This window comes from Hemibagrus wyckioides, linkage group LG11 (assembly GCF_019097595.1).
Source record: "Hemibagrus wyckioides isolate EC202008001 linkage group LG11, SWU_Hwy_1.0, whole genome shotgun sequence".
NCBI classification, from domain to species: Eukaryota; Metazoa; Chordata; class Actinopteri; order Siluriformes; family Bagridae; genus Hemibagrus; species Hemibagrus wyckioides.
Window position 1 is genome coordinate 32771454 of NC_080720.1, and position 72089 is coordinate 32843542.

At 41.8% G+C, this 72089-nt stretch overlaps 2 protein-coding genes and 2 long non-coding RNA genes across 4 annotated transcripts; all 4 read right to left on the bottom strand.

Moving 5' to 3' along the window:
- Positions 1-15291: 15291 nt before the first annotated feature.
- LOC131361301 (membrane-spanning 4-domains subfamily A member 15-like) lies at positions 15292-24901 on the bottom strand. The gene is made up of 6 exons (XM_058402340.1): positions 24859-24901; positions 24499-24617; positions 24299-24409; positions 22925-22981; positions 21501-21608; positions 15292-15653 (listed from the first exon to the last, which is right to left on the bottom strand). Exons 2-6 carry the CDS (start codon positions 24577-24579, stop codon positions 15567-15569), a joined length of 444 nt encoding a protein of 147 aa, XP_058258323.1. The 5' UTR covers positions 24580-24617; positions 24859-24901; the 3' UTR covers positions 15292-15566.
- An 814-nt stretch (positions 24902-25715) lies between these two features.
- Positions 25716-32856, bottom strand: LOC131361310 (uncharacterized). The gene is made up of 5 exons (XR_009206007.1): positions 32622-32856; positions 32243-32370; positions 27903-31398; positions 27064-27191; positions 25716-26369 (listed from the first exon to the last, which is right to left on the bottom strand). It is a non-coding gene; the product is annotated as an uncharacterized LOC131361310 (long non-coding RNA).
- An 8-nt stretch (positions 32857-32864) lies between these two features.
- LOC131361317 (uncharacterized) lies at positions 32865-34334 on the bottom strand. Its single transcript, XR_009206014.1, has 3 exons — positions 34294-34334; positions 33550-33629; positions 32865-33348 (listed from the first exon to the last, which is right to left on the bottom strand). It is a non-coding gene; the product is annotated as an uncharacterized LOC131361317 (long non-coding RNA).
- Positions 34335-45984: 11650 nt separating this feature from the next.
- On the bottom strand, positions 45985-56570 carry LOC131361765 (membrane-spanning 4-domains subfamily A member 12-like). Its single transcript, XM_058403293.1, is given in 4 exon segments — positions 45985-46098; positions 46332-46388; positions 47193-47303; positions 56490-56570. Coding segments are annotated over 4 exon segments (363 nt in total).
- Between the last annotated feature and the right edge of the window lie 15519 nt (positions 56571-72089).

Genomic DNA, 72089 nt, shown 5'->3' on the forward strand with positions numbered 1-72089 from the left:
TCACTTGGTCGTGAGGTAGTGACTTGTTGGAGTTTTCCTGCAGGCTTTTGGTTTTCACCTTTTACAGTCTGGCATTTCACACATCTCTTGACGTGTTGCTTCACGTCTGTCCACATTCCTGGCCAGAAAGCAACATGATGCAGCCTTTTGAAAGTTTTGAAAATTCCTACATGACCACTCAAAGGATGTGAATGATAATGTTGTAGGATGGTTGGGATCACACTTCTGGGAATATACACTCGAAAATGTACTTGGCCACTGGGCAGGTGAGTCTTGTGATATAATTTATCTTCAATTACATCAAACTGCATTTTAAGAAGGTTATCGTCTTTGGCCAGTTCTTGAAATATTTGTGCAATTTCTGCATCATTGTGTTGTTCCTCCCAGATGACAGCAGCAGTGACTGGAAACTCTGGATCTTCTTTCTGGGTGGAATAATGATGACATTCAGGTCTGGAGTGCATGCGGGAAAGGGCATCAGGTGCCATGTTAAGTTTTTCTTTGCGGTATTCCACCACAAAATCAAATCTCTGCAGGTGGAGAGCCCATCGAATCAGTCGGCTGGTAGTCTTAGTGGAATTCATCACCCACTGTAAAGCTGAATGATCAGTAACAATGGTAAATAGTTTGGGTTCAAGATAATGTTGCCATTTTTCTAGTGCCCACACTACTGCCAAGCATTCTTTCTCTGTCACAGAATAGTTTACCTCTGCTTTGTTCAATGTCCTACTCCCAAGGCCGCTGTTTTTCCTTTGGGCCAAAACTGCACCGAGTGCAGTGTCACTGGCATCAGTATAGACCACAAATGGTCATTGCAGATCAGGATGACCTAATATGGGAGGTGAAATTAGACAGGCTTTCAACTGGTCAAAAGCTTCCTGACATTGCTGTGTCCACTGAAATGGGTGACCCTTTTTCTTCAGCGCATTGATAGGTTCAGCGACCTGAGAGAAGTTGTGCACAAACCTGTGGTACCATCCTGAAAGTCCTAGAAAACATTGAACTTCTTTCAGGTTGGCGGGCACAAGGTAAGAACATATGGCTTCCACTTTACTTGGGTCTGCTGTAATGCCTTTGATGTTCACCACATGACCAAGGAATGTCAGTTCCTCCAGACAGAATTTGCTCTTTTTCAGGTTGATGGTTAAACCAGCAGTTTGCAATCTGGAAAGGACAGTTTGGAGATCCTGGAGATGCTGGTTCAGAGATGGGGAGTATACAATGATATCATCAATTTATACAAAACATATTTTCCCTCTCAATTCTCCAAGAACATTTTCCATCAACCTCTGAAATGTTGCTGGAGCATTTTTCAGTCCAAAAGGCATCACATTAAACTGGTATAACCCAGAGGAGGTGATGAAGGCAGTCTTAGATTTGCTTTCAGGGTCCATCGTCACCTGCCAGTAACTACTGTTCAGGTCAATAGTGGAAAAGATAACTGCTCCTGAGAAAGACTCTAAAATCTCAGTGATGTTAGGTAGAGGATAAGCATCTCTCTCAGTGATAGCATTTACCTTATAGTAATCAACACAGAACCTCAAGCTCCCATCCTTCTTCAGGACTAACACCACCGGTGAGGCCCAAGCAGAGTAAGACGGTTCCACTATGCCATTTTCCAGCATTTCTTTAAGTTGTTCCTTTACAACCGCTTGTTTCTCAGGGGTTAGTCGATATGGCCATTGCTTTATGGGAACTGGGTGAGTAGTGTAAATACAATGTTGAAGAACTGTCGTCCTCCCAAGCTGAAGAGCGCTAAAGTGTTGTTTTTCTTCCAGAGGTAAGTGAGCTTCATGAACAGCCATCTCTATCAAGGTTTGGTCATCCAGATAGGTTAATGGTGGTGACGGTGTGAATTGAAATGGAGGAATAGAGCTGAGTCGTGAAAGTGTGTCACAGGGCACTCAGAGCCAGAACACCAGAGGGAGCCAACGCCCGAATATTGACTGTATCTGCCTACTTCCGGTTTATTTGTGTATTTAAGCAGTGTGCTATCTCAGCTCCTATGCGAAGCATTGTTTCTGATTAGTTACTTGCCAAGCCTTGATTTAATCTCTGTTTAGTTTGCCTAGTGTATGACTTTTGCCTGTTCCATATAGACTTCGAGTTTCGGATTGTGTTTCGGTTTTGTTCTCAGTGTTGTTTTCTGGTTTTGACCCTTTTTGCCTCATTTCCTCGACTACAATTTTGCCTACTGTTCATATAATAAATCTGCAAATGGATTCTAACACCCCGGTGTCCGACGAGTCCTTACAGGATGCTTCGCCTGACATGAGTCCAGCAGATATGCAAGCGGCGTTATGGCGACAGGGAGTCCTCATCCATGCATATCAGGCGGAGGTGGATTCACTGAAAGCCGCAAACCAACAACTCCAACAACAGCCACAGGATCAAGCAGCTGCCGCAGCACCAGCACTCACCCCACGCAGTGAATATCCTCGCTTTGAAAGAAGAAGTTCGACGGATCCGACGATCGCTGCCAGGGTTTTCTTCGTCAGTGTGATGACTACTTTGCGCAGCAACTGGAAACTTACGGCAATGAGAGAACCAGGTGCGCTTTCATGTTATCACTGCTAACCGGCAAAGCGCTAGATTGGGCAGCAGCGGTTTGGGATTCAGACCCTCAAGTCAAATTGTCTGCTGATTATTTCGCTAACCTGATCAAAGAGGTGTTCGAATACCCGGCCGGAGGCAAGGACGTTTCCTTACAGCTGCTTAAGTTGCGCCAGGGGGTGGACACAGCTGCGGATTTCGCCATAAAATTCCGCACGTTGGCAGCTCAATCCGGATGGAATGCGATAGCTCTCATGGCGGTGTTTCGCGAGGGGCTCAACCCAGAATTAAAAGCTGAAATGGCATGCCGCGATACCAACGTGACGCTGTCGCAATATATTTCCACCGCCATCTGGCTAGATAACCTGTGCCGCCAACACAGACCTCCAGGCTCCACCTCGCGTTCCATGCCCCGACGTATGATGGAAGTTCATTGTTACAAAGAGGATCTTTCAGAACCCATGCAGCTGGGAAGGGCTCGTGTTACAGAGGAAGAGCGTGAATGACGCATTAAGCTCAACCTCTGCTTCTACTGCGGGAAACCAGGCCACAAAGTGTTCCTATGTCCCGAGAAACCATCCATGTCACAGGTAAAGACTATTAAACGATTGTCCAAAGTTTCTCTTCCGGCTTTCCTGCTCCGTGCTAATTCTCACTTCTTTGTCACAGCATTAATTGACTCTGGCTCGGCGGTCAACCTCATTGACTGTAACCTGGTGCAAGAGCTCCACCTTCCCACTGTCCCATGCACACCTCCTCTAAGAGTGACCGCTATTAATGATCAGCCCATCAGGGGGGCCTCATTTCTCATCAAACACCACCTATTGACTTCCAAATCAGATTATTCCATCGTGAACAACTGTCATTCTTCGTCATCTCTTCTCCGTCCAACCCCATAGTGCTGGGCGTCCCCTGGCTGCAGCTTCATGACCCAGACATTTCCTGGAAGGACAGTGACATCCTAAGGTGGGCCCCTTTCTGTATAAAGAACTGTTTTCAAGACCACACTCCTCGTCCATGCCTTTCTACATCCATAGAAAGCCCAGGATCATCCAATCTGATTTCACTCCCTCAGGAATACTATGACCTACGGGAGGTTTTCAGTAAAGAGAAAGCAACAAGGCTGCCACCACACAGACCATGGGATTGTGTCATAGAACTCCTTCCCAATACCGTGCCACCTAAGAATCGAGTTTACCCTCTCTCTATCCCGGAAAAAAAGGCCATGGAGGAGTACATTGAAGAGGCCCTCGCTGCAGGATATATCCGGCCCTCTACATCTCCGGCTGCGGCGGGTTTCTTCTTTGTGGAAAAAAAGGATGGAGGGCTCCGGCCATGCATAGACTATCGTGGCTTGAACTCTATCACGGTGCTGTACCCCTATCCTCTCCCATTAGTCCCAGCTGCTCTCGAACAACTACAAGGAGCTAAGGTGTTCACTAAACTTGATCTGTGCAGTGCCTATAACCTGATCAGGATAAAGGAGGGAGATGAGTGGAAAACTGCATTTCACACCACGCATGGACACTATGAATATTTAGTCATGCCCTATGGACTCACCAATGCCCCCGCAGTATTTCAGTCTATGATAAATGAAGTGTTCAGAGATATGCTCCACAGTTACGTTATTGCTTATATCGACGACATACTGATTTATTCGGCTGATTTTGAACAACATGTTTCCCATGTTCGAGCTGTGCTCCACCGCCTTGCAGCCCACAACCTCTTCGTGAAGTTGGAGAAGTGTGAATTCCACTGCCCCTCCATTACATTTCTGGGGTATGTGATCTCACAGAAAGGAGTGGAAATGGACCAGTCCAAAGTATCAGCTATCACGTCCTGGCCTGAGCCCACTAATATTAAGGGTCTACAACGATTCCTGGGATTTGCAAACTTTTATCGCCGCTTCATTCGGAACTATAGTACCATAGCCAGCCCATTGACCTCGTTATTAAAAGGTAAACCACAAAAACTAAGATGGACAGACCAAGCCAGAACAGCCTTCCATAAACTCAAGCAAAGCTTCTCTTCTGCCCCCATACTCTGTCACCCACGACCGGATTTACCATTCACAGTGGAGGTGGACGCCTCAAACAGCGGTGTAGGTGCGGTGCTCTCTCAACGCCAGCCAGAGTCTGGTAAGCTACACCCATGTGCCTTCTTTTCCCGTAAGCATACACCGGCAGAATTGAACTATGATGTGGGTAATAAGGAACTTCTCGCTATGAAGGCCGTGCTGGAAGAGTGGAGACATTGGTTGGAGGGGGCCAATCACCCGTTTTTGAATCTAACTGATCACTGTAACCTTGCATATCTCCGTGAAGCTAAATGCCTTAACCCACGCCAAGCCAGGTGGGCCTTGTTCTTCTCACGTTTCAAGTTCTCCGTCACTTATCGTCCCTGATCCAAGAACGGGAAAGCTGACGCTCTCTCCAGAATTCATGAGGTCGTCGAGCCATCTTCACACCCAGACAACATCCTTCCACCCTCTGTCCTTGTAGCCCCCATACACTGGGATATCATGGGTGAGATTGAACAAGCCTACACCTCAGAAGCACTACCCCCAAATTGTCCATGCTCCAAGTGGTATGTGCCCACTGCGCTTCGTCTGAGAGTGATTAGGTGGACCCACGAAAGCCCCAGCACAGCCCACCCAGGCATACATCGAACTACCCAGTTACTGCGCCAGACTTTCTGGTGGTCCTCTCTAAGCCAAGATGTGGAGAAGTTTGTCCGTTCATGCTTAGTCTGTGCCCAATCTCAGACAGGCCGCCACCTGCCTGAAGGCTTGTTAGAACCACTACCCATCCCACACTGTCCCTGGTCACACATTTCCATAGACTTTCTCACAGACCTTCCCGAATCTTAGGGCTTCACGACAATTATGGTCGTTATTGACCGGTTCTCTAAGGCCTGTAAATTAGTCCCATGAAAGGCTTACCCACGTCCATGGAAACCGCCCAAGCCATCTTTCAAAATGTGTTCCGGAATTTTGGCCTCCCTGAGGACATTGTGTCGGATCGGGGCACACAGTTTACCTCCAGAGTGTGGCTGGGGTTTTGTAAACAGTTGGGGATTAAAGTCAGTCTTAGCTCGGGGTATCATCCCCAGTCCAATGGCCAAGCTGAGCATCTTAATCAAGAGCTGGGGAGGTTCCTGAGGGTGTATTGCAGCAGGGAACAGCACCGATGGAGTGAGTTTCTCCCATGGGCCGAATACGCACAGAACTCCTTAATCCACTCCTCGACGGGTTTGACTCCGTTCCAATGTGTACTTGGCTATCAGCCACCATTGTTCCCGTGGTCCGGAGAACCCTCCGACGTCCCCGCGGTGGATGAGTGGTCTAGGAGAAGCCAAGAGGTCTGGGAACGAGCCCATGTCCACCTTCAAAGAGCGATTCATAGACAGGAAATTCAGGCAAATCGCCTGAATCGCCTGGTATGGGGTTCCAGTTCCTTCCAGAGACTCTCATGGAGAAGGGTATAACTTGCTCCCGTATCCAAGATTGCTTTTCCTCTCCAATCTCCAATATGAACGGGTATGACCAACTGTTGAGGTATGGGAACAAACTTATTAGTGTCAGACTTATTGGATGACTTTGTAGGAAGTGAAATTGACAGGGCATTACTGGATGGTGATACTCCATGCTTCAGTGGCTGGAAGGAACTGCTGACTGGATGACTGGGTCGACTGCAGGGAGGAATAGGGTGGACAGTTACCTGGTGGATGCTGTCCTTTACATCTCCAGCACTGGACTGGTGGCCTTTCAACAGCTTGATTGATGGTAGGTCTCTGTGGTTGAGTCATCCGTCCTTCATAGTGTAACTGCTGAACATAATCTTTCTCCAGCTGAAAGCCTAGTTTCACCATCTCATCCACTGTATTTACTCTGCCACGACGTTGGCTGGCTAGGTAAGGCTCAATGTTTTTGAGAATCATTTTTACTAGCTCACTCTCCATTAGGGAGTGCTGCCACCATTTGCACAGTGCTCTGTATGAGAAAGCAAAGTCTCTGATTGATTCCTTTTCTGCCTGTGTTCTATTTCGGACCCTCTCCGCCAGCTCATCTTCATAGTCCTCAGAGAGGAAGGCTGAGAAGAAAGCAGTTTCAAACTTGTTCCAGGTAGTAATAGAAGATCGCACAACTTCCCACCAATCACGTGCCATGCCATATAGGACAGTGCGGAAGGTAGCCAAGAGGACAGCATCAGTCAGAAGATGTAAGGCCAAAAAGTCCTGACAGCAAGCTAGATATAACAAGGGATCAGTATCATCTGAAAGTCTTCCAAATGTTGGAAAAGTTAGTTTCAAATGATCACTTTTGACAGCAAGCAGTGGGAGTGTCAATGGAGCAATCACTGAAGGAGCAGACGAAAGACTGGTTCCGGGTGTCGATACTGGTGAGGTCTTTGAAAGGTCTGCCACTTGCTTTTCATGTGTTTTGAAATATTTCCTCATTTCCAAATGAAGATCCTTTAGGTGGTCTCTGATGACATCTAGTTGAGTGCTACAGTGCTGAATCTCATTGGAAAGGTTTTCATGAATCTTCCCACATTCTTGTGTAGCTCGAATATCCTTTTGTAATTCCACCTGAACCTCTTCGACCATGAAGCGAACCTCTGAAATTAAGGTAATTTCACTTCTCTGGACTTCTTCTGTCACCATCACCTTCAGGGCTTTTGTCAGTTGATCTGTGCTTTCTCCCTCATCTCGTCTCCATGCAGTTACCGTATCCAAGATTTTCTGATGGTTGTATTCCACGTTTGCAGCCAGTGTTGCAAGCTTTTCCTCATGTAAAGAAATGGATTTTGCAGATTCTTGGGTAAGTTCTTTCACAGCTTTTTCTTGCTGTTTTATGCAGTCAATTAACTGATCCCAGTTTCCTTGAACATGGGCAGTGAGCTGATGGATTTCTCTTCCTGGAGTAGGCAGGTAGCCAGGGAGGTCATGCTGCATCACTGAGGAGTGGGTGGTACACTGTGGCTCACCTCAGTGAGCACTGAGGAGCACTGGTACACAGTTGCATTGGGTCAGGCTCACATGAAGGACTGCCACATGGAGGTGTGGTGGAAAAATGCACTTGGGACCTGGGGTGGGGCGCAAGGTGTGTGGGTGTGGAGTGATAGCTGGGAACCTGAATAGGTGGAGGAAATTGTCTTTGTTGCATGGGTGGCCAATGAGGAGTGTCTATGTCTGGGAGATCAATTTCCACAGAAGTTGAAGGGGAAAGGGGAGTAGAGGTCATGTTTGTATTGTGTAAATGTGTGGGCAATATGAAATGTTGGGCAAATAAAATCAAAAAAGAAATACTGGAATGTATGGGTTTGTTTGGGGGGCAACAGGACAAGATTTATAAGATTGTAAACAATATGTTCAAAATTTACAAGATGTTTAAAGTTTTCCCCAACACAAAACACCACACAGTTTAACCCAGTAAACACATTAAACATTAAACCCAGTAATTCAAGTTCACATTCAAATTCAAGTCTTTCAGTTCATGCACTTCTTTTTCTTTTTTTTTTTTAGTTCAAGTCCCTGTTCAGGCACCACTTCTGTAATGGTGGAGACATCCAATTGAACATTTTAACTAAAATAATACTAGTTTGGGCGCCAGACAGGGGTTAGCCTGTCAAAATAATTAAATGATTAACCAATTAACCCAGATTGTCGTCAAATGCCACCTATTACATACAAGATTATAATAGTAACCATAGATATGTAAAAAAAGAGAAATAAATGCACATAGAAGGAAAATGTCAGTTTAAGGTTTGCATATGTTTTTTGGGGAAACTATACATCATACATTCAACCACAATTAAACAAAAAAAAACAAAAACACAAAAACTAAACAAAACCATCAAACCCTCCAAAAAAACAATCTGCGGTGATTGCGAGGTTTCTGTATTCACAGCAGCAGTTTCGAGCCTCCGGTGCTCGATTAGTTACAGTTCCGACCCGAGGATCAAAAAAAAGGAAACACAAACAAGATTAGATCCAGTCAGTCTCTTATTAAGGAAAACAAAGGGCTATGACGTGAAAGAGAAAAGAAATCAAAAATACTCACATTAAGGGGAGTTTGTTGCGGTATGCAAGTGACAAATATGTGTGTGTGTGTGTGTGCATGGCAAACCGTGGGCCATCCAACCGGCAGCGTTGGCTTGGGAACTCGGGACAGAGTTTCACACAGCAGATCTGGAGTGGATCTTCATCAGGGAAAGAAGGCATCCAGGTAAAGGCACTTCCCATTCACTCCTGAGACAACACGTCACTTTGTGCTGGTCCTGCGCTCGGATAATGATCTCGGTGACCCTCCAGCTTTTACTCCAGCAGTACCCCTGCATGAGTTTGTGCTCAGCTGATACTGGTGCAGCCACCACCCTGGACACTCGCAGTCTCTTCCTCTGATCCTCACTCAGACAAAAAAACCCCCATTTTGTTCCTAGACCGCTGTATATATCACTACCTCACTTCCTTCCCCAAATTAAATTCCCATTCCTATTCGCTGGCCGTCATGATGTTTAGTTTGGTTTCACTTTCCGCTCCGCCTTTACTGCTCCGCCACAATCCATAGAAAAAATTGAGCTCAGCAAGTTTAGGTAGCTGGGCTAGAAGGTATATATACTGGGGGATTGGTGAATGGGGGTGCACTTGACCGCATTGATTCATGAATCTGTGTATTTGAGTGTCAGTTTTTCTGTGATAATTTTTCAATAAAACCGGTTGCTTTATCTCATCCAAACCTGGAGGAGTTCTTTATTTCTTTGTTTTTTCCTGCATTTTTGATCTGAACTATAAGATCTTTGATAATATTGGTAATTGAAAAAGGCTCCAGGACCACTCTGAAGTGTCCACCCGGAGAGGGGCTCTGGGTTCTGACAAGTGGACGGGCGAGGGCCTCTTCGATATACTCCTCCATCACCTGTTTTTTGGGGAGTGACAGGGGGTAGACACGATTCTGGGCGGTGTTCTGTTGGGAAGAAGCTCAATAGCACAGTCCCAGAGTTGATGTAGGGGTAGCTTGGTAGCTTTTTCTTTGCTGAAAACCTCCTAGAACTGGTATTCGTCAGGAAGATTAACTTTGAGGGGTGATTCTGGGCTCTCTATGGATGTGGATAAACACAGGCAGGTTACATAATCTTTAAAACAGTTCTTTTTCCAGAAAGTGGACGATTTTGATGGTGGCAGCACGTATGGATGCAACAGCTCCTGGCTCTCGCTTTTGGTGTGTTTTTGTTTGTTTTTTTGTGTGTTTTTCATCTGTTGCTTCTATGAAGCGCAATTATAGCCATCAGGACTTACTGGACATTGGATTTCAGCACAAGATTGCAGTCACACACGACTTTCATCGCACTCACAACATTCCAGTGGACATCGCCAGACCACTGGGATCCCCCTGGATTGTTGTTGGCCATGGCAGATGGTGCAGACGGCGTCGGGAGAGGAAACAAAAGCGGGGCTGCCGGGCCGGCCTTCTTGCGAGACTTAGAAAACAACCACACAAGCCTCCGCTACCAAGTATGTTTCTCACCAACACAAGATCCATGGCTCACAAAATGGACGAATTGGAGCTACATATTGCCAGAGATCGCTACATCCGCTACTGCTGTATTATGATCACATCTGTGACCTGCTTCACCTGCGAATCCCCGACGCAGCAGTGCAGCTAGCTAGCCGCACTCTTCACCGCTGGGATAGAAACAAAGACTCTGGTAAGAGCAGAGGAGGGGATATGTGTATATATGTACACAATGACTGGTCAAACAACAGTATAATCATAGACAGCCACTGCTCTCCAGACCTAGAGTTCATGGTTGTTAAACGCCCGTTCTCTTTACCAAGAGAGCTAACAGTAGTGATTGTCACCGCAATTTATATACCACCCGACGCTAAATTTAATATAGCTCTTGCTCTCCTACTAGACGCCGTAAATAAACAGCAGCGAGCCCACCCCGACGGCGTACACATTATAGCAGGAGATTTTAATCAGGCAGAACTCAAAACTGTACTCCCACACTTCTTCCAACATGTAAATTGCTCGACCAGAGGGGAAAACACAATTGATAATGTGTACACCAACATCAAACATGCATATAGAGCCACCCCTCTCCCTCACCTAGGCCAGTCAGATCATCTCTCTCTGCTCCTTACTCCAGCATATATCTCTCTCAGAAGGAGAACAACACCACTCACAAGGACTGTGACTACATCCTCACTTCCTCAGCTCCAGGACTGTTTTGCATACACTGACTGGGATGTTTTTGAACATCATGACCTGGCTGTTCACACTGAGGCTATGCTGGTCTACATCAAGTACTGTATGGACAACATCACAGTGAATAAAATCATCCGGGTTTTTTCCAACCAGAAACCCTGGATGACTAGACAAGTCCACAAGCTCCTTAAAGACTGTGATGTGGCCTTTAGGTCGGGTGATGGAGCTCTTTACAGTGCTTCCAGAGCCAACCTGAAGAGAGGAATTAAGGAGGCAAAGAGGGATTACAAAAGGAGGGTAGAGGATCACTTCATAGATGGCAACCCAAGACAGGTATGGCAGGGACTCCAGCACTTAACCAACTTCAGAGGCAGCAGTGATGCAGCTGGGAACAGCTCAGCCTCACTGGCAGAGTAGCTGAACTGCTTTTTTGCTCGCTTCAACACACCACAGCGGCACAAAGCCACACCACCTCAGCCCAGGAGCACAAAGTGAGGCAGGTGCTCAGAGCAGTGAACCCACAGAAAGCTGCTGGCCCTGATGGCATTCCTGGGAAGGTGCTCAAGGGGTGTGCTGACCAGCTCTCAGGAGTCCTCACCAACCTCTTCAACCTTTCCCTGACACAAGCCTCAATCCCATCCTGCTTGAAATCATCCACAATTATCCTCATATCTAAGAAACCAGCCACAGATAGCCTCAATGGCTATCGCCCCATCACCCTCACTCCTGTCATCATGAAGTGCTTCGAGAGGCTGGTCCTACAGCACCTGAAGACCTGCCTCCCCTCCACCTTTGATGCACATCAGTTTGCCTACAGAGCAAACAGATCAACTGAGGACGCAATAGCCATAGCTCTTCATAATGCACTGAGCCATCTGGAACATCAGGAGAACTATGTGAGGACGCTTTTCATTGATTACAGCTCAGCATTTAACACAATCAAACCAGACATCCTCTTCAATAAACTGATAGACCTGGGCCTCCCTTCACTCACCTGCGCTTGGATCAGAGACTTCCTGACCAACCGCCCTCAGAATGTTAAACTTGGGCCTCACATCTCCTCCACCCGCACACTCAGCATCGGCTACCCTCAGGGGTGTGTGCTGAGTCCATTGCTGTACTTCCTCTACACATGCGATTGCTGCCAAGCCCATCATCAGAACGCCATCATCAAGTTTGCTGATGATACCACAGTGGTGGGTCTGATCACAAGGGGGGATGAGGCTGCCTATAGGGATGAGATCCTGAGACTGTCAGAGTGGTGTTCAGCGAACAACCTGGCACTGAACACCACCAAAACAAAAGAAAACATCCTTGACTTCAGAAGGCAGAGAGCAGACCCCGCTCCCCTCTACATTAATGGAGATTGTGTTGAGAGGGTTCAGACATTTAAATTCCTTGGCACCATCATCTCTGAAGATCTCACATGGTCTGCCAACACCACAGCAACCATCAAAAAGGCTCAGCAGCGCCTTCACTTCCTGAGAGTACTGAAGAAGAACAATCTGAGGGAGAAGCTGCTGGAGACCTTCTACCACTCTGTGGTGGAGAGCCTACTGATGTACTGTATATCAGTATGGTATGGCAGCTGCACTGAGGCAGACAAGAAGGGAATACAGAGAATAATTAACACCGCACAGAGGATCATCAGCTGCCCCCTTCCCTCCCTGAAGGATGACTCCCGCTGCCTAAACAGAGCTCAGAACATTGCAAAAGACCACTCGCACCCTGGTTCCCACCTGTTCTGTGTAGGCGCTACAGGTGCATCAAAACCCGAACAAACAGACTCAAGAATAGCTTTTTCCCCAGAGCTATAATCACACTGAACACACACACGCACTAACCCCCCCCCCAGGCCCCCCCACCCCAGCACAACTTTTCCACTCAGTGTTCTACCAGTGCAATATCACTAATACCTCAGTGAAATATTAGGCAATTTTCACTCAGTGTAATATGTGTATTTTACCGGTACAATGTTCTACTTAATGCAACATGTATATTCTACCAGTGCAATAACTCTAATATTTCAGTGCAATATTTCTACAATATTTTATTCTATTTTATTCCATTTATTTTATTTTAATTATTTGTTTTTTTTCTTTCTGTACCTATGCACCTCAAGCAGAAGCTCTACTATTTCGTTGTATATTGTGTAAGATGACAATAAAGACATTCTATTCTATTCTATTCTATTCTTAACTCCCCCTCCTTCCAAGTGATATCGGGATTGGGATGCTGGAGCCAGGGGAGGCCCAGAATGACCAGATTGGAAAGCAATGAGATGACAAAGAAGCTCAGCTTTTCGTGGTGAAATAGTCCAATCTGGACGTCCAGGAGTCATGTGCGGTGAGTCAAGAGGCCCTCGCCGATAGGTTGGTCATTAATGGCGGTCACTCGTAAAGGCGGTGTGCATGGGATGGTGAGTATGTTGTGTGCCCACACCACGCTGATGTCGATCAGGTTGACTGCAGACCCAGAGTCAATTAGCGCTATGACAGAAAAGCAAGAGTCATTGTGAAGAAAAAAGGCAGGGAGAGAAACTTTAGATGACAGCTTAACAACCTCTACCTGAGATGTGGTAGGCTTCTCCGGGCAGTGAAACACACAGTGACCAGGTTTTCCACAGTAGAAACATAAGTGCAGCTGGGTACAGCATGTGCGTTCCTCCTCTGAGACACGGGACCTCTCCAGTTGCATGGGCTCAGCTGTATCGTCTCTGGGAACAGGATATTCCACCATTCAGTGGGGCATGGAACAGAGCGAGGTGGTTGGAGGGCGGTGCTGGCGACGGAGATTGTCGAGGCAGATGGCCAAAGCGATGTACTGAGACAGCGTAATGTTTGTCTCGCGGCATGCCATCTCTGCTTTCAGGTCCTGATTGAGCACTTCACGAAAAACTGCCATCACACATCATTCCACCCCGACTGCGGCACTAGCATGCGGAACTTAATTGCAAAATCTGCCGCAGTGTCCGACCCCTGGCATAATTCCAACAGCTGAACAGAAATGTCCTTAGCCCCAGCTGGGCACTCGAAGTCTTCCTTGATCAAATTGGTGAAGTAATCCACAGAAGTCTTGACTGGGGGATCTGAGTCAAAAAGCCTTGGCTGCGGTCAGCGGATCCGGGGTAACTCGTGGTAGTGGCGCGGGAGCTGTGGTGGCTGCAGATGGTTGCTGTTGGAGCTGGGCGTTGGCGTCTTGGAGCTCAGCCACCTGATCCTGATACACATGGACCATATGTCCTAGGCGGATAACGGTGGCACGAAGATCTGCTGGATTCTCAACAGGCATAGTATCCTGTAATGAAGCACTCAAGGCAGCAGGATCAGAATCCATAAGTGCAGATCTTTATTCGGAAACGACAGGCAAAAAAGCGCAACGATAAGGCAGGCAAAAAGTCAAAAACTGAAACTCTTAGTCAAAATAGGGCAGGCAAGGATCATACACAGTAGCAATCTCAAAATAGTAAATTAAGGCTTGGTACATACTCTAGGAGATGATACTACGAGTAGAACAAAGGCAAGCATGCTGTTTAAATAGCCAACAAACACCAGAAGAAAGTTCTAGATGTTAATATTCAGGGGAGGGCTCCCTCTGGTGTACAGGTTCTGCATGCATTGCTTCAGTGAGATTGTGTGACAATCTTGCATCCTGTGTACCAAATAAGTAATGTATCTATTGTGTTATCAATTTTCCCAGAAGTAAAGATTACAGATGGTTATTCCTACCCTGCTATAATACAGTGTTGGAGGCATAGAAATGATCAATTTTTGGTATTTGTGATGCACCGAAAATTAATTTAATTTAATTTGTTCATTAACTAAGAGTGATTGTTTATGCATGAGAGACAATTTTTAAAGTAATGATTAACATTTTCATATAATCTTTATAAAAAATTATAAAATTATATTACATATTATTTTTGTGAAAATAGTGATTCAACACACGGTTTAAAAAAGCTTTTTGCTTAGTCTATTCCAATCACCTACGGTGTGGTGGATGTGTCTCTGACAAATGTACTGTGCAACAAGTGATTTATTTCACATTTTCAGATACAGCAGTTAGTTTAAAATAAAAGTTTGTTTAACAGTGGAATTTGAGTCTTACATTATTTAAATTGTATTCACACACAAAACATTTACACAGACTTTATAAAATGATTCTCTCAAGTCTTGGTGATCGGTCCCTATTAAACAATAAAGAAAGTAAGACATATGTTTATATAAACTACTCTTTTTGAATTTATCATTATAATCAACTTCATTATTTCCTTGATTTTGTATTACCATAGTCCCTAAATGTATGTAAATGCAGGAAATGGAATTCAAGTCAAAAACATTGTCTCCCATTTTGTGTTCCCCCACTTCTCGAAACCAAAGTTACACCCTTGGTCATACTGATGCACATATCATAGAAATAGACAAACATTTAGAAGTTACTGCATTTGGAAAGTTTATTTTTAATTGTTGTTTACTTGTTAATCATACAATTAAACATTATAGAACAGTTTAACTGCTATTGCCATCTGTAATGTTGCACTGTCATTTTACAGCAAATGCTTTCATTTATCTTACTCTTCAGTGAGAAGCTAACTACATTTCATCATCTTAGAAAATGTAAACTGCACAATGACAATAGAGTCGAAGCAGAATACAGGGTTAAAGTTCAATGCTACATAAATGCTAATTTATTCAGAGGTGATTTTTAGACATGAAGCTGAAACAGGAAGTAAGATTTGTCTGCAAAAGTAGGGCAAGTTTCAGAAAAGAACTAAACCACAGTAGGTGATTACAGGTGGTTGTTATGGATCTTGGTTGAAGTAGTAATCAGGATTGTTCATCTGCAATGTGTACATCACCTCTGTAGTCACCGCCTGTGAAAACGTCGGCTGTAATAGACAGATTGAGTGAAACACACACACACAATTTCATTATTTATGCTTTATATACATGACTTGAGTTTGAGGGTGGCAAGAATGTTTAGACAAGAAATGTTTCTCAGATTATATATATATGAAGAGTTTATTTGTAAAAACAGATAACTCCGTTTTTTTTAAACTTCAGAAATCAATCATGTTTTTTTTTATTGTGCATTCCAAGTAAGATCAATAAAACTGGAGTTGGGTTGTTTTGATTAAGTAATAAAAAGTCTGTAAAAGTCTGTTTATATATATAGAGTATATATAATACCCGATTTTGGCTCCATGCTCTCCACCAGTTTCTCACATTGCTGTTGGGGAACTTTATATCACTCTTGATATATCATGGATTGTAACTGAGACATGCCTCTATTTTTCCAACTCCACCCACACATGCATAATTTTTAAATAACATCTAACTTAAGTGAACCCTAAGTATGCTTAAAAGAGATTAAAATGAACAAGTGCACTTTTTTAATCACACTAGAATGCTTAATAACTTCACCAAGTTATGTATGTACCCTGTTTCCCTGAGAAGGGATTGAGACACTGCATCAAGGCTGACACTATAGGAATGTTTTTATGTGGAAGTTGAGTCTGAAGCTCTGTGTGAAATCATGGTGATTTATCAGCTCATGTGATGAAGCAGAGTGTTCTAGAAAGACCATAAAAGGGCATCTACAAATGCCCCTAGTCAGGGTGCTGGACAAGGCAATACGCCTAGTGGAGCGAGTTGTAATCCCTACAGGTGAATCCACAGAGTGCACCTCATGAGAGTAGGAGAAAATTACCACTACCCATCACACGGTGCTGCTTGAAGACCAGATTGCTTTTGTTGTGGTTGCCAAAGCAGATGAAAAGGAGGACCTATGTCTTGTGCTCAAGCAATAGGCCTAAGTCCCAAGAACCTGAACTGGGCACAGCAGGTGCAGTCTCTTCTGCTCCCCCAACTTGTGGGGCAGAGGGCAGAAGGCCTGCAGACAAGCCGGATGGCCGCTGTCAGAAACTCCGCAGACTCCACTGGCTCAAAGGGGACTTGAAGAAGCCACTCCAGGACCACTTAGTGGTCATAGGAGGGGAGACATGGTCTACTGGTAAGCCTTAGCTGTCTGGCACTATGCAGGAGGTGAGAGACCAGACAACAGGCACGTGACTCGCAGCAATGGCTGCCATGTATACCTCAATGTAGAGGGTGATAGGCCCAAAAGAGGCATGTCTGCAGGAACTCTAGCACTGTACTAATAGGTCAGTAAACTACATCTGGATGACACTGATTACATCAGAAGCAAAAGTTTGGAGAATGGAATCTAGGAACTGGTCCCCCTCAGGGGCCAGAACAGAGGTTCTAAATCTCAGGGCAGGTGCAGAGAATCAGGTGTGGAGCACCACCCAGAAGGGAAAAGAGAAAGGCCCAGGACACAGTGGATCGACTCCTAAGAGGTGCCTGGCCAGAAATTGCCATATGCATTCCACCACCTACGGGTGGAAATGCCATTCCCCAGGCCTCAGCCCCTGCCTCAGCAGGAAGCTTGCTTTCCGATCATGTTATCTAAAGTGTCAAAAGATCTCAGTTACAGAAATCTGGTCTCTACCTAGGGCCAGATCTGGTGCACCAACCTGAACAGGGGGCGTAAACACAGACCACCCTAATGATTGAATTAGGTGACCTTCAAAGAAGGGCATCTTCGTCGAAAGATACATGTGACAAGGGCATGCCCTAAGAGTGGGACCCTAGGTGAGAAACCGGGGTCTGTCCATATAAGAAGGGTACGAAGCTCATGGGGCATAAGCCAAGTTGATTTTGTGTGCTCTGCAGTCATCTTCTGTGGTGAAGAAACTAAATGGCAGGTAGTTGGGTGCCAATGATGCATTGGGTGGCTTTCACCACCCTTTGCCGTGATTTCTTTTGACACACTGTGGAGCTGCCATACCACACTGTGATGGAGCTCATCAGGATGCTCTCAATAATGCAGAGGTAAAATTTGGTCAGGGTCTTGGGGGATGAACTATTTTTTGTCTTCTCAAGAAAGTAAAGACGCTGTTGTGCCCTCCGAACCAGTTGAGTTGAGGTGTTCTGATGCCAAGACAGATCCTCAGAGATGTGGATGCCCAGGAACTTAAAGCTGGAGACCCGCTCTACTTTAGACCCATTGATGTAGATAGGGGAGTGTCTGCTGCTGTTAGATTTCTGGAAGTCCACAATGAGTTCTTTGGTATTTGTGACATGAAGGGTGAGGTTGTTCATGGAACACCATGCTGACAGGCTTTGGATCTCCTCCCTGTAGGCTGATTCATCGTTGTTGCTGATTCATCCAACAACTGTGGTATTATCTGCAAATTTGATGAAGATGTTGGAGTTATGCCGCGGAACACAGTCATGGGTGAACAGGGAGTAGAACACTGGGCTCACCGCTATTTGTTAGGAAGTTTATAATCCAACTGCATAAGGATGTGCAGATACCCAGGTCACTGACCTTAGCGATTAGTTTACTAGGGACAATTATATTAAAAGTAGAGCTGAAGTCAATGAACATCTGAATGTATGTATTTTTATTGCCCACATGGGTAAGAGAGATAGATGAATAGCAGTGGAAATGGCATCCTCTGTTGACCTATTTGGGCTGTACACAAAATGGTGTGGGTTCAGTGTAGGTGAGAGACATGCTATGAGGTGACTTAGAACCAGCTTCTCAAAGCATTTCATAACAATGAGGGTGAGTGCAACAGGGCGGAAATCATTCAGGCACTTTTCAGAAGAATGCTTGGGCACTGGTATAATGATTATAGTCTTCAGACATGTGGTAACAGTGGCCTGGGCCAGTGACAGGTCGAAAATGTCAGGGAAGACTTGTGCTAGTTGGTCAGCACAAGTCCTGAGGCCGGCAAGAGGGCGGGTGTCTGTGCTAGGCTAAAAACAAACCTTAGATGGCCAGCACTTCCCTCCATACTTTTGTCCAGTGTCTGCTCCTATGAAAATAAACTGGACTACATCTAACTCCAGTGAACTACACGGCGTGAGTACAGAGACTGCTGCATTTTTGTTTTTATGGAGATGTGGCTCAGCAACAGAGTTCCAGGCACCGCCATTCAGCTAGCCAGGCCAACTGTGTTTGATGAGAGAAATGCAGCTCTGTGTGGTAAGATTCGTGGTGGTGGCTTGTGTATCTACATCAACATGGAATGGTGCAAGAACTATGTGCTTGTTTCTATTCACTGTTCGCTAGTGGAGTTTGTGACTGTTAGATGCAGACCATTTTATTTACCATGGGAACTAACCACAATATTCATTGTCGAAGTTTACATAACCCCCAGCGCTAATGCTAAAGAGGCTCTTTGTAAGCTCTACAGGAGCTATTAGTGAGCTGCAGAATACACACCCCAATGGACTGTTTATTATCGCCATAGATTTCAACCATGCAAATCTCAAGTCTGTTCTCCCAAAATTCCATCAGCATGTGGACTTTGCGATGAGAGGGGCGAACACACTGGATCTTGTTTACACAAACATTCTCAGCGCATACCATATGAAGCCCCATCCCCACCTCGGCTACTCAGACCACATATCTGTTAGGCTAATTCCAGCATACAGACCACTAGTCAAGTGAAATCAAGTCAAGAAACTTTTATTGTCATTTCAACCACATATAGCTGACACAGTACATAGTGAAATGAAACAGCGTTTCTTCAGGACCCTGGTGCTACATAAACATACAACATAAAATTACAACCACACAGAACTAGGACAATAATTTCCACATAAAGTGCAAAGTGTGCAACTAGGTGCAAACAGAGCAAAGACAAGACAGTTAAAAAACAGGAAGTATAAAAAACAGCTATATATGGTTGAAATGACAATAAAGCTCCTTTGACTTTGACTTGTAGCTGTTGCTGTAGTGAGGAAATGCCCCTCTCTGGCCATACCTTCATCATCTTCACTGATGGTTTCACACATTTGATGAGTGGTGTGTTTTTGGGTAGCATGAGCAGAGAGGTGATCAGACTGACCCAAGTGGGGGAGGGAAATGGCCCTGTATGCCTCAGCAATGTTAGTGTAAACATGGTCCAGTGTGTTGTCCCCTCTAGTAGTGCAGGGACATGCTGATGAAATTTGGGAATTACAGATCTTAAGTTGGAGTGGTTGAAGTCCCCAGCAACAATAATAGCTCCACCGGGATGTGTGGCCTGTTGCTAGCTAATAGCTGCATGCACTCTCTCTGCCGGGTGAGCTGGAGTGGAGATCTGTGGTGTTTTGGTGATTTCCAAAGGGAGTTGAAAGATCAGTAAATTATCATTTATCCAGTTTTGACCGATGTTCAACAATGCTTGTTGGCTGTATGAGATAAATGCAAGGGTATTCTCAAGTAATAAACTTACAACTAGTAAAGAAATAATTACTAAATCGCAAAATCTGGGGAGACGCTGAGCCTCGCATTGTGCATGTGCCACCATCTTGGTCTTGGTCTTCACACAGAACCCATTATGGTGTACCCAGCAGAAGCTTTTACACTGCCAAGCCATCTGAGAGAGGTGTTAGCCTCTCGCTGTTCTCACCTCGCATAGTGCCCTGAAACAGCAAGTTTGCAGGGGCTGACCCAGGAGGTGGCAACACATAAAGAGCAGGAGCATAGGTGGTCATGGATGAACCCCGAAGCACCAGAGGTGGCAGGGTAGGCAGCAGTGGAAAAGGCGCTAAAGGGGAATCCCAGAGAACCCTAGCCCTCAGGCATTAGGATTCTGGCCCACATGTCCACCTGGGGGGATCTGCCCCTAAGTGCTGGACAGCCACCCAGATTTTATATGGGGTGGCTCAGGCTGAAATGCTAGCCTTCTTTTCCTGCCTCAGCAGGCCAGGCTGGGGCTGGTGGGTACTGGCCTAGCCCTAGCTCCTCACTGCGGCAAAGGAAGAACAGGCCCTTAGGAGACACCAAGACATCTAAAATAAAAGTTTGTACCTTCCTTTTATCTCTGTTAGATTGCCTCTCTGTGCCAACTAAATGCAGTCATGAAACAGCCGATGGCATGTGAGCGAGAGCAGAGTTCACGGAGAGAAAAAGTTTCCAGCGCACACAGCCGGCTCCCTCAAGAGGCACACATGCATGCTCCTCTATCAAACAAACACCGCAGAAAAAGTGCGAGTCATCCTCCGAAATGTAGCAGGGCACAGATGCACACACTTTCTGAACATGCCATCTTTCCTAATCTTTTATATACTGTATATTTTCTAGTCTAGACAGACAGGACAAACAATGGACACAAACATACACAGAGCACTTTCGGAAGACAAAAGAAGCTGTAGCAATGTGACATAGATGCCTTTTTATGGTCTTTCTGGCGCACTCCACTTCATCACATGACCTACCCGAGCTGATAACAATTTCCACATAGAAGAGTTCCCATAGTGTCAGCTATGATGCAGCACTGAGTTTCCTCGAAAGCGAACTTTATTAAAGAGCTTTGTTAAAAATAACAAAGAAAAAAAAATAACATGCATAAATGAACTGCAGCAATAGGCACAGCCAGAGTATTTAGACTCATTTTGCACCTGCAATGTGATTTATGTAAGTTTCTTCTTAAAATGATGACTGAATTTGTTTTTTCTTACTATTTCCACAGACGTGGTTCAGCTCTGAGCTTCAGTTTTACTCTGGAAACCACACTCTTGTTTCTCGGTGTACGCAGTTTATTCTGTGAACTCGCTTTGCTGCGTGAACACTAATTACACACAACATAACTAGTCTGTGTTTGGGATCTCAGACTGTGTGAGTGTGATTAAATAAAAAAAAAACAGATTAGAAAAACAGAAAAAAACAGACTCACTTTATTTGCATAGCAGCTGGTGGCTTTACAGGCGAAGACAGAAGTGCAGATAGAAATGATGAACTCGAGCAGAGCGAAAACCAGCAACACTCCATAAATTCCATAATACTGACCCAAACAAACAGACAAACAGCAAACAAGTAAATAAATATGCAAGTAAGCAGTTTTGTAACATACAAATATATCATTTGTAGAATAATAATAATAATAATAATAATAATAATTTTCAACTACACTGTTATACAGTCCCAATTATTAAATGAATTCAAGGCATAAAATCTTTTTATAATATATGCAAAGCGATCCTCCTTCACTTCTCAAGTAGGATCTTGCAGTTAATTACTTAATTAATTAATTGATAGATCCTACATGTTAGCACCCAAAATCACATGATGTTTTTTGCTTTTGCATTTCCAGCTGTAATTAATTCCAAATGTTATTACAGATGTAATTATTATGCAAAGCCAACATGTGATTTTGGAACGGTGCTAACGGGTAGGATCCAGCAAGGACTGGGAAAAAAAAGAGTTGGTTTCATTGGTGAGATACAAACCATTGCCCACAAAAATTGGAAGCCAGAGTAATCGTCATTGTCATAGTAATATTGGGAATGCCAGTAAATGAAGTCAAACCCAAACATCATGTCCATTGAGAACAGAATTATATCTAAACCTGCAACCACAGCACTGAACACATTCATTCCCAACGAGGATTTCATCTAAAGAGGAAACATGAAACAGTGTCATCTAACAAAATAGATATTATTCTTTCATTAAACTTCACATGAAACTCTGGATCCTGATTGGTCAGAAGAGGTTGGGGGAATACTCTAGAACAGCAGCTCTGACACTGGGCTGGCGGTTTCTATTAATGCTTATAAGAAGTCATCATTTCCATAGTAATCCCTCTGAGCTTAACATAGGTCAAAGGTTAATATAATGAAACTGAATCTTTTGTTTCTCGGGAAGGTGAAGAGCTGTGTTTCGTCTTAAAATACTGAAGTGCAAACATTTCATGAAGGTTATGTTTAGTTTGAAATTGGAATTCAATTGAAATCTATCATTTCATAATATTAATTTTAGATTAGTCCCTGTTCAACATTAAATATAATTATAAATTGCTAAGAAAATGTAATACCTTTGGAAAAAAAAAAGAATAAGTAACTTTTTTCTGCATGTGTGTGTATGGGTGAATATGAAAGAATTCTCAGGAAGTGGTTTATGGTTTCCTGATGTACACCAAGAGCAGCAACGGATACAATTCCAGTTAATGTTTTCTTTCACAGTGTAAAACAACCATTAATTTGACTAAAGTGAGAATTTAATTTTATTTATTTTTTCCAAAAACAAACATAGTGAGGGAAGTTCTACTGGAACATGAAAAATGGGAGGAAGTGAAGTTATTAGTTAGCCATGTTTACATACCATGCAGGGATTTTGGTGGTTCGCTGTAGCGACTGACAGAGCACCAGAGCTTATGAACTGTGTCAAAAAAAAAAAAGAAGCACGACTTTTTGTCAAGTAACAAAAAATCAACAGTGAAGGTTATCCTCTTGTATCAATATTCACTCCAACCCTTCATCTTTACTATATTTTGTTATAACTAGTTATTGAGTGTAGCGTCTGGGACCCCCGCCCTACGTGGGGCTCGACCCCAGACGCCCGTGGTGTGTGTGCGCACGCCAGCACACGGTGTAATGAGACCCACGCGCAGGATTCAGTGAAGCACTGCTTTTATTACATTTAAGACACGACATAGGGAAACAAACGTAACACTAGACATGGCGTGGTTAACTAAACTAAACAAAACCTAGACCTTAGCTTGGACATGGAACCTAGCAAACAAAACCCCAACAGAAACCACGGTACAGATAACAATCATGGACAAAGACACAAACACAAGGATCCCTATTTATAGGGGTAGACATTAGGGCTAATGGGATACAGGTGACAATCAGGATAGGAACAATAGGAAGGGCGTAACAAAAGACACACAAAGAAGCAGGCTTCCAAGGTTCACCTGCCAGCGCCCTCTCTGGGCCTGGCAGGGAACTGTCCAGCTGTTCCTGACATTGAGATTAACTTTAACTTTGTTTATTTTCTGCAGAAGCTAGTACATGTTACTGAAGCATGGTGGTGGTAGTATCCTGTTAAGAATTACCCTTGGCCTCTTGCTTCATTTACTGACGAAGTAAGAATTAATTAATTAATTTTAATCAGCCAATTAACTATTACATAATTAATAATTGATTAATAAAGTAATCATTTAATTATGTTTAATAAAATAATAATAATAATACAAATATTTATTAATGAAATTATTTAATCAAAGATTAAACAAACATAAAAGTAAAAATAAGTATTTCAGTAGTTTGTAAATTTATTTACAAATTAAAAACCAGAAAAGGTTTGATGAAGTATCATGTGACTTCAATATAAATACTCCTGCTTCTTAAGAAACTGAAAAATACTGTTAGAAAGCATACAGACAGTAAGAATAATAAACTAATATAAACATAATTAAAATCAAGGCAGTGCATTATTAAAAGAAGTTCAGGTAAACAAACTATCAGTTTTTGTTCATTGTTTGGAGCAACAGGGGAAAAACTAAACAAAATGGAAAATAAGTAAATAAATAAATTAATTAATAAGAAACCAAGAGGCCAAGGTTATTTCTCAACACGATGCTACCACCAGCACCAGTCATGAAATATAATTTGATCTAAGTGACTTCTGTGTTACTCAGTAAAGTGAGAAATTGTGAGTATAATGTGTAATGTGTAAATGTCGTCAACTTACGACAAGTGATCCCCACAGCATGATACCGCTGATGACTCCGGGCGTGTGAAAGTACAAGGTTAAAACAATACCGAACAGTAAAGTTATGATTCCGATCATAATCTGCACAGTCTGTTGAGAAAAAGAGACAATGAGATTACAACCTGGAAAAATCTGAAATGTTAAGCACTGAAAACAATTTAAGATAAAAGTATTTTTACCCCCAGTATTTTGGGCTTGCCTTTGAGATACGCTGTGCGTCTGAAGAGTCGGGTATCAGCTGGAGCCGTTACAGGGGTCATGATTATGAGGAGTCGACACGATGAACAGACAGAACAACCTAAAGAAGTGTTCTTTAAACAGTAATTATTATGTACTGTGAAAATGATACCTTAGCCTGTTTTAAATGCAGTTACATTTTTTAAGATACAGATTTTCTAAACAGTAAACTGAATCATTTCATTAGATTGAGCCATTTGTTGGGGGATTCTCTTTTAACTAATCTCATTAAAACTCATAACATGAATCTCTTTATGACATAAACAACAACAACATCAAAGAATAGAAAGACACACGTTTACCTGATGAAGAAGAAGTCTTTGCTGCCCGGCTGCGTTTGGCTTGTGAGCGAGTCTTTTTTAAGAAAGTGTTAAGTAGAGGGGCAAGTTTTAAGATTTCCTCTTCACTTCCTTGAACATGTGTGTGAGGTTGACTGATATGATTGCAGTGAACCAAGCCATCACTGATGATGTTCACCTACAGTCCATCACCACAAGCTTTGCAGTTAATGGACATGAAGAAATATAGTTATAGTTATTTGAAATGAAGGACATACAATTCTACATGTTACAAGTTGACTATCATTTTGTTAAACATTTCTCACATCTCCAAAAGACGTGAAGGTTTATCAACAACAATGTCTTTTTGTGTTCCAGCAAAGGTGATGTGTGTGATGCTTACTTTAAATAAATTAGTTTAGTTTTATTAATTTCATTGGCTACACTCATTTGGTTCTGTCTTGTCTTAGCCATTAAAGAAAAAGTGGGAAGGGCTGTGAACTCTTCAGTCGACAAAAGTGGCTGCTGAAAATATATGGGAAAATATCATTTTTTTAAAATAATTCTGTGTATGATCTATTTGCTCAGGGCAACATTACTGTGTGTGTGTGTGAGAGAGAGACTGAATGTTTGATAAATGTGACCAATGTCTCTCTTGAGGTCATAGCTGATTGTGTATATGAAACTATGTAAGTGAGATACGCACTGATCATGCTAGAAGGTGTTGTTAGTTGCTGTTAGGACCGAACAGACAATGTCTAGAAACATCTAAAACAAAGAAACTTATATATAGTGTTGTGAATTCACCGAAGCAGACCAGGGGATTCGGAAGTAGTGTTCAGCAGGAATGTTTTATTGTAGATCAGAACATGCTGCGGTGGTACTGCAGTCAAGTACAGTGAAAAGGAACATGCGTTATAGTTTTAAAGGCCTTGAATAGCCAGGCCTTGAAGGTGTGACAATACAAAAGCCTTGAGGTGATACTCTTAAACAAAACATTGAAATCCTGAGTCGACCCCCAACTGTGAGCTGGTTCACAGTTCCTGATCACCATTTGGTGGTGAGAGCTGGAATATGTAAATGATTATTCAAAGAGAAATGTATGTTACAGTAGATTCAAGACTGACCTCAAAATATGTTTTCCTACAATCCCCCCTTTGAGAGTTCTAAATAACTCTCACAACTTGTAAACTTAGCAGTTGATCAGCTTTTTATTAGTTTACACTCTCATAATATGTCTTAGAATTTAAGGGGTGTAGTTCTTGACCTGAGCTATTGCCATGCCTTTGTGCTGAAGATTAGTAGTCTGTTATGTATATTAATATAATGAAACTGACTAAAACAACTATTTCACTAAACTTTGACCATGATGGGCCAAAAAAACTTCCAAAAAAATATAATCCAGTGCTGCTCTGTTGTGCTGTATCTTCCATTAGTTCAGGCAGCAGTAAGTTTTCCAGGTGGTTCTCTATAGATGTAGATGGTTCAGCTAGCGGGTGCTGCAGTGATGAGTTCAGGAAACTGTGCATGCCTACCTGCGAACAAAAGAGGCAAAAGAAGAAGATGAAAGACAAAGAAACAAGACAAAAATGTGTGTGTTTTTTTTTAGAATGCTAGGTTAAACTTCATTTGATTGTATAGTGATTTAATTTGTTGGTGTAGTTCCTTGCCCTAATCTACAAATACTGACACCTATGGACCAGTCAGGTAGGGATGAACTACAAAAGGGAAACCTATGTGGAAGTCTTCGCCCATGGGTTGGCCCCCGAGGAGTATTGCACATCGGTTCTTCCTTGGGCACTTCACTGGTATGTGTGTCCTAGTCTGTCCCTGTTGGTGGTAGAACTACTTTGCAATGTGAAATATGAGTCCAAAGCAGAGTTTAAATTATAATCTTCCTTTCCGAAGAAGAGGACAAACCCATTTTTTTCTTGTGAGACAAAGGATAAACCAAATTCATCTCTGCAGAAGCAGAGGATCAGCTATTTGTTAACATATAACTGTTGTTAACCTTCTCTGCCGAAAACAGAGGATAAACCAAATTCTTCCCTACCAAAGCAGAGAATCAGCTAAGTGTTAAGACACAACTGTGGCTAACCTTCCCTGCCGAAAACACAGGATAAACCTGTTTGTTAAAGCACCCCACAGCTGTGTTTAACACTTCTCTGGCAAAGCCAAGGATAACTTAAATACTGGTCTGTAGTAGTTCTTTGATAGAGTTACACTCACCAAATCATCGCTGAGTTGAAGAAGATCACGGCACCATCTGTTGTGAATTCACTGAAGCAGACCAGGGGACTCGGAAGTAGTGTTCAGCAGGAACGTTTTAATGTAGATCAGAACACAATACAGTGGTGCTGTGGTACAGTGAAAAAGAACCAACAAACAAACAAAGAACAAGCATGTGAGAAAGAGGAAGTGCCTTATTTCTGAATGTGCATGTGACAGACATCTCTCTGCAGAGAATAAAGTTTTGCTCTTGTTCGTACACGACTCCTCTGTTATTTTATCTTTTGAATTAAGACAGATTTACCACAGAAGATTTTATTGGGTATTGAATCTAGTTTTAGGACACAAATAGTTCTAAGCATAAAACTAAAAATAAATAAATAAATAAATAAATAAATAAAGCTTACACAGCTCTGGTTAAGGCAGTGATGGGGATCAGGGGGTGGTTTGTGGTTTTCTGATGCTAGAAAATGAGCATGATGTGTGGAACAGTGTGGTTTTATAGCTCATAAGGCTTCGTCATTTTGATACGAGTGAAGTCCAGACTTTATGTTTCAGTACTGTTTAGATAATCCTCAGACACTTGATGTTTCCTTGTAGCTTAGTTGTTTTTTTGTTTTGTTTTGTTTTTGTTTTTATAAATAAAACTGTATTTTGGGAGAAAGATAAAACCTGACACATTCCTTCAGATTATTATACATGAAAAGATAAAAACATGGCAGAGGAGCTATTTCAGGGCTGAAACTTGACCTTTCTCACTGTACAAGTCCCTGTGAAGGAGCTGTTACTAAGGAAACGATCACAAGTGCATTAATATAACTTGAGAAATGAATCAATACCTTCTGACCAATCAGAATCCAGAATTCTGCAGCGTTGTGCTGTAGATGAGCGTCGTGTCTGAAGATTTCTGAAAAGGTCAGTGATAGTGTTGTAGAAAGAGAAGAAACTCACAGATATGTGATTGTGTTATTGCATGAGGAAAGTTTACTGTAAATCATCCAGGTTACAGTCACACACACTCACAGAATCGGACAGATAAGAAATGAAATCATAGTTAAAGAGATGATGTCTGGATTACTTTTGTACCTCAGCAAGCTTTTTTTTCAGATGTATCACTTTAGAGGTATCTGTGATAGACATGATGTTCAACGTGAAGCTTAAACAGTACAGAGACAGCAAGAAGTAGGATTTGAGTGCAAAATAAACCATGATTAAAATTCAAATGTTGTAGGGAATTACAGCTTGATTTGGCATCTGTGGGTTGTAGTACTCAGGATTGTACATCGGCTGTCGATTTCATCAGCTGACAAAAAAGAAAAATAGATTTAAATAGGTTGGAAATCCACTCACTGTACTGTAGTTGCAGAGCAGCAGGTGGTTTTACAGGCAAACACATAAGTACAGATAGAAATTATGAACTCGAGCAGAGCGCAAACCAGCAAGACTCCATAGATTCCCTGCTACTGGCCCAAAAATACCTAACAAAATCAGTAAACAGTTATATCTGTTATAGCTATACAATACCTGAACAAACAAACAATTAATAAATAAGCAGTAATAAAATAAAATAGCAAAGAAATAGCAGTGTTCCTTATAGAGGAGTCTGAAAGTCTGAGAGCACTAGTGAAAATATGTTTTGCTTCACAATCTTTTCTAATTTAATGCAAATACAAATGATCAACATCAGGAGTGAAAAGTAGAATCTTTTAAATGCTTGGGATCAAATTGTTCCATCTGATCACACTCTTTAATAGAAGAGATTAGACATGATCAGAAGAGGTTAGCAGAAGAGTTAACATGACCAGTACCACGAGTTTGATGACATTTAAATCGGGAGGTAGAAATGGTTCAGAATGGTTAAAGACTTCATTTCATAGTTTATAATATTTTGAAATTCCCAAATCTTCTATTTATTTCCAATTTTAACTTAAAATAAAATAAATATGGTCTCTGACTTTTGGACCAGCTGTATGATAGAAGGTAAGCATGTAGTTAACTGGAGTAAGTTAGTTTAGTAAAACAATTCAAACGTAAGGTTAGTAAGTAAGTAAATTAGTTAGTTATTTGGTTGGAATCTATGGATTGGAAGTTCGTAGGCAGGATTTAAGTAAATAGGAAGATCTGTATTTAGTCAGTTGGTAAACTGTAAAGACACGGGGTGCCAGGTGTGGGAAAAATCATCCCCAAGTGCAGAGGTTTATTTAAAAATAACAAAATGAACAGACACCGGAAAACATTACGGCAGAACTAGGGACTAAAATATAAAACAAGACACAAAAACCAGTGACATAAAAGAGTGAACACCGGGTAACAATCCAGCACATGACAAGGACTGGGCAAACAACACACACAAGACAACCGGTATAAATTGGGGAGGTAATTAGTGAAACAAGTGGGACAGGTGTGCAGAGGCGGGAACAGGATAAGGACTGGGCGGGGCAAACACATGAGAACACAAAACATAAACAAAGACACATGGCATAGGGCATAAACAAACCCCTGCTGGAATTCCCTCTGGTGTTCCAGCAGAGAATTAACTAAGCCATCCATGACAGTAGACAAGTGAATAAATGAATAAATAATTAAGTTAATAGGTAAACAAACAAACACAAATTCTCAACACAAAAAAAATGTAGCTGAGAACAAAATCCGTCATGTAATTTTGGGAGCGATGAGTGGGAATTACAGCCATGAGGAAGAAGACTGATAAGATGAGATACATTAATAAGATACAAACCGCTGAGCTGACAAGACAATGATAACCATCATAAAAACACATGTGGACATCCAAACAAGATGATTGAGAACATGATGATGATGATGGCTGCACCCAGAGAACTCAAGACATTCATTATCAGCGAGGCTTTCAACTAATCAGAGAGGAAACAATCATGTTAAATCCAGGACGTTTCCTTCATGAATAAAAAATAACTGATAAATATAAAGAAATGAAGAGAACACGTCGTGTTTCCATACCAGAGAGGAGGAGTTTGGGTCAGTGGCATAGCGTCTGGGTATACAGGGTATGCACGTGCATATGGGCCCGGGGGGATTGGGGCCCACGGAGGGGGATCTTTTAATTAAAACAAGCGAACAAGCTGAAGAGTTTATATATATCCACATATCGCACTGTCTGAACCCTAAACACGTTTTATCAAAAAAGGCGGTATTGTCCACTTTCAAGGCATCACGAGTTCACGTTTTACTGCAGAAGCCAACAAAGCGTCCTTGTTGTTTGGGAGCAAAAACCGATACTATGTCCATTTTAGCGAATCAGCATGCAGTATCCAGGTCAGCTGACCAGGCTGCTGGTGACTTCGGAAAGACACGCTTGCTGAGAGGAGTTTCGTCGAACCGGACTAAATGATGAAGTATGGATAATTTTGACTGACTTGATGAACCTGTGGTATCTTCTTCATGGCGTAAAAGGAAAATAAAAGCTGAAACTTTTTCACGGAACATTGCTAAAGCAGCACGTTACAGTGGTGAGGGAAAAGCTCCCTATATTGCGTGTAATCACAACAACAAAGTTTGTCAGGCATCTGCATGGTCAGCTGAGGAGAGTACAAAGACTAACTGATTGTTTTATTCAGCCACCGATAAAACTACACAAGATGCCACTGTGTGGTCATACACAGATATCATTCAAATTGTGTACATTGTGATGTCTTGTTATAAACTCTGGATTGCTGATTTCTGTCATCTAGAATGTTTAATATTGCTTATTAATGGTCTATTTTTACTGCTCTTTACCTAGACTAGTTGTTTTAAGTTAAATAATGTTAAATATTGCACTTAAATGCAATTACAAAGCAATTACTTGGTTTTGTGAAATTTGAAATGTGGAGTTATCTGCTTTTGCTTAAAAACAGACTTTTAATAAATTTAAAAAAAAAAACATACTTTCAATGAATTTTGTAAGTTACCTGGGTTTTTTCTTAGTTATTATTACTTAATCAAAACAACCCATTTAATTTGACGAAGGAAAGGCACGGAGAGTGCAACTATGAGTGAGTAGTGTCTTCTTTTTTACATTTTGGGCCGCCGTGCCACATTTTATTTGCACACACACACACTAGTTTATTGTTGATGGTTCAGACGGTTAAGAAAAGATAAAAACGAAATAGCACAAGAGACTCGTGATCCCAAACATAATCTGCACAATCTGTGGAGAAAAAGAACTGGGAGAAAACATTAAATGGTGGTTAATCACTGCTGCAAAAATAAAGACATTTTTGGTTACAAGTATTTTTACCTCCAGTGCTTTGGGCTTGCCTTTCAGATGTGCTGTTCTTTGGGAGAGCCATTACAGAGAGTCTCGTGCTATTAACAGGCCTTTAATAAATCAGATTAATCAGTGAAATATTGATTAAACTGCTTTCTAAGAAATAAAGCAGAAGATTAATTCACTCTGCCATGTTACATTCCAAAAGTGCAATTGTATGTCCTTGCTCTTCCTCAGAAACAAATATTATGAATCGAATATTAATTTCTGTCTCCGCTGAAATTCTCTCTAAGAGGAGTGAGCAGAACACACTCTGTGAGTGAACAGAGTTTAATTCTGCTGTTATTACACTTTTTATAGAGAAATTGCAGAGAACCAGAGAGCTGGAATGATATCCAGCTGATACCAGCAATACAAAGTTCTTTTAGTTCGGTTTAACCAATAGCAACGATAAGAATTCTATTTTTAAAATTTTTTACAAATACAGAGATAGAGACAGTTTACGTGTTTCTTTGATTAGGATCTAACAGGATGTGATTAAAACATTGGTTAAGCAATCAGAATGTCATGAGCTCAGATCCAAGCCCCTCCTTAGATTTATAGAAAGAGTAAGACTCTTTGGAAAATGGTGTCTGCAACAATGCCAGTGTAACCAAAAAAAGCCAAACTTTTGTTACAGCCCGCTGGCTAGCTAGATCATATCCGGTTTGTAGATCCCCTTTAAAGGAGCTTCTGGGTGAAATCGGCTCCCTGTCACCTATTTCTTCTTCATCCTTTAAGCTTTCATATTTTATGCAAATGTTCAATTCACTCTAAAACACTGTACGAAATCAAACTCTGCTAATGAAGACAAGCTTGTTTAGTTGTGCTAATGTCATGTCTGATCATATACTCTGAGTCTGCATGCAGAAAATGTGTGTCTGATACAGTAAATCAAAAATGAAGACTATTTACCTGAGAGTGAAATGATGAGCTTGCTGCTTTCTGCTTGTTTTGTGTTACTTTGCTGTGTTGTGTTTCAGAGAAAGCTAAGTCTGTTGTATAATTGATTGTGGAAAAAACGTCTGTGAGTACTGTATCTGCTGTAACAGAAAGATTTAATAAAGAAGAAGAAGACCATCAGGATACAAATATAATTTACAGTTTGCAATCAGAGGAAGGCCCTTAACCCTCACTCCTCCAGGGGGCTGTATCATGGCTGACCCTGCACTCTGACCCCAACTTCCAAAGCTGGGATATGTAAAGAAAGAATTTCACTGTGCTGTAATGTATATGTGTCAAGTCTTCTGATTCTTCTGAGGTCATGACTGACGAAAAAGAAAAATATACTCACTGTAGTTATAGAGGCTTTACAGGCGAACGCATAAGTGCAGACAGAAATGATGAACTCGAGCAGAGAGAAAACCAGCAACACTCCATAGATCCCCTGACTCATGAACATAAACAGACACACAAAAAAATAAATCAGTTCATTACAAGTGAAAATGAACTGAGTGAAAAAGTGAAAAAGTCACTATGGAACATCACAGTACACAGTCTCAGTAATTATCCACTCAACAAACACGTGGGAACAGACCGTATACATCGCAACGAGGAACTGAAACTGAGGTGGTCAAAAGAGTGCAAACCAAACATATATGTGTATATAATTAAACACAGATCATAATCAGGAGGCTGGTGACTACGAGAATGGGAGTGTTGGTGGTTGCTGGTGGTTCCTGGGAGCTGAAACAGAATCTGTGATGTTACACAGTGTGACATCAGTATAGCTGACATCACTATGATAGTAATACCTGCATTCAGTCACAAATATTATGAAGATTGAGAACATGATGATGATGATGGCTGCAGCCACAGAACTCAAGACATTCATTATTTGTGAGGCTTTTAACTAATCAGAGTGGAAACAGTCACATTAAATCCAGGACGTTTCCTTCATGAATAAAAAATAACTAATAAATACAGTATAAAGAAATGAAGAGAACGTCATGTTTCCATACCACAGAGGAGGAGTTCGGGTGGATCGCTGTAGCAGCTGACAGAGCTCCAGACACCATAAACTGTTCAAATAAAGGGAGTCATGGTGTTTATCAGGAATAAAGAATAAAAACCAACAGTAAAAACAAGGCTGTGAAGTTAGTTACATAAGTATTCACACCCCTCTGACTTTTCTAATGTAAAGCTGTACACCTGTGTAAATGTGTGTGTGTGTTAGTTATTAATTTATATCCATACAGTGTGTAGAGCAACAATAAACCTACTGTTTAAATGCCACAACAGCACATAGCAGCCATGAGGTCAGTGATGACTTGAAGCGTGATGCTGCCACCACCATGTTTCACTATAATAAGCAGAACACAAAGTCTCCAGATACATCACTGTTAGAGCTGATCTGTTGATCAGAGTGAGTGAACAGAGTTTATTTTAATTCTGCTGTTATTATACTTTATATAGAAAAGTGGACCAGAATCAGAGAGCTGTATTAATATCAGGCTGATGCCAGCAGCACATATTGGATCAGATATTTAACTATCAGGAGGTCATGCTACTTTACAGCTTATTAATTTATTATTACATTTATTATGAAAGGTTGTAGTGGATAATTTAAATAAAAATGCTTAAAAGTTTTTAAACTGAATCGTATCAGATTAAATTTGCTGAAACTCAAGGCTCCAGTATTGGTACTGATATCAGAAAACAACAAGGTAATATCATACGATCACTAATCTGCTCTGGATCCTGCATGGACTTTATATTTATCTTCCTCACCTGAACATTAACTCACCTGTTTCCTCTTTCACGCCTTTACTCAGGGTGTATAAACAGTTAAACAGTTCTCTGTTGAGTTTCCTGCTTGAAGCTTATCGCTGTTTCTGCTGTTGTTGATTTGCTACTAAATTAAACTTTACTATTGCAGTCCTTTAGTTGTGCCGGTGTCAAGTCTGGTTTTCTAGCCTGAGTCTGTACGTAGATGATACAGTAAATCAAAACTGAACACTATTTACCTGAGAGTGAAACAATGGGCTTGTGTACCACTTGTTTCTTGCTGCATTTTGTGTAAATGGAGGTTAGGAAGAGCTTCTGTTCAAAAACTCGTGTGGACGACCGACCTGATTGTGGGCAGACGTCACTGTTGACATGCAAGACTAGAAGATGCTGCTGATGCATCAGGAGAACACACATACTTCATATTAACCATCAGGAAACCTGTCATACTGCATGCTGGAAATAATCAGTGGTGTAAATAATACAGTACTTCTTTCTTTTGTTTTATGAATGTAATGTATGTAATATTAATATGTAAGCTTTAATGCTGTATGCAGGCCAACAATCAGGAAGCGGTTAGATGTTTCTCGATGCTACAGTGTGAGCAGGATTTGTGTTTCCATATAGCATAATTTGAGCACAAGGCAGATCCTGTAAGTTGTGAGGTGGGTCCTGCATGGTTCGGACTTGTTTGTCCAGCACATCTCACAGATGCTCGATTGGATTAAGAGATGGGGAATTTAGAGGTCAGGTTAACACCTCAAACTCATTGTTGTGCTTATCAAACCATTCCATCCTGGTACCATGAGTTCCTCAGGTAAGCGATGCACACACACCCGGCCATCCACGTGATTTAAAAGAAAATATGATTCATCAGACCAGGCCACCTTCTTCCATTGCTCTGTGGTCCAGTTCTGATGCTCATGTGCCCATTGTTGGCACTTTCGGCGGAGCACAGGGGTCGGCAAGGGCACCCAGACTGGTCTGTGGCTACTAGGGATGCTACAATACTCAATATAATATTGAGCCGTTTGGTATGACCTCCACAGTTCAATACGCATATGAACCGCGGTTATTGGTTTTTCTTGAAAACAATAATAACCAGGCGGTTTTTGAAAATTTTTAATTTTTTTCCCTTCATGCGCTCTATTACTCTCTGTACCTCCTGTGTGTTTGCCTGCACTGTATGTCTACGTGCTGAGACAGACACGCCTCCCCGTGAGTAAATATCCAATCAGTGAGCGCTAAAGTTGTGACCATGCTTGTGATGCTGGTGTCAGGTTTCACTCTAACCCTGGAGAGAGGTGAAGTGAGACAGAAACACGAGGAAGCAGCGCCGTGATTTGGGTCTGTGGTGTGGGGACATTTGTTGTTGACCAATGATGCCGATGAAACAAAAACGGTCAACAAAAAATGACAGTGTTCCACACGAGTTAGATACTGACATGGAAATACTTCCAACATGACCACACATCTACAGCTCCATCACCCAGAGATACACTATATTGCCAAAAGTATTCGCTCACCTGCCTTGACTCGCATATGAACTTAAGTGACATCCCATTCCTAATCCATAGGGTTCAATATGACATCGGTCCACCCTTTGCAGCTATAACAGCTTCAACTCTTCTGGGAAGGCTGTCCACAAGGTTTAGGAGTGTGTTTATGGGAATTTTTGACCATTCTTCCAGAAGCTCATTTGTGAGGTCACACACTGATGTTGGATGAGAAGGCCTGGCTCTCAGTCTCCGCTCTAATTCATCCCAAAGGTGTTCTATCGGGTTGAGGTCAGGACTCTGTGCAGGTCAGTCAAGTTCATCCACACCAGACTCTGTCATCCATGTCTTTATGGACCTTGCTTTGTGCACTGGTGCACAGTCATGTTGGAAGAGGAAGGGGCCAGCTCCAAACTGTTCCCACAAAGTTGGGAGCATGGAATTGTCCAAAATGTCTTGGTATGCTGAAGCATTCAGAGTTCCTTTCACTGGAACTAAGGGGCCAAGCCCAGCTCCTGAAAAACAACCCCACATCATAATCCCCCCTCCACCAAACTTTACACTTGGTACAATGCAGTCAGACAAGTACCGTTCTCCTGGCAACCGCCAAACCCAGACTCATCCATCAGATTGCCAGATGGAGAAGCGCGATTCGTCACTCCAGAGAACGCGTCTCCACTGCTCTAGAGTCCAGTGGCGGCGTGCTTTACACCACTGTATCCGACGCTTTGCATTGCACTTGGTGATGTATGGCTTGGATGCAGATGCTCGGCCATGGAAACCCATTCCATGAAGCTCTCTGCGCACTGTTCTTGAGCTAATCTGAAGGCCACATGAAGTTTGGAGGTCTGTAGCGATGGACTCTGCAGAAAGTTGGCGACCTCTTCGCACTATGCGCCTCAGCATCCGCTGACCCCGCTCCGTCAGTTTACGTGGCCTACCACTTCGTGGCTGAGTTGCTGTCGTTCCCAAACACTTCCACGTTCTTATAATACAGCTGACAGTTGACTGTGGAATATTTAGGAGCGAGGAAATTTCACGACTGGATTTGTTGCACAGGTGGCATCCTATCACAGTTCCACGCTGGAATTCACTGAGCTCCTGAGAGCGACCCATTCTTTCACAAATGTTTGTAAAAACAGTCTGCATGCCTAGGTGCTTGATTTTATACAAATGTGGCCATGGAAGTGATTGGAACACCTAATTCTGATTATTTGGATGGGTGAGCGAATACTTTTGGCAATATAGTGTATATATATATATTTGATAATTCCATGATCATGTCTTTCACAACAATTATGCAATTTTTTATAATAATTTAGATTTTTTTTTCTCCCACTTCAATATTATGGGCTATTGATGTACTCCTGATTAAATCCACTCTAGTTCCAGGTTGTAAACAAATGTGAAAAAGTTCAGGGGTGGGGGGGTCAATAGTTATACTCTCGGTGCTGTATTTACCAGAGCAACATCTACAGGTCTCGATGGGACTTGTCTGTTTCTTTGCAGTGCTGTGATCCACGTGTACATGAAGCTAGTCAGAGGTGTTGTCATGGAGGTGACTGATTGTTGATGGAGTGGTGAATAAGCACTGAGTTACTTATCTTATATTTACAGTCTGAGTCTACACTGACATGATGATTCATAGGTAGATCTTATCAAGTTTGCACAGCTAGAGGTTTTTGTTTGTAGAGGCCATAATAAGAAACTCTTCAGAAGCACTCTCACAGCACATTCCTTTCCTGTACATGTGGGAAATCATCCAAAAATATTCCTGAAATTGGTGAATTGCTGTAATGAACACCAGAAACTGTGAAAGCCATGACATACTTTTATTTAGCCTCATTAATAACTACTATGAATTTTTCAGTAGCAAAAATGAAACCAATACTAACAGATTGAAATTACTGTAATAATCAATGCCGGTCTGGATGCATGACACATCCTGGGTGTTTATCAAAGCAGAAACCTGAAGGATTAGACATTGCAACAGTTATCATTCCATGTTTTAAATTCGTAAGGAAAACTAGGATTTTGACATGATTGTGTTCATTATGGTTAGATAGATGATAGATTACCCTCTATCTTCCAGTAAAATGATCTGATCATAATAACCGGTTAAAATCTATCTAACAAGAGCAGTTGCTCTACATCTGTCCTCGAATTGTCCACAAAAATTGAATTGATTATATACGATATATATATATACACTATATTGCCAAAAGTATTCGCTCACCCATCCAAATAATCAGAATCAGGTGTTCCAATCACTTCCATGGCCACAGGTGTATAAAATCAAGCACCTAGGCATGCAGACTGTTTTTACAAACATTTGTGAAAGAATGGGTCGCTCTCAGGAGCTCAGTGAATTCCAGCGTGGAACTGTGATAGGATGCCACCTGTGCAACAAATCCAGTCGTGAAATTTCCTCGCTCCTAAATATTCCACAGTCAACTGTCAGCTGTATTATAAGAACGTGGAAGTGTTTGGGAACGACAGCAACTTCATGTTGCCTTCAGATTAGCTCAAGAACAGTGCGCAGAGAGCTTCATGGAATGGGTTTCCATGGATGAGCAGCTGCATCCAAGTCATACATCACCAAGTGCAATGCAAAGCGTCGGATGCAGTGGTGTAAAGCACGCCGCCACTGGACTCTAGAGCAGTGGAGACGCGTTCTCTGGAGGGACGAATCGCGCTTCTCCATCTGGCAATCTGATGGACGAGTCTGGGTTTGGCGGTTGCCAGGAGAACGGTACTTGTCTGACTGCATTGTGCCAAGTGTAAAGTTTGGTGGAGGGGGGATTATGGTGTGGGGTTGTTTTTCAGGAGTTGGGCTTGGCCCCTTAGTTCCAGTGAAAGGAACTCTGAATGCTTCAGCATACCAAAACATTTTGGACAATTCCATGCTCCCAACTTTGTGGGAACAGTTTGGAGCTGGCCCCTTCCTCTTCCAACATGACTGTGCACCAGTGCACAAAGCAAGGTCCATAAAGACATGGATGACAGAGTCTGGTGTGGATGAACTTGACTGGCCTGCACAGAGTCCTGACCTCAACCCGATAGAACACCTTTAGGATGAATTAGAGTGGAGACTGAGAGCCAGGCCTTCTCGTCCAACATCAGTGTGTGACCTCACAAATGCGCTTCTGGAAGAATGGTCAAAAATTCCCATAAACACACTCCTAAACCTTGTGGACAGCCTTCCCAGAAGAGTTGAAGCTGTTATAGCTGCAAAGGGTGGACCGACGTCATATTGAACCCTATGGATTAGGAATGGGATGTCACTTAAGTTCATATGCGAGTCAAGGCAGATGAGCGAATACTTTTGGCAATATAGTGTATCACTGTGGAAGCAGGAGCCTTTTTTCCCGACCTCTACGAAAAATGCGCAAAAAAATTGAAAACGCTTTGGTTAAAGCACAAAATCTTGCTCTAATAACAGACAGCTGGAGCTCGAGGGTAACGGAGAGTTATCTCACAGTGACTGGTCATTACAGAGAGTTATCTCATAGTGACTGGTCATTACAGAGAGTTATCTCACAGTGACTGGTCATTACAGAGCGGATTGGGAATAAAGAGCGCCGTCCAAACCTGTCTCCTGTAATAAAGTCATACAAGCGCTAATTTTTATATCTCACTATTTCAGTACACTTTCAATGTGTTAGTTGATTTTTGCATTTAAGTAAAATAAAGAGAATTACAACTAAAACCAGTTTTTTTCTTCTTAACATACATACTGTTCCTGTCACCTAAACAAAGAATAATGGAAAAAACCTTGCCAAACCATCCGAACCGAACCGAAAACCGTGGGTAAAAACTGCGGTACGTATTGGACTCTGGGTTAACTGTATTGTTGCATCCCTTGTGGCTACACAGCCCCATATTTGACAAAATGTGATGCACTGTGTATTCTGACCCCTTTCTATCAGAACCTGCATTAATTTCTTAAGCAATTTGAGCAACAGTAGCTTGTCTGTTGGATCGGATCACACGGGCCATGCAGCCATGTGTCACACGGGCCAGCCTTCAGTCCCCACATGCATCAGTAAGCCTTGGCCGCCCATGACCCTGTCACTGGTTCACCAGTGTTCCTTCCTTGGACCTCTTTTGATAGATACTGATCACTGCAAACTGGGAACACCCCACAAGAGCTGCACTTTTGAAGATACTCTGTTCCAGTCGTCTAGCCATCACAATTTGGTTCTTGTCAAACTCATTCAAATTTTTACGCTTGTCCATTTGTCCTGCTTCTAACACATCAACTTTAAGCACAAAATGTTCACATCCTGCCTAATATATCCCACCTACAGGTGCCATGATGAGGAGATAATCCATCTCATTCAGTTCATCTGTCACTGCTCATAATGTTATGTGTGTGTGTGTGTGTGTGTGTGTGTATATACAAACATTTTTCCATCAAAATAAAATCAGAATTTAACAACATCTGCATCTTCTTTTCTGAACAATATTTTACTAAATGATAACTCTACCCTGAATTAATCACACTGTATACAGCCACAGCAAGCACCTTTATCTCGCCCAATATCGCCCCCTAGTGATCAGATCCTTCCATGTTACATACAAGAATAAATCCATAGATGGGACCATAAATGAACAAACTTATATTTAAAGTACAAAATGATAATTAAAATCCAGTCAGGGAGAAGCTTCTTATGCAGTTTTATCATATAAATGAAGATGTGGAGAAGAAAATTAATAATAAGAATAATAAGAATAATAATAAGAATAAAAACCTGAAGCAAGATTAGGTACTTGGACCCTAAACTACAGCTCTGGAAAAAAAAGAAGAGACCACTGCAAAATAATCAGTTTATGTTTTTTTCTTCCAGGTTCATGTATTGGTGAGATGAAGAGTTTTGTTTCATTTTTTGTGAACTGCTGACAATATTTCTCCTAAATTCAAAATATAACTATTGTTATTTAGAGTGTATATTTAAAGGAAATGACAACACATCAAAATAACCCAAGAGCATGCAGTATATTTGCAGAGCTTTAATAACTCAAATAAAACAAAATGCAAATAATTTGTAAACAGATTGTGTTAATGCTTCGGCTAAATAACATTAAGAGATCAGTATTTGGTGGAATAACCCCGATCTGCATGTGTTTTGGCTCCATGATCTCCACCAGTTTCTCACATTGCTGTTGGGGAACTTTATACCACTCTTTTTGCAAAAAAGCAAACAGCTCAGCTTTGCTTGATGGTTTGTGACCATCCATTTTCTTCTTGATGACATTCCAGAGGTTTTCAGTAGGGTTCACATCTGGAGATTGGGCAGTGGTCTCTTTTTTTTTTCCAGAGCTGTATATCTGATTTGCAAATGTTGTTGGTAGTCTGTTGTTTGATGCTGTATTTTAACTTAATCATGGCTGTTTTTCAACATACGCCAAACTTCATATAACTGAAGGATGAATGGAAAAATGAGACATTCATGATAAAAATCTGCAGCCAACTACCAGGATGATGAAGATGAAACGAGGGTGGACATTACAGCAAGAAAATGATCCTAAACACACAGCCAAGGAAACTTTCAACTGGTTTCAGAGAAAGAAAATAAAGCTGCTGCCCATCTAATCACCTAACTTGATTCCAAATGAAAATTTATTGAAAGAACTAAAGGTCAGAGTTCATAGAAGAGGTCCACAAAACCTTCAAGATTTAAAGACTGTTTGAGAGGAAGAATGCACCAAAATCACACCTGAGCAATGCATGCTATTATTTTGTCCATACAAGAGGCGCCTTGAAGCTGTCATTACTAGTACTGGCCCTGACTGACTCACCTGATTTAAATGATCCGATTCCGCATATTAACTCATGATTCATGAGTCTGAGGTGTAAATTAACCCCATTCTTATTTGTCCTATGGCTGCTACTATGTGCTTTTTTTTAAGGAAACAATACAGAACATTATATACTATACATTAACATTAATGCAGTAAGTAAGCACAGAAAAGATAAAGTGGACTTGTGGATCCAGGTCATAGACTGATTCAGCTGATTCTCAACAGATACGGCATGGCCGGTCCACCATACATAAACCATACAGCATGGCCGGTCTCACCACTGTCCTGTACACCTTCCCCTTGATCCTTGCTGATATTTTTCTATCACACAGAACTCCTGACACCTTTCTCCACCCATTCCAACCTGCCTGCACTCACTTCTTTACCTCTTTCCCACACTCTCCATTACTCTGGACTGTTGACTCCATGTACTTAAACTCCTGTACCTTCTTCACCTCTTCACCCTGTAATCTTATTGTTCCACTTCATTCCCTTTCATCCACACACATGTACTCAGTCTTACTCCAGCGCAAACCTTTTTTCCACCTGCTCCCTGCTCTCACTATAGATCACAATGTCATATATATATATATGTATATGTATATGTATGTATATCTCATACGACATGAAATTCTAGACCTTAGCCGCTCAAAGGAGCTGGAAGGAGCATTTCTGGAAATTTCCCGAAATGATTAAAACCCACACTACAGGCAGAAATGGCATGCAAGGACCAGCATCAACCTAACACACTGCCAGCTTGTTGAGGGGCTTCACTTAAAATCACTATGTTCTGAAAATCACTATGTTCACTATGACTTCATCACTCACCAGACCTTGTGCTGCACATAGGACTCTTAAACAGAGGAACACATGCTATTCATCTCTCCTGCCACCCCATCATTTTAGGATTTCCTTGGCTACATGCCCAGGACCCAGTGATCTCATGGAAACATAAAGAACTGTGCAAATTGTCCCAAGCTGTCTAAGACACCTCATGGACAGAAAGGTCAGTTTACCCTGTCAATCCACCTCAGTGGAGAGTACCCAGGGAATATGTTGACCTGAAGTAGGTGTTCAATAAGAATCTAAAATGTCTGCTAGAGCATCAACTCGTAGTAAAGGCAGAAAAGTGAGAATTCCATAAGGATTCCATTACTTTCCTGGGGTAGGTATCATCAGCAGGCATGGAGTAGAGATGGATGTCTCCAAGTAAAAGCCATGACTGAATGTCCCTCCCTATCGAGTATTGGGAATTAAAGAGATTTATGGGCTTTGTAAACCATTACCGGTGCTTTATAAAAGACTATAACACCATTGCAGCCCCACTGACAGTGTTGCGGTGTGCTGGGCCTTGTTCTATACCTCATTCAATTTCACTGTGACCTACAGTCCAGGTACCAAAACAGCAAAGCTGACGCCCTCTCATGGCGCCATGATCCTGTTGATCACCTGCTTTATCAATCCTGTCTCCTTCCATTATCATTACCCCAATCCAGTGGGACATGGAGGAATTGCAACAAGTCCAAGCTAATGAACCCATTCTCCCTGGCTGACAACCGAATAAACAATATGTGCTCAGAGACCTATGACACAAAATCATCCAAAGGGTACATACTGTACATCACTAAGCTCAGGCCATCCAGGGATCCACTGTATAACACATTCTGATGGCTAAAAGACACGAAGCGCTGAGACCTGCTCCATCTGTGCCCAAGTCAGGAAGTCATCCTAGCTCCCATATGGTGTGCAAGAACCACGCCCCATCCCACGACAGCCTTCGTCCCATTTGCGGTGGATTTCATCACTGACCTCCCTAACTTACAGAACCACACGGCAATTCTAGCTGTGGTGGACCACTTTTCTTAAGCTTGCAGGCTGGTAGCCATAAAAGTACTCCCACCACCATGGAAACAGCCAAGCTATTGGTAGACCATGTTTCCAGTTCATGTCACAGGTGTGGCAGGCATTCTGGGTAATGTCTAGGGATTAGTGTGATTAGTGTGTAATGTTGGGATACAACCCCCAAGCCAATGGCCTGGCCGAGGGGGTACATCAGGACCTGGGATGTTTTCTAAGGACGTCTATATAGTAGTAGATAGTAGTCTGGAGCAAAAACTATGGAGTGGGTTTATTATTTTGGAGGAATATATCAAAAAGTCCCTAACCCACTCCTCCACCAATCTCACCCCCTTCGAATGTGTGCTTTGGGTATCAACCACACATTTTCCCTTGGTCAGGGTAAAGTTTGAGTGTCCCAGCAGTTGATGATTGGTTCCACCACAGCAGAGAGATCTAAGAGAGGGCTCACATGCCCCTCAAGTGAGCCATTTGATGCCAAGAGCACAAGGCCAACTGCCACAGACCTCCCATCCCCTGTATCAACCAGGCCAGCGGGTGTGACTGTCTACGCAGAACATAACACTCAAACTGCTGTGTAGGAAGGTAAACCCCAGATTCATATGACCATTCAAAATACTACACCAGAGCAACACATTCACCTATCGCCTGCAGTTAACCCCTCATTACCACATTTCACCATCCTTTCATGTCTCCCTCATCAAAGGATTATTCTTAACTGTACTTGACACTCGATGTGTTTCAGATTTGAGCTTTTTTTACTCTATAAATCACACTCTTGTTTCTGCATCTTTAAAGTTGTATGTAGTTAATTTTTTTTTAACTCACTTTACAATGTGAACACTAATTACACACAACATGACTAGTCTGGGGTCTCAGACTATGTGATTGTGATTAAATAAAAAAAACAACAGATTAGAAAAACTGGAAAAGCAGACTCACTGTGATTGTAGAGCAGCAGAAGGCTTTACAGGTGAAAGCAGAAATGCAGATAGAAATGATAAACTCAAGCAGAGCGAAAACGAGCAACACTCCATAGATTCCATAATACTGACCCAAACAGATAAACAACACATGAGTAAATAAATACGCAAGGAAGCAGTTAAATACATATATATCATTTGTAGAACAATAATAACAGTTTTTAACTATACTGTATGCACTCCTAATTATTGAAAGAAATATTCCTGGCTTAAAAAAATAAATGGAACAATCACTCTTTTTAAAATACACTATATTGCAAAAAGTATTCGCTCACCCATCAAAATAATCAGAATCAGGTGTTCCAATCACTTCCATGGCCACAGGTGTATAAAATCAAGCACCTAGGCATGCAGACTGTTTTTACAAACATTTGTGAAAGAATGGGTCGCTCTCAGGAGCTCAGTGAATTCCAGCGTGGAACTGTGATAGGATGCCACCTGTGCAACAAATCCAGTTGTGAAATTTCCTCGCTCCTAAATATTCCACAGTCAACTGTCAGCTGTATTATAAGAATGTGGAAGTGTTTGGGAATGACAGCAACTCAGCCACGAAGTGGTAGGCCACGTAAACTGACGGAGCGGGGTCAGCGGATGCTGAGGCGCATAGTGCGAAGAGGTCGCCAACTTTCTGCAGAGTCCATCGCTACAGACCTCCAAACTTCATGTGGCCTTCAGACTAGCTCAAGAACAGTGCGCAGAGAGCTTCATGGAATGGGTTTCCATGGCCGAGCAGCTGCATCCAAGCAATACATCAAGTGCAAAGCGTCGGATGCAGTGGTGTAAAGCACGCCGCCACTGGACTCTAGAGCAGTGGAGATGCGTTCTCTGGAGTGACGAATCGCGCTTCTCCATCTGGCAATCTGATGGACGAGTCTGGGTTTGGCGGTTGCCAGGAGAACGGTACTTGTCTGACTGCATTGTGCCAAGTGTAAAGTTTGGTGGAGGGGGGATTATGGTGTGGGGTTGTTTTTCAGGAGCTGGGCTTGGCCCCTTAGTTCCAGTGAAAGGAACTCTGAATGCTTCAGCATACCAAGACATTTTGGACAATTCCATGCTCCCAACTTTGTGGGAACAGTTTGGAGCTGGCCCCTTCCTCTTCCAACATGACTGTGCACCAGTGACCAAAGCAAGGTCCATAAAGACATGGATGACAGAGTCTGGTGTGGATGAACTTGACTGGCCTGCACAGAGTCCTGACCTCAACCTGATAGAACACCTTTGGGATGAATTAGAGCGGAGACTGAGAGCCAGGCCTTCTCGTCCAACATCAGTGTGTGACCTCACAAATGCGCTTCTGGAAGAATGGTCAAAAATTCCCATAAACACACTCCTAAACCTTGTGGACAGCCTTCCCAGAAGAGTTGAAGCTGTTATAGCTGCAAAGGGTGGACCGACGTCATATTGAACCCTGGGATGAGGAATGGGATGTCACTTAAGTTCATATGTGAGTCAAGGCAGGTGAGCGAATACTTTTGGCAATATAGTGTATATGCAAAGTGACTTCACTCCTCAAGTAGGTTCTAGCAGTTAATTACTTAATTAATTAATTGATAGATCCTACTTGTTAACACCCAAAATCACATGATGATTTTTGCTCTTGCATTTCCAGCCGTAATTAATTCCAAATGTTATTCCAGATGTAATTAATTAATGCATGTGATTTGGGAACAGTGCTAACGAGTATGGTCCAGCAGTGACTGGGGGAAAAAGGAGTTGGTTTCATTTGTGAGATACAAACCAACGGCACGATTTCCCACACAGATCTGTAGTCATAGTGGTCATAGTAATATCAGGAACGCAAGCTAAAGAAACCTCTAAACAGACAAATGTCCATTGAGAACAGAATGATATCTAAGCCTGCAACCACAGTACTGAAAACAATCATTCCCAACGAGGCTTTCACCTAAAGAGGAAACAGAAAACAGTTTCATCTAAGAGAATAGATATTATTTTTCATTAAATGTCACATGAAACTCTGGATCCTGATTGGTCAGAAGAGATTGGGGAATTCTCTGTAACCAACTCTAACACTGGTGCAGGTGGTTTCTATTAATGCTTATTTGAAGTTATTGTTTCTGAAATTCTAAGTGAAGTTATTATAAGCCAGTGAAGTTATTATAAGCCATATTTACATACCACGCAGGAATTTTGGTGGTTCGCTGAAGTGACTGTCAGAGTACCAGAGATTATGAACTGTTTAAAAAAATTTAAAAAAAACATGACTGTTTATCAAGTAACAAAAAAGCAACAGTGAAGGTTATCGGCTTGTATCAGTATTCACTCCAACCCTTCATCTTTACTATATTTTGTTATAACCAGATATATATATATATTTTTTTCTCTCTACACAAGCTAGAACATGTTACTGAAGCATGGTGGCTGTAGTACCCTGTCAAGAACCGTTGGCCTCTTGCTTGCTTTACTGACAAACTAAAAATTATTAAATAAGTAATTATTTTTTATAAAAATTAAAACAAATAAATACTATTATTAATTGATTAATAATTAACAAATAATAATTTATTACAATTATAATGGATAATTTATGAATCAATTTCCTTTTATTAACAAAAAATAAAATAAATCAGTAGTTTTCAAATTTATTTACAAATTAAAAACCAGAAAAGGTTTTATGTGTCCTAAATATAAATATACCTGCTTCTTACGGAACACAGAATTTGTTAGAGCATACAGGCACAGTGAGAATAATAAAATAATCTAAAGATAATGGTGGAAAATAACTCTGAAAATAATCAAAAACAAAAACAAACAAACAAACAAACAAATAAATAAATAAATAAATATGTCACAAAAAACTTCCAAAAGTATTTGAGTAAACAGAGGCATTAATCAGAGAAGAAACGAAAAGGACAAGTTCACTTCTCAACATGATGCTACCACCACCACCATGCTTCTACATCATGGGCTACTTTTGTTTATCTAAGTCACTTCTGTGTTACTCAGTAATGTGAGGGTGTGTAAATGTCGTCAACTTACGACAAGTGATCCTCACAGAGTGATACCGCTGATGACTCCAAGTGTGAGAAAGTATGAGGTTAAAACAATACCGAACAGTAAAGTTATGATTCCGATCGTAATCTGCACAGTCTGTGGAGAAAAAGAGACAATGAGATTACAACCTGGAAAAATCTGAAATGTTAAGCATGAAGACAATTTAAGATAAAAGTGTTTTTACCCGCAGTGCTTTGGGCTTGACTTTCAGATACGCTGTGCGTCTGAAGAGTCGGGTATCAGCTGGAGTCATTACAGGGGTCATGATTATGAGGAGTCGACTCGATGAACAGACAGAACATCCTAAAGAAGTGTTCTTTAAGCAGTAATATATACTTTACGATAATGCAGTTATGTTTTTTAAGACACAGATTTTCTAGACAATAAACTGTATCATTTAATTACTTTGGAGCTATTTGTTGGGAGATTCTATTTTAATTAATCTAATTAAAACTCATAACATTAATCTCTTTATGATATAAACAACAACAACAAAGAACAGAAAGACACGTTTACCTGATGAAGAGTCTTTGCTGCTCGGCTGCGTGTGTCTTGTGAGCGAGTGTTTTTTTAGAATGTGTTAAGAAGTGAGTTCCAAGTTTTAAGATTTCCTCTCCACTCCCTTGAACATGTGTGTGAGGTTGACTGATATGATTGCAGTGAACCAAGCCATCACTGATGATGTTCATTTTCAGTCCATCATCACAAGCTTCGCGGTTATTGGACATGAAGAAATACAGTTACGATGTTCAGTTATGACTCAAAATTCTGTTACGAGTTGACTATCATTTTGTTAAACATTTCTCATAATCTCCAGAAGATGTGAAGGTTCATCAACAACAATGTCTAGTGATGTTTACTTTAAATAAATGGCTTTAGTTGGCTACACTCATTTGGTTCTGTTTTATCTTAGCTAGTAAAGAAAAAGTGGGTGGGGCTGTGAACTCTTCAGTCGACAAAAGTGCATTGTGCTGAAGATTTTATTGGGTATTGAAACTAGTTTTAGGACACAAATACTTGTAATTGTAAAATTAGAAAAAAAAAAACCCTAAAGCTTACACAGCTCTATTTAAGGCGATGATGGGGATCAGGTGGTGGTTTGTTGTTTTCTGATGCTACAGAAAGAGCATGATGTGTGGAACAGTGTGGTTTTATATATTTGCATAACGATTCATCATTTTGATACGAGTGACAAAGTCCAGACTTTATGTTTCAGTGCTGTTTAGATAATCCTCAGTGACTTGATGTTTCCTTGTAGCTTTGTTGTTGTTTTTTGTTTTGTTTTTATAAAAATAAAACTGTATTTTGGGAGAAAGATAAAACCTGACACATTCTTTCAGATTATTATACATGAAAAGATAAAAACATGGCAGAGGCACTACTTCAGGGCTAAAGCTTGACCTTTCTCACTGTACGAGGCCCTGTGAAAGAAGCTGTTACTATGGAAACGATCACAAGTGCATTAATATAACTTGAGAAATGAATCAACACCTTCTGACCAATCAGAATCCAGAATTCTGCAGCGTTGTGCTGTAGATGAGAGTCGTGTTTGAAGATTTCTGAAAAGATCCACGGTAGTGTTGTAGAAAGAGAAGAAACTCACAGATATGTGATTGTGTTATTGCATGAGGAAAGTTTACTGTAAATCATCCAGGTTACAGTCACACACACTCACAGAATCGGACAGATAAGAAACAAAATCGTAGTTAAAGAGAAGATGTCTGGATTACTTTTGTACCTCAGCAAGCTTCCAGATGTAACACTTCAGAGGTATCTATAATAGACATGATTTTCAGCGTGAAGCTTAAACAGTACAGAGACAGCAAGAAGCAGGATTTGAGTGCAAAATAAACCATGATTAAAATTCTAATTTTGTAGGGAATTACATCTTGACTTGGCATCTGTGGTTTGGAGTACTCAGGATTGTACATTGGCTGTCAATTCATCAACTCTGGATTCATCGGCTGTTAATTTATCTGCTGCTAAATAGTCACTTTTGTGTTAAAAATAATAATAATTCAGTTCAAAGTGAGACTCTCCTGAAGATAATCTATCACTCTAATCACCACATTAACCCGACTAACTGACTTAACCTAAGAAAAAGACAAATTCTTCAGACTGCATGCAGGGATGAGGTTTAATCTAATTAGAGCTGAGACCAAATGACAAGGTGCTCACATGGAACATCTCATCAACTTCACAAACTTCAGTTTCAAAGCTCAGTGTCTATATCCATGTTTCGTATCACACTTAATGACATCAGCCTAACTCCTCTAGTCAAAACACTCCACCTTTTTTTCTTTTGTGGAAAGTTTGGGCCTTTCATAGACATGGTTATATTCTTCTTTGGCATTTTACATTTCCCATTCAGCTTTAATATAAAACTTATATAAAAATGAATGTCTTATCCCTATCATTATGTTTTTTTTTTGTTTTGTTTTTTTTACATTTTCCAGTTTGAAACATTTTCATGTTGTGAAGACATCGTGGGAAGATTCGCGTCAGAATTACCATCCCATGTTACTTATTCTAAGCTTATAGCTCATTTATGCATTTTGAATTTTGACCTGAAGTGAACTTGATTTTCTCCAATGTGCTTCAAAAATGCACGGATTCTCCCAGATTCCAGCTTCAGATGTCCAACGGAACTAACACTGCTCTGCTCTTCAGCTTTAGAAGAGTTACAATTGATGGTGCTGTGCAGACTCCATCTGTTTCTGAGAAGACTTGCAATACTAAGGATGTTTCTGTTAATTCATTAGCTACTCTAAGACTATTCATGCCTAACAGACACAACTAAATGATACGCCTTTCTTGTCGTGTTAAACCCAGTAAGAGAAATGGTGTTCAAAACTACTCATGATGTCACCTCATCCTTTTTGTAATGACACAAATCCATATGTTTAAAAAAAATCCAACATTTGTTGATCCATCTCTTGTTGATTCATCTGCTGTGGATTCCGTGGCTGTGAGTACTGTATTGGCTGTAATAGAATGATTTAACGAAGAAGATCATTAGGATTCAAATATAATTTACACTTTGCTCAGCTTCACTTTAACAATCAGTAATTGGTCAAAATTCATGCTCAGTGGCTTTATCCCAAAAGTTCCATTTATTATTAATCCAGATAAAGTTCTCAGTATTCTTTTGGGTTCCTGTAATAATGCTGATGCTTTCTGCTGCACTCTCAATGAGCTTTCCTATGTAAAAAAAAAAAAAACATGCCGGCGTTTTTTAAGGATTAGCTGACCAAGCACTTGTCTGCTTAAAATCCATTTATACACCCACCAGGCATAACATTATGACCACCTGCCAAATATTGTGTTGGTCCCCCTTTTGCTGCCAAAACAGCCCTGACCCATCATGCACTGTGTATTCTGACCCCTTTCTATCAGAACCAGCATTAACTTCTTCAGAAATCTGAGCAACAGTAGCTCGTCTGTTGGATCGGAACACACGGGCCAGCCTTCTCTCCCCATGTGCGTCAATGAGCCTTGGCCACCCATGACCCTGTCGCCGGTTCACCACTGTTCCTTCCTTGGACCACTTTTGATAGATACTGACCACTGCAGACCGGGAACACCCCACAAGAGCTGCAGTTTTGGAGATGCTCTGATCCAGTGGTCTAGACATCACAATTTGGCCCTTCATCAAACTCGCTCAAATCCTTACGCTTGTCCATTTTTCCTGCTTCTAACACATCAACAGTGAGGACAAAATGTTCACTTGCTGCCTAATATATCCCCCCCACTAACAGGTGCCATGATGAGGAGATCATCAGTCTTATTCACTTCACCTGGCACTGCTCACAATGTTATGGCTGATCGGTGTAATTGTATTCACAGAACGTGAATTATCCTCCATTACAAGAGGTCTGATGTATGTAATTTTAGGATTAAATTTCAGAGATGACACAAGCCTCTTTGTTTGAGTTCTCAGACCTTGAGGTCATGACTGATAAAAAAAGAAAAATAGATTTAAATAGATTTGAAATGCACTCACTGTAGTTGCAGAGCAGCAGGTGGCTTTACAGGTGAACACAGAAGTGCAGATAGAGATGGTGAACTCAAGCAGAGAGAAAACCAACAGCACTCCATAGATCCCCTGCTACTGGCCCAAAAATACCCAACAAAATCAGTAAACAGTTATATCTGTTATATCTATACAATACCTGAACAAATAAACAATTAATAAACAAGTCGGTTCATTACAGACAAGTCTGAGAGCACTAGGAAAATTTTTTTTGCTTTGCAATCTTTTCAAATTTAATTCAATTACAAATTATATAATCAACAATTTGGGTGAATTTTTTTAATTGCTTGGGATTGTTGCTGGCATGGGCTCCAGAAATCTGTGTAAAACCTGACGAGCCATTTTTGTCACAGGCACGCCGGACTCGACCTCTCGCCAGTGCAGTCACTCACCTGAATTCTAATTCAGTTCACCTGCACCTCGTTTCACAATCACCTCCACTCCTCTATTTAAGTTCACCCGTTTCACTCCATCCCTGTCTGATCTCTCACGTAGTCGCCGACTTGCTATCCTTCTGACTGAAGTTAACATTAGCCTTAACGCTATTCATTCTATGCCACTTTTCCAACTGCTGTCATCTTCCCCCTTTTCCCTCTGCGCCAGCTCTCGCCTCCAGCTCCACTCACCTCCATCCTCAGCATGGTCATCTTCTCGTTCATCCTTCCTGTTCCAGTGGTTGCTGTGTCCCAAAGCTGAGTATTATCCACTTTCCTATCTCCACACGTTCTCAGTCAAGCTCAATAAACATACCCCTCCTGGGGTTTAAACCTCCTTGTGTGTTCCTTTCTGGCATTCTGTGGCAAAAGACCAGACCGCAGAACAGCATGGAACCTACAGCCACAGACACCATCCAACAGCTGGTCAGCGCACTGCCTGCATGTTCCAAACGCCCAGCACGCCCCGTAGTGAGTACCATTTCTTATCCTCCCAATCATTTAAAACCACTCCTGTAGAACTGATTAGCGGCGCTTCTTCCATTACAGTTCATACACACCTTGACTCTGGATCAGCCAGAAACTTCATATCCGCCAACCTCTGCCACCAAATGAGCCTCAAGAGGAGCACAAACCCCGCCCACTACCAGATCCATTCCATCACTGGTAGCCCTCAAGGACGGGGGAAAATTCGTCACTTCGTGGGGCCCATCCACATGAAAGTCGGCTCCCTGCACTCCAAAAAACATCCACTTCCTGGTTCTAGAGAGGTCCACATCGGAGATTATTCTCAGATGCCTCTGGCTCATGGAACACACCTCTATTATCTCCTGGGCCACCGGTGAAATTCTGAAGTGGGGAGAAGGGTGTTTCCATCACTGTTTCCCCAATCTTCCGCTCCGGGTGCCCGAATCTCTGACCTTAACTCTCCAATCCACATCCATAGAGAGTCCACAACAACAACTTCCGTCCATTCCTCCTCAGTACTTCGACTACCAGGATGTGTTCTGCCCTCACCAGGCTTCCAAACTTACCCCGCATCGACCATGGGACTGCTGCATTGATCCCTACCGGAACATAAGGCCATGGAGGAGTACATCCAAGAGGCTCTGAAACAGGGTTACATCCGCCCTTCCAGGTCCCTTCGTGGCCAAGAAGGATGGGGGACTCCGTCCCTTGATAGACTAGCGTGCTCTGAACCAGGTCACTGTGAAACACTGTTACCCTCTTCCGCTCATCCCAGCCGCTCTTGAACAGCTAAGAGGAGCCCGGATCTTCTCCAAGCTAGACCTCCGCAGCACCTACAACCTGATCCGAGAGGGGGATGAGTGGAAGACGGCGTTCGTGACCCCTACCGGCCACTACGAATATCTCGTCATGCTGTATGGTCTGGCAAACGCACCGTCAGTCTTCCAGGGGTACATGAATGAACTGTTCCTTGAGTACCTTCATCAGTTCGTCATTGTCTACATTGACTGATTGATTGGTGTACTCTCGGAACGAGGCCGAGCATGTTCATCATGTCAGAACCATCCTCCAAAAACTCCGGCAACACCACCTCTTCCTAAAGGCTGAGAAGTGCTCCTTCCATCTCACATCCACCACCTTCTTAGGCTATGTCATCAGCCCAGACGGCATTAAAATGGAAGAGGGTAAGGTGGAAGCCATCACCTTCTGGCCGGTCCCTACCATGGTGAAGGAGTTACAAAGGTTACTAGGCTTCACCAACTTCTACCAGAGATTCATCGGGGGTTACAGCTCTGTCGTCGCCCCCCTAACGTATCTCCTTTAAAAGGGGCCCAGAACCCTGCAGTGGGTCCCAGAAGCCGACCGAGCTTTCCACCTCCTGAAGCAGCGCTTTGTGTCAGCTCCCCTTCTGACGCATCCTGACCCCGATCTTTCCTTCATTGTGGAGGTGGATGCTTCCACCACCGGAGTGGGGGCGGTTCTGTCCCAAGAGCATGGTAGCCCAGCATGACTCCACCCCTGTGCCTATTTCTCAAAGAAACTCTCCTCCTGTGAACAGAACTAAGAGGAAGAGTGGAGGCACTGGCTGGAGGGAGCGCGTCACGTATGTCCCTTCATCTCTCTGCCAACGTCTCATCCAGTCAGCTAACTCCTCCCTGGGCACGGGGCATCCAGGTATCAACCAGACTCTCTCACTCCTGCAGGAAGGATACTGGTGGCCCGGCCTAGCCTCGGACATCAGAAGATACGTCAGAGGTTGTCAGGAGTGTGCCATGGCCAAGATCCCTAGGCACCTCCCATCCAGCAAGCTGGTCCCATTACCCACTCCTCAGTCTCCCTCATCACACCTAGGAGTGGACTTCATCACCGACCTGCCTGCCTCAGATGGTTATACCTGTAACCTGTATCCTGGTGGTAGTGGACTGTGTAGTGGACTGGTTCTGGAAACCGCAGAAGGCCTGTTCCAACACCTCTTCTGGAATTTCGGCATCCCGGAAGACGTCGTGTCCGACAGAGGACCCCAGTTCGTGTCTCGTGTCTGGAAGGTCTTCTTCTGTCGCCTAGGTGTGACAGTCAGCCTGACCTCTGGATACCATCCTCAGTCCAATGGCCAGACTGAATGCAAGAGGTCAGTCATTATCTGTGTACCTTCTGCCACCACCAGCAACACTCCTGGCACCGTTTTCTCCCATGGGCCGAGTATGCACAAAACTCTTTGTGCCAGTCTACCACCGGCCTTACCCCCTTTCAGTGCATACTCGGGTACCAGCCTCCATTGTTCCCCTGGTCAGATGAGCCCTCCACAGTTCCCTCTGACTGCAGAGGGACTGCAACAGACCGTCAGGCATCATAAGTGGGCAGCAGACACACAGAGGAAGGAAGCACCCCAGTACCAACCAGGACAGAAGGTGTGGCTCTCCACTAAAGACATCTGGCTGCGCCTACCCTGTAAAAAGCTCAGCTCCAGATACATTGGCCCGTTAATCATCTCCAGACTTATCAACCCCGTCACAGTTGAACTCCAGCTTCCATCACATTATAAAATTCACCCCACATTTCACGTTTCACTCCTTAAGCTGTTTGTCTCACCTGTCTCTCCTTCTCCCTCCACAGAGTCTGGTGCTGCAGTGGATCCCCCCCTCTAAATATGGTCTCTGACTTTTGGACCAGCTGTATGATAGAAGGTAAGCATGTAGTTAAGTTAATTTTGTAAAATAATTCATATGTACGGTTAATTCATTCATATGTAGGTAAGTAAATGATTTAGTTATTTGGATGGAATGTATGCAGAGTAAGTTAGTAGGCAGGTTTTAAGTAAATAATACATCTGTATTTTGTCAGTTGTTAAACTGTAAAGACACGGAGTGCCAGGTGTGGGAAAAATCAGACTCAAGTGCAGGGAAAGATATCAGACAGGGGTTTATTAAAAAATAACCAAATGAACAGAAAACATTAGGGCAGAACTAAGAACTAAAATACAAAACAAGATACAAAAACTAAACATAAAAAAGAGAACACCAGGTAACAAAACAGCACACAATGACAAGGACTGGGAAAACAACACATGCAAGACAACTGGTATCGTTTGGTGAGGCAGTTAGTGAAACAAGAAGAACAGGTGAGGGAACAGGCTAAGGATCCAGTGGGGCAAACACATGAGAACACAAAACATGGAACAGGGTAAAACAAACCCCTGCTGGAATTCCCTCTGGTGTTCCAGCAAGGAAATTAACCAAGCCATCCAGTAGACAAGTGAATAAATAAATAAATAATAAAGTTAATAGGCAAACAAACAAACACAAAATCTGTCATGTAATTTTGGGAGCGATGAGTGGGAATTACAGCCATCATGAAAAAAAGAACAATAACATATGGTAAATTAATAAGATACAAACCTCTGAGCTGACAAGACAATGATAACCATCATAGAAACACATGTAGACATCCAGAAACAAGATGAATGAGAACATGATGATGATGATGGCTGCACCCAGAGAACTCAAGACATTCATTATCAGCGAGGCTTTCAACTAATCAGAGAGGAAACAATCATGTTAAATCCAGGACGTTTCCTTCATGAATAAAAAATAACTCATGAAATAAAGAATAAATAGAACATCATGTATCCATACCACAGAGGAGGAGTTTGGGTGGTTCGCTGTAGCAACTGACAGAGCTCCAGACACCATAAACTGTTCAAATAAAGGGACTTATGATGTTTATCATGTATTAAGAATAAAAACAAGATTTTGAAGTTAGTTACATAAGTATTGACACATTCAACAATCTCTAATGTTAACAAATTCAACCTGAAATGGGTTTAACTTAAAGCAATTATTATGGGATGTATCTACTGCTGAAGCATGGTGGTGGTAACCAAGGTGTGTGTGTGTGTGTGTTTAGGTTTCTACTTAAAAAGAAAATTAAGTAAATATATCACAGCAGCACATTACAGCCATGAGGTCAGTGGCCTGAAGTGCGATGCTGGCACCACCATGTTTTTTGACATCACAATTTTTTGTCGTTTCATCACATGATACTGATTAAGTTGCTTTTATTTTCTAATATGGAAAAGTTCAATGGTGTGAATACTAATGCAAAGTGCTTACAGTGAAGCCCTAAAAGAACATACGTTAAGTGAAAAAGAAATTCCGATACTGCAGATCAGAACTGAGAATTTGTCAAAAAAGATGAAAACGAAACAGAACAAGAGAGTCGTGATCCCGATCATAATCTGCACAGTCTGGGGAGAAAAAGAGAAGAACCACTGAGTGAAGGGAAACATTTTAAATGGTAATCAATCACTGCTGTACTATGAACACATTTTTGGTTAAAAGTATTTTTTACCCCCAGTGCTTTGGGCTCGCCTTTCAGATGTGCTGTCCTTTGGGAGAGTAGGAAATCAGCTGGAGCCGTTACAGGGGTCATGATGATGAAGAGTCAGGTCTCGTGCTATTAACAGACCTTTAGCAAATCAGATTAAACAGTGAAATATTGATTGAACTGCTTTCTTAAAGAAGGTAAAAATTTCTCAGAAAAGTGCACTTTTGTGTCTTTGCTGTTCCTCAGAAACAAATATTATGATTCAAATATTATTTTCTGTCTCCGCTGAAAATCTCTCTCAGAGGAGTGAACAGAACACAAAGGGTTAAGTCTCCAGATAGTACACTGTTAGAGCTGATCTGTTGATGCTGTAAGTGAACAGAGTTTACTTTAATTCTGCTGTTATTACACTAGAAAAATGGCACTGAACCAGAGAGCTGGAATGATATCCGGCTGGTACCAGCAATACCTAGTGGATCGGATATCAGAGAAACATCGGTGTAGCCAATAGCAACAATAAATTTTGAAATTTACAGAGATAGAGAGTTTACATGTTTCTTTGATTAGGATTAAAACATTGGTTAAGCAATCAGAAGGTCATGCGCTCAGATCCTAGCCCCTGCTCAGTTTTATAGAAAGAGATAAATGTAAGACTTTTTGTAAGAAAATGGCGTCCACCATAATGCCAGTGTAACTGAAAAATGCCACACTCTCGTTACAGCCCACTGGCAAGCTAGCTCACATCTAGTTTGTAATTCCCCTTTATAGAAGCTTCTGGGTGAAATCGGCTCCCTGTGACCTATGTCTTCTTATTCATCCTTTAAGCTTTCATATTTTATTCAAAAATTCAATTCGCTCTAAAACACTCTACTAAACCAAACTCCGCTAATGCAGACAAGCTTGTTTAGTTGTGCTAATGTCATGTCTGTTCTTATACCCTGAGTCTGTATGTAGATGTGTGCCTGATACAGTAAAGCAAAAATGAAGACTATTTACCTGAGAGTGAAATGATGAGCTTGCTGCTTTCTGCTTGTTTTGTGTTGCTTTGCTGTGTTTTGTTTCAGAGAAAGCTCCTGTTTAAAAATATCTGTGTAGGGGTGTGTCTGGACGACTGGCCGGGTTGTGGTTATATCTCATCACTGATGTAATTCTTTCTTCTTATAGTAAGCTTTAACGCTGAATGCAGGCCAACAATCAGGAAGTGGTTTCTCGATGCTACAGCATGAGCAGGCCATGTGTGTACAAATAGCATCATTTCAGCACAAGGAGGAAGAAAATCCAGACTTTGTGTTTCAACTCTAATTTAAAGAACATCACATATTTTTAGGAGCTGCTCATGTTACTAAGAAACTACACCAGGCTACGCACACAACCCGATTCCCTGAGAAGGGAACAAGATGCTTCGGGATCAAAGCTTGCGAAGTGGAATCCTCTCGCAATGCACGCAGTCAGTTTCCTCAAGAGCTGACGAGCATGCTCCTCTCCTAAACAAACAACGCAAAGAGTGTGCATGTCATCCTCCATGATAACATCTAAATATATTCTTTATTCCCTAGTCTAGACAGACAGGAAAAACAATCAGCACCCAACGCTAACCCTTTACCTAATGCTAACTCCAACTCCACATTGACCTGACTAGCTCAGCTGAGCAAGACTCAAACTGAAGGAGACGAATCATGCAGACAGGATGAATGCAGATACAAGGTTTACTGCAAACAGTGCTGGTTATGGGAATTGAGTTGCTCTAATGAACACCTCAACAACCTCTGAAAAACACACCCTGATACATAGTCATTTTATTCTTTTCTCTTATTTTTGCATGATGTCCCAAACCAACAGCTCTCTATTGAAAAGCCCAACCTGTATTTTTTTTTCTTTTTTAAATTTTAGGGGTTTTCCAGACACCATTATCTTTTACTTTTTAATACTTCCAATTTCCATTATAATCAAACTTTTGAGGTCAACCATAAAAAAACAATGGGCATCTTTAACCTTATCAGTGGGGTTTTTCCATCGTACTTTTGTCGAACAGCTCATCTGAGCATGAAAAGGCAACATGGCTAAATCTCAGGCCCACCTCTCTTCCTTTTGTTAATTAATCTTTAGGTTTTGTCTCTTTTATTAAACTTTCATATCTATAGCTAATTCATGTATTTTTCCTGTGTCCTTCTCCTAGCTTTATCCCGCTTTCAGCTAAACAACATCCTATCCTCCCTTGATGTCCTTCAGTGCAATGCAATTTTGGTAAAGAACCAATTCCAGTCTCTCGAGGTACCAACACTCCTACGAGTGGACAAGATGCCCTTGACCACATCTCCAACTCTGGCTGTGCCATAGTTAATGATGCAGTCCAAGTTTCATCCAGTTTAGAAAAGGCCTGCCAGACTGATGCTGCTAAAACTGTCACTAACTCTACACAGGCCATTTCTGTACAGGGTTACTAAATTTACCCAAACCTCTCTTCCCTCTTGTCGTGTTAAACCTTACATTGTTAAACCATTAAACAGAGGTGGTCAGTAAACAGAGGTGGTGTCTGATAACCTTATCATGTTTTCTTCTCATTCTTATCATACAAACACTAACAAAAATTCATTCAAATACATATTAGACTTCAGAATTACTCCCACAAGACAAACACAGAGCACTTCCTGAAGACAAAGAAGCTGGAGTAATGTGATGTAGACACCCTTATATGTACTTTTATTATGCATATTCCCTTCGTCACATGGCTTATCCGAGCCATTAAATGGCGTATGTGCACATAGGCACTACTATCATAATGAAGCATTCTCATACCTTTAGCCATGACTCAGTATCCCTCGAAAGGGAACCACAAAGTGTCCAAACCCATCCATCACCCTGAACATGCCAGAAAACATAGCCACACTGTCAGAACTGCTGTTATGTTAAAGTAAATTAATCAACACCCTTTGACCAATCAGAATTCAGACAATAGCATTGTGGTAAAATGTATTTTATTTTTTACATTTTATGATGTAACACTTCAGAGGTATCTGTAATAGACATGGTGTTCAGCATGAAGCTTAAACCGTACAGAGACAGCAAGAAGTTCAAATTTTGTAGGGAATTACAGCTTGATTTGGCATCTGTGGGTCGTAGTACTCAGGATTGTACATTGGCTGTCGATTCATCAACTGTGGATTCATCTGCTGCGGATTTATTTTCTGTTGAATCATTGGGTGTTGAACCTTTGAATGTTGAATCATTGGCTGTTGAATCATCGATTGCGGATTCATTGGCTGTTGATTCATCGACTGTGGATTCACTGGTTGTGGAATAAACACCTGTGAGTACTGTATTGGGTGTAACAGAAAGATTTAATAAAGAAGAAGAAGACCATCAGGATACAAATATAATTTTTAATTTGCTCAGTTTCACTTTAACAATCAGTCATGGGTAAATTCTGGGTTTGTGACTTGAATATGACAAGATCAGAATCATACATGCCTCTATCCCCACCTGCATAACGCTCATGTAACTTCTGAATAGAGATTAGGTCTGTGGTTAATGCTCTTCACAGCCTCTGTGTTTATGTTCTCAGACTGTGGTCAGTGGTAGCATAAGTGCTTAAGGTTAGGGGTTGGTGTTCGGAAGTTTGGGTTTCAAGGGGGCTGTATCATGGCTGACCCTGCGCTCTGACCCCAACTTCCAAAGCTGGGATATGTAAAGAAAGACTGTGAAAAGGAAATTTTAGACTATAAATTGAAATTCACTCACTGTAGTTGCAGTGTAGCAGGAGGCTTTACAGGCGAATGCATAAGTGCAGATAGAAATCTCAAGCAGAAAGAAAACTAGCAACACTCCATAGATCCCCTGACTCGTACAAACAGACACACAAAAAAATCAGTTCATTATAGTATAATGAATAATGATAATAAATAATGAAAAAGAGGTAATGAATCCCAGTCTGGTCTCATACTTTTAGATCCCACCATATGATAGTATGTAGTATGTAAGTAAATAAATAAGGTAAGTTAGTTAAGTAAGTACGAAGGTTATTAGGAAAATAAGTAGATCTGTCATAAAGCAGACCCAGAGGGTAGGACGCATGTGCGGGGTATTTAATAAACGGTAAAAAAGTAACCAAAAAGCTAACAGTGCAAAAAATTTGAAAAAAAAAGTGAAAAATCCACTATGTAACATCCCAGTACACAGTCACAGTAATTATCCACTCTGTAACATCACAAACACATGGAAACAGAGTGTACAATTCGCAACAAGGAACTGAAACTGAGGTGGTTATAAAGAGTGCAAAACAAACTTAATTATATATATGTGTATATAATTAAACACAGATCATATTCAGAAGGCTGGTGACTGTGGGGGTGGGAGTGTTGGGGGTTGCTGGTGATTCCTGGGAGCTGAAGCCTGTGGTGGCCATGTTTGTTAGCAGTGGTACAACAGAATCTGTGACATTACACAGTGTGACATCTGTAATTGAGTTGAATAAGTAAAGAAATGAGATAACAAGCAACAAACGAGGCCAATAAATAAACCTCAACACAAAAGAAAGTGAAAAGTAGCTGCTACAAAATCCTGCAATTTTGGAAACTATGAGTAGGAATTAGCCAAGGTGAAAAAAAAATGTATTTATGTACAAAATACAAACCAAATAGTTGGTAAAACATCTGTAACAGCTGTGATAGTAATACCTGTATTGAGCGAATATTATGAAGATTGAGAACAGGATGATGACGATGATGGCTGCAGCCACAGAACTGAAGACACTTATTATCAGCGAGGCTTTCAACTAATCAGAGAGGAAAGAGTCACGTTAAGTCCAGGACATTTCCTTCATGAATAAAAAATTACTGATTGATATAAAGAAATGAAGAGAACGTCATGTTTCCATACCACAGAGGAGGAGTTCGGGTGGATCGCTGTAGCACCTGACAGAGCTCCAGACACCATAAACTGTTCAAATAAAGGAATTCATGATGTTTATCATGTATCAAGAATAACAACCAACAGTAAGAACAAGGCAGTGAAGTTAGTTACATAAGTATTCACACCCCTCTGACTTTTCTAATGTAAAGCTGTACACCTGTGTAAATGTGTGTGTGTGTTAGTTATTAATTTATATCCATACAGTGTGTAGAGCAACAATAAACCTACTGTTTAAATGCCACAACAGCACATAGCAGCCATGAGGTCAGTGGTGACTTGAAGTGTGATGCTGCCACCACCATGTTTCACTAAAATAAACAATTTTTTGTTGTTTTATCACGATATTCATTATGTTACTTCTATTTTCTTATGTGGAAAAGTTCAGATATCTACCTAACAGGAGGTCATATATTTATTATGAAAGGGTGAAGTGGTTTATTTCAATAAAAATGCTTAAAAGTTTTTAAACTGAATTGTATCAGATGAGTATTGGCTGAAACTCAAGGCTCCAGTATTGGTACTGATATCAGACAACAACAAGGTAACCCAAGATGGCAGAGACCAGGCCCCAAGCCCTCGGAGTCGCCTGATGCTGGTGGCCAGGAGAAGAGTCAACGGAAGCTGTGCGCGAGAAAGCGGAAGCGCGGCAATAGGGTGGGTGTCCATTGTAGGCTAAAAACAAACCCTAGCCGGCCGGCACTCCCCTCCATACTGCTATCAAATGTCTGCTCCCTAGATAATCAACTGGACTACATCCGACTCCAGCAAGCTACACGGTGTGAGTTCAGAGACTGCTGCGTTTTTGTTTTCATGGAGACGTGGCTCAGTGACAGAGTTCCGGACACCGCCATTCAGCTAGCTGGGCTAACCATGTTTCATGCTGACAGAAATGCAGCTCTGTGCGGAAGGACTCGCAGTGGCAGTGTGTGTGTTTACATCAACACGAAATGGTGTAAGGACTCTGTGCTTGTTTCTAATTACTGTTCATCACTAGTGGAGTTTGTGACTGTTAGATGCAGAACTTTTTATTTACCCCGGGAATTCACAGCTGCTTTCATTTTCGGAGTGTACATTCCCCCCAGCGCTAATGCTAGAGAGGCTCTGTGTGAGCTCTACAGAGCTATTAGCGAGCTGCAGAATGCTCACATCGACGGACTGTTTATTATTGCCGGAGATTTCAATCATGCAAATCTCAAGTCTGTTCTCCCTAAATTCCATCAGGATGTGGACTTTGCGACGAGAGGGGCGAACACACTGGATCTTGTTTACACAAACATTCCCAGCGTGCCCCGCCCCCACCTCAGCTACTCAGATCACATCTCTGTTATGTTGATTCCAGCATACAGACCACTCGTCGGATGCACTAAACCGGTTATGAAACAGGTTAAAACCTGGCCAGCAGGAGCCACCTCTGCTCTTCATGACCAGCCCTCCTCCAGAGGAACAGGTGCTCTGTCTCACCACGGCTGATGTGAGGAAAACTGTACGCAGAGTTAACCCATGGAAAGCTGCTGGACCAGAAAACATTCCTGGCAGAGTGCTCAGGGAATGTGCAGAACAGCTAGTGGATGTCTTCACAGACATCTTCAACATCTCCCTGAGCAGCGCTGTCATCTCAACATGCCTTAAGTCCACCACCATCATCCCCGTGCAAGTCTCCAGTGTCCTGTCTCCATGAGTACCATCCCGTTGCACTCACATCCATCATCATGAAGTGCTTCGAGAGGCTCGTCATGAGGCACATTAAGAACCTGCTGCCACCATCACTTGACCCCATGCAGTTTGCGTATCGTTCAAATTTTTTTCCTCATAAAAAAATCAGAATTCAAAAACACTGATCTGCTTTTCTGACCAATGTTTTATTAAAGGATAACTCCCCCCTGAATTATATATCACACTATATACAGCTACAGCGGGGACCAAAGCACCTTTATCTCACCCAATATCCCCTAGTGATAAGATCCTTCCATGTTACATACAAGAAGGATGGAATCATAAATGAACAAACTTATATTTAAAGTAACAAAGTGATAATTAAAATCCTATTAGAGAGAAGCTCCTTATGCAGTTTTATTCTAGAAATGAAGAAGAGGAGAAGAAAAAAAAAACCTGAAGCAAGCTTTAGTACTTGGACCCTAAACTTTATCTGATTAGCAAATGTTGCTGCTAGTCTGTTGTTTGATGCTGTATTTAAACTACTAGTAGCTGCAGTGGAGTTCTGTAAAACCTTTTCCTCACACTCTAACCCCCCCCCCCAGCAACCTGAAACCTTTCTCTATCACCCTAAAACCTTTACCCAACACCCTAAAACCTTCCAAACAACCTAAAACCTTTCCCTAACACCCCAAAACCTGTCCCTAATACCATAAAACCCCCTCAACAACCTTTCCCTAACACCCTAAAACCTTCTGCTAACATCCTAAAGCCTTTCCCTAACACCCTAAAACCTTTCCCTAAAACCCTAGAGCCAATCACCACTTTTGCAGAGCTTCAGAAACACCTGGAATTAGAAGGTACAATTGTTTAAAAAAAAAAGTAAGTAATGCATTCAACCCCATGGCCCATTTGCACGCTCACTACACAAGACTCCTTGCTGAAGAAAAAGCATGTTGAAGCTCATTTCACAACATTTGGAAAAGCTTGTGAAATACTGGGAGAATATAGTCAGGTCAGATGAGACCAAAATTTAACTCTTTACATGTCATAATACACACCATGTTTGGAGGACAAATGGCACTGCACATCACCCCAAAAACACCACACCAACAGTTCATAAAACTAAACGAAGGATGAATGGAAAAAATGTACTGAGACATTCTTGATAAAAATCTGCCAGGAGGATGAAGATGAAATTAGGGTCGACATTTCAGCAGGACACTGATCCCAAACACACAGCCAAGGAAACTCTCAACTTGTTTCAAAGAAAGAAAATAAAGCTGCTTGAATGGCCCAGCCAATCACCTGACTTGAATCCAATTGAAATTCTATGGAAAGAACTAAAGGTCAGAGTTCATAGTAGAGGTCCATGGAACCTTCAAGATTTGAAGACTGCTGTGTGTGAAAGAATGGGCCAAAATCACACCTGAGCAGTGCATGCTATTAGTTTCCCCATACATCTTGAAGCTGTTCAAGCTGTTGTTACCAAGTATTAAATGAATTTCAGTAAGTGTGTTCAATACTTTTTCCCTGTGTCATTTCACATTATTACACATAACTTCATTGCCACCAGCGTCAGGCCACCAGAGGGGGCCCTCACCCGAGTTTTAGTGCTGCATGCGAAGGAACACTTCCAGGCTTGCAGATATTTATACAATGTGTGCATTACATTAGAACACGAAGTATTATTCCCTGCGATGTACTGAGCCGTTTGCTACTTGTGCTATTTCTTAGATTACTGTGTATGACTTGTGCTTTGACTTTTGGCGTTTCATGTGTTTTGGTTTGTGCTACGCTTTTGTTTGTTCGAGTATACTTATTCTCCAGTTTTGACCCTTGTTTGCCTGTTTCTGGTTCTTGCCTTCTGCCCGTTGTTTTAGACTTGCTAAATAAAGCTCTTGTTTATGGTCTGCCTCCAGCTATGCTTCTACTGCGGAGGCTTGGGTGACCAGGTCTCGGCTTGCCCTGAAAAGCCCACTACGTCCAAGGTAAGGGAGAACTACTGGTGCTCATGCTTTACATTAAAAGTGACCTTGCACTATGATCAGGATTCTGTTGTGGTCTCAGCCCTAGTGGACTCCAGAGCGGCCATCAACCTGATTGACTACCACCTCATGGAGAAGCTTTGTCTTCCTACCCAGCCCTGTAAGACTTCTCTACAAGTGATGGCAGTTCACAATCGCCCCATCAGGAAGGGCCTCAGACCAACCCATTTACCCTACAGGTCGGATTATTACATTATGAGGAAATTCCATTTTTTGTCATCTCTAATTCTACCATTGGTTCATCCACACTTATAGCAGCATAGCCAACCTGTTGACCCCCCTCCTACTGGGCAAACTGAGGTGACCACAATGGACGAAGTAGGCCTGGGCAGCCTTCGCTCAGCTGAAAAAGATCTTCACCACAGCTCCAATACTGAAACACCCAGACCCCAGCCTTCCATTTATCATCAAGGTGGATGCCTCCAGCTGCGGGATCAGGGCAGTGCTTTCCCAGTGCCATGGGAACCCAAGGAGAATCTACCCCTGCGTCTACTTCTCCAGTGGCTGGAGGAGGTCCTACACCCATTCCTGGTGCTATCATAGAAACATGGAATACCTCTGAAATGCTAGATGGCTGAACTCGTGCCAAGCCCGGTGGGCACTGTTCTTCACGAGGTTCCAGTTCATGGTTACGTATCGTACTGGATCTAAGAAAGTAGATGAGTAGTAGATATCTATGAAAGTAGATAAGTAGATGCCCTGTCATGATGTCATGACCCTACAAGTTCTCCCACACTGCCAGGGCCCATACTGCCGCCCTTGTTCGTGCTCACCCGCATCTGGTGGAACCTCATGGAGGAAATACAACAGGACCAGGTCAACGAGCTACCTACCTGTCTTGCTACCAAGCTCTACATACCTACCTTGCTGCGATCCCAAGTATTACAGTGGGTGCATGAGGCACCCAACTTGGGCCACCCAGGCATCCAACACACCATGACTCTCATTCAGAATCGGTTCTGGTGGCCCTCCCACTCCCAGGATGTGGTGGATTACATAGAGTCATGTGCTACCTGTGCTCAGTCCTGAACGAGCTGCCAGCCCCCCACTGGACTTTATGGAACCCTTCCTGTTCCCCAGCAACCCTGGTCAAATATGGAGGTTGATTTTGGGAGGTTTCAACACGATTGTAGTGGCAATTGACAGGTTCTCGAAGGCTTGCCAAGTGGTACCCCTGAAAGACCTGCTCACGACCATGAAGACCACCACAGTGTTTTTTAACCTGTGTCAGATCATGGGCTGCAATTCACGTCTCGGGTCTGGAGGGCGTTTAACACACATCTGGGGATCAACGTCAGTCTCAGCTGGGGCTTCCACATACAGTCTAACGGGAAGAAGGAGTGGCTGAACCAAGAGATTTGCCGGTATCTGTAAAACGGTCCTACTGTAGCCGAGTTTTTCCCATGGGCAGAATACACAGAAACTCTCTCACACACTCATCGACAGGACTCACCTCATTCCAGTGTATCCTGACCGCCCCGTTCCTGTGGTCGGGTGAGCCCTCAGAAATGCTGGCCCTAGATGACTGGGTCCGTCACAGCCAGGAGTTCCGGGAGAGTGCCCATGGCCATCTGCAAAGGTCCATTGCAGTAGGCTACTTTGATGTCATAAACCGATCGGTCTGCAAAGCGCTGCATGAAGTCAAACACATTAAATTATGTGCTTGGATCATGAGATTCGTAGCAATATGGGATTAAATTCGTAATATTTTGAGAATAATGTCATTATTTACATTAACATGTTTAGAGTGATGAATAATATATTAGGCCTATTTGTGTATAGTGAAATTAATGTATTAATAAAACGACTTAATGCACTAAGCTATGTTGAGAATACGCATAAAAGTGAGACTTTACTCGTTGCGTGCACATCTACCTTTTTTAATAATAAGGTAGGTATAACTTATCTGCTTTGAACATCTGCTTGTTCACATTACTCTAAACACCTTGATGTATATGGCATTATAAATAAAACTTTACAACTTAATCCCTATATTGCATGAGTTTAATACTGTTGCATGAAGTCAAACATTAAATGATGTGCTTGGCCACGGAATTTCTCTCAGAAGCAGATTAAAACAAGCAACAAAGAAAGTAAACGTGTGGAATTCATTTTTAACATTTTTAACATTTTCAGCTGTGAGTTTTCAATGTCATAACTTCATGGTGTGAGGTTTTACTGCATGTGATGGAAGCGGGAAGAGCGCGTTGCCCTGCAGGCAGCTGAACACGGAGCGCGAGCATCCATCTAAAAAAAATCTTAAGATTCCACAAATGCGCCCTTCTTCTACTTACGCACTTGTTTTGAGTGTAATGGATAAAACATATTGTGCCTAAAATCTATTTTAAGTCATTGTTATAATATTATAGCAATATGTAAAAATTTGTTTATGGACTGGTCAAATGGCTCTAACATTTTTATGCCTCAGTTATTAATAGTTTCATCATACACGTTTTGATCCTTACTGTAGCACTTATATATTATCTTATGTCACGTTTATATATTCGCTAAAACACTTCTAAATATGAAATATATCGATCTATCTGAACATGGTCTCTGTTTAATAATCACTGTGGCATCTCCCTCCCGCAGCCCGCTGCTATGTACAGTACTGTAAACTCGTATCTTGTACTGTAAAACTTGTACTGTATCTTACTTCCCACATTCATCCAAGTTTATGTAGCACATTTCTCTGACATTAAATAGCATATAACATATAAAACTGTACAATAACTCACCTTTGTATGTCACAATCTAGTCTTTAGTTAGTTTAATCTGTTTAATACTTTCTAACCAAAATGATGAGCAAGCTGAAGAGTCTGCATAATGTTTATTTTTTATTTAATGCAATCAGACCACATTTTTATTAGTTTAAGGTTTTTATTGAGTGATTACATTGATCTCAAGAACTGAACTGTGCTGGACACAGACACACACACATACATAACACATGCGAACAAAAAAGAACTGGACTGTGCTGGACATAGTCAGACACACACACAATCATTCTACACGTGCACCATTGAGAGCATCCTGACGGGAAGTATCACAGCCTGGTTTGGGAACAGCACCGAACAGGACAGGCAAGCTCTCCAGAGGGTGGTGCGATCAGCCGAGCTTACCATCCGCACCGAGCTTCCTGACCTGGACACCATATACATCAAGCGGTGCTGGACCAAAGCCAGGAAGATTATGAAGGACCTCAGCCATCCCAATAATGGACTCTTCTCTCTGTTGAGGTCAGGGAAACGTTTCCATTCCTTGAAGGCGAACACAGAGAGAATGAGGAGAAGCTTCTTCCCGCAGGCCATTCGGGCCCTCAACCAGAACACCTAGAATCTGGACTTTCTGGACATACTCACACATGACATGACATTCTACCTCAGCTGATTGTTGCACATGCAATAATTGCACTACTTTGTACTCTGCACTATTCTGTACACACAATAACACTCTCACTATACATCTTTCCTGTACATCTTGAGTGCACACTGCACCGTCACTTTACTCCCTGTTCAATTGGACATTTATACTTGCCTTATATATACATCTACATATATATTTATATATTTATCTTACATATGCACACTGTACATACTGTATCCTTTTTTTTGTTAATATTTTTATTATATTACTTTTATTTTATTTTTCATATTTATATTTACTTCTATTGATACTACCTATATATATTTATATTATATACATATATATCTACATATACATATATATGTATATATGTATATATGTGTATGTATATATATATATATATATATAGACATATATTTGCATGTGCATATCTGATCTGACACTTGACTTTCCACACTGTCCACACTGTAAATTTTAAATTTTTCTTTTTTTTTACTCTTTCTTTTTGTGTAAGACAGTCGTAAAAAGCATTTCACTACATGTCGTACTGTGTATGATTTTGTATGTGAAATGTCCTGTTTGCACGCACATGTCACTTTACATTTCACTTTACATTTATATTTATATTAGTCTTAGTTACATGTGTCACTTTAATAACTGCAATCACTGTATACACTGTTCTTTCATTGTCTAACATTGTCTTGGTCTTTGCACAAAGTCGGCCTATATGTTGTTTGTCTTGTCTTGTCTTGTCTTGTCTTGTCTTGTCTTCCTGTGCACTTCTGTTGTATGTCTTAAAGATTGCACCTTAAGTATAGTTTAAGTATAGTTTAATTTTTTTAGTCTAATTTAAATTTTTAAATTATAGTTTAATTTTTTATCTCTATGTTTAGCTCTGTGTTTGTCTGCGTCACTGTACTTTGTCTGTGTTCTGTGTAGCACCTCTGGTCTAGGAGGAACGTTGTTTCACTTCACTGTGCACTGCATCTGCTATATACGGATGAAGTGACAATAAAGCTTCTTTGACTTTGACTTTGGGCGGCGGTTTCTTTTATGATAGCTTCCTCGAAGAAAGACCGGTCCATTATCCCTTCAAATATTGCAATCGGTCCTGGTCCAAGTCTGGATATTGCCCCCCAAACAGTGCTTAATTTGTAAAAGAATAATTTCTGGAACAAAACCAGCAGTCTCTCGCCACTGTGACCGACACCAACCACACAACTTCAGTTTTCCCGGAACATGACGTCACTGACCGGTGGTAGTGCAATTATATACATTAACCCGTTGCTGAATGGTCTCGTGTATTATTCTGTTCCATATCGATCATATATTTCAGATGATATGTGTTCCTAAATACTGACGCCCGCTACATTAGAATGCATTTACGCCCCAAGTCGAAGCCATTTAACTCTTTCTCCAGGGGCGATTCTAGGATTTTCATTTAAGGGGGGCTCAGCCCCCAATGAGGGGAAATAGTAAAAATAAATAAATAAATAAAAGTCTGCCGGAGTTTTTATATAAAATTTAAAGGGGACTGAGGAGATCACCAGTTTGTGTAAAGCATGGGCTTCGCTAGGCCATTTCTATTCAGCCCCCCTAAAAATTATGTGATTCTCCACTGTACACAAATTGGTGTCATATGAAAACGGCGGCTCTTCGGCTCCTCCCCGTCTTTCAGCGCGTTCTTCAATCCGCAGACCGCGGCGTCGCAGAGCGAGGATCAGAGGACGTGTGTGTGTGTGTGTGTGTGTGTGTGTGTGTGTGTGATCAGGAAGACTCGTATTTGGCTTGTTCAGTACTCAAATGTTATACACGTCTATGCAATACAGTGGAATGCTGCAATAAGTTTACCATCCTACCATGTTAGTCAAACCTTTATTTTAATTAATTAATTATTATTATTTTTACTATTATACCCACATTGGGGGCTGAGCCCCCCTTAAATGAAAATCCTAGAACCATCCCTGGTGTAGAGTTTTTGGAGAATTTTAGGAGGGCTGGTTAGAAATGTTAGGGGGGCTAAAGCCCACCTAAAAATGGCCTGGCGTCGTCCATGCTGCTACCATATGCTTTCTGCTATCTGCTACCATATGCGGTTTAGTAGGACTGTGCTCAGTATCATTGATCTGATCAGTGGAGGTTTCTGTCCCCGATGACGTGGTTGCGTCCTCCGTTACTGACCGGTGTAACTTGCTTTGCTTCTGTCTCCCACTATCTTGATAAAAGGTGTGCAGTTCCATCTTCTCGGGATCTCTTTTGATCAGGCACACCATCAGCTTTTCTTGCGGATTTTAAAAAATTAAAAAATATGTTTGACGGTCTCTGACATTTTGAAAATATCATATTTATTTAGGTAGATCAGTAAACCATTCTTTTTTCCGCTGCTCTCTGCGCGCGAAACAATAATCACCAACCAATGAGAGTAATTGTAAACTTAAGAAAGCTGACTGGTCAAAAACATATGTTGAGGACCTAAAGCTAAACGTTACCTCTAAGTGTATCTGCATAAACCCACTCAGACCCACTCAGTTTCACTCACTCATACACACATGCGCTCGAGCACACACACACACACACACACACGCTGTCAGGTCACCAGGCACAAGTTAATGCCGGATCTATTAAAATAAATACCGGAACGCAATATATTATTCATCACTCTAAACACGTTAATGTAAATAATGACATTATTCACAAAATATTACGAATTTAATCCCGTATTGCTACGAATCTCGTGATTTTTACTTTATTCTCAGTGTTAACTTTATTCACGAATTATTACTACTTTGTCACAATTTTATTTAGTTTGACTTTTTTTTCTGGAATAACAACCAGTTAAATTTTGCATGATAATGACTTTAATCTCAAGAGGTTTTCCATTTTAATTTTTATCTTTGCACAGGCATCTTTAAAGTTGAACAGAAAACGTTCTGTGCAGATGGCAGGACAACACCAGCGCGATTAAGTATTTACAAAGCACATAAAAATACTTCGCAGCTTTACACTCACACAGTCACGGGTAAATTTATACATATTCATTTAAAATGTAAATATTATTATATATGTATTAAAGTATTAATATATACTGTATATTTATATATATAAGAACAGCGTCTATTTCTTTCAGAACTTATTGTGGATGTTTTCTCACAATCACTACATTACATGTGCAGTTAACAAATTTATTGGACACATTTAATGTAACATGATAAATTACAAGCGTATTTAACAACAGTATGAAGCAAACTTTGAGTGATTATACTGTATAATGTGCTGTGGCCAGAGTTGTACCATGTGCCACCTGGTGGAGATTCTGTGAAGTACAACACATGCATTTAAATACCAAAGCGCCGACTTGCAGAATCTCGTGGCACACTGCGGGCGGAATCGCGGCATGCCGCGGGAAAAAGCGCGCATTTTTAAATGCCACATCTGTATGGCGGCAATGAATCCAAGCAGACCGCCACAGGTGCCCACACCCCAGGGTCCAGGTGGTTTAGCAGGTCTGGTTATCTACACAAAACCTGAGACTGAAGTTACCATATCTAAAGCTCAGCCCACGTTTCATCGGCCAGTTCCGTATCATCCACCCAGTTAATCCAGTCACGTATCGCCTGTCACTCCCGCCTTTGTATCGCATCTTACCCAC

What these genes read in the sequence shown, in the direction of transcription:
- LOC131361301 (XM_058402340.1), bottom strand. Translation starts at nt 24,579, where the DNA reads ATGACCCCTGTAACGGCTCCAGCTGATACCCGACTCTTCAGACGCACA. An exon ending in GCAAGCCCAAAATACTGGGG is followed by an intron (nt 24,410 to 24,498) that starts GTAAAAATACTT and finishes TTTTCTCAACAG; the next exon opens with ACTGTGCAGATTATGATCGG. An exon ending in TGCTGTGGGGATCACTTGTC is followed by an intron (nt 22,982 to 24,298) that starts GTAAGTTGACGA and finishes TTTTTGACACAG; the next exon opens with TTCATAAGCTCTGGTGCTCT.